This window comes from Nelumbo lutea, chromosome 5 (genome assembly GCF_056320005.1).
Source record: "Nelumbo lutea isolate HS-2025 chromosome 5, American lotus-T2T, whole genome shotgun sequence".
Lineage (NCBI taxonomy): Eukaryota > Viridiplantae > Streptophyta > Magnoliopsida > Proteales > Nelumbonaceae > Nelumbo > Nelumbo lutea.
Window position 1 is genome coordinate 84218615 of NC_142688.1, and position 72089 is coordinate 84290703.

A 72089-nucleotide genomic window follows, 5' to 3' on the forward strand; every position below is an offset into this window, starting at 1 on the left:
TAATAAGAATAAAATGGTGTTTGGTGAGAAAGAAGAGGTAGGAAAGGAAGGTTTTGTTTGTTTTCAGTATAAATGCGAATCAACATAAAACTCCACCACCGATTTGCATTTGTTTGCATTTGGTGTAAATCGATGTAAACCTCTCCATCGGTTAAATTTTTCATCAATAATTGATATAAATAATACATTGATTTTATTGATGTACTTACATCAATTATCACATTTAAAAAATTCCAACAGTTCACTGAAATTTTATATCCATTGGGATTCAACTCCGATGTACTTTTACATGGATGAAATTTATACCAAAAACAAACGCAACCGAAGAAAAAAAAAAGCAAACCAAACACAACCTAAATGAAAAATAAAGAAAAGAAAAACAATTGCATGCAAGAGAAGGGAAATTATACTGGAAGGGCGTGATGATGTATGTGTTTGATTCCGTGGGCGTTTATGGATAGGCCGTTTATTTGTACTTTTTCACTTCAAATGTTTATTTATACTTTTTCACTCTAAACGTTTCTTGCTTTTGTTGTTTAGTTAGGCTTCACTTTAAACATTTTTTACTCTCTACATCATATTAATACTCATTAAAGTGTGTCACATCAGCATTTGGTTTCAAGAAGAGTTAGAATATTGGGGGAAATAAGAATTTCACGTTTCCCCAAATGCCCCATGCACAAAAATCAAAATGTTTCAATTTTCTATCATTTATTTGATAAACTATAAAACCAAACAGTTGTCTTATTTTGTTTCTTCTACAATAAATGCCAGCACCTCTGTGGTGCTGATATGGGGGCGTTTAACACCCACGGAACCAAAACACAGTCGATATATGCAATCAACACTCAACGGTATTACCAAAAAAACTAGGGGTGGCAATGAGCCGAACTCGAGCCTACTATATATATATATAATAAAATTATAGAAAATACTATATATAATAAAATATTATAATTATTAATTATTATAATTCTTAATTTTTTAAATATCAAATAAAAAATATTTATATATATATAATTTTTTATTTTTATAAAATATTTTTCTTAAAATCAAACTCGAACTAAGCCAAACTCGAATTTATAAATTTTTTACTCAAATCGAATTCAAGCTCAAGGTTCTGGTTCAAACTGAACTAGAAATCAAGCTCGAGGCGAACTCGAACCTGATAGTATTGAACTCGGCTCGGTTCGAATCCACCCCTAAAACAACACTCAAGGGAAGGAGAAAGAGGGAGAGAGAAAAAAATAATTGTGTTATTCGACGCCTATTCAAGGCTATTTCAGTCAATGTGCAAAATGGATGCGTGTCGTGAGAGGGTTGCATTCCTTGGGCGTTAACTTGAAACCAGATCCAAATTCGGAAGCATATGCGGTGCGTAGATGTTCCGTGGGCCTAAAAAAGTTATCCAATCAACTAGTCAAATAGCGCCACGTGTTAAGGTGGACACGAGCATCAACGCCAGCCAGGCTTTCGTTGGTTTTGTATAAGTGGCGAGGCGAGACGCTCGTAAAGAAACGGTGAAGAAAACCTCCCAAGGCCTTCTATTTGGCTGTCTCTGCAACTTCAAAGGTAACCTCTTCGATCTTCTCCGTTCTGGGTTCCTTCTTCGCTTTCTTTCTTTTAATTAATGGACCTTAGTTTGGATCATGTTCTTAGCTAGCTTCCTACCCAGGTTTGCAATTCGTTAATTGATTTCAGAATCTGATTTAGTTTTAGTAGGCTTCCTTATTGTCTGGACTTCGACAATCATTGTGATTGGGGATCTCAATGAAATTTCATGTTTTATTTATTTATTTTTCATAAGATTTTGTTTTTAATTTTTCCTCATCTTGATTTTTTTGGTTTTGGATCCAGGGATTTTTTCATTTCAATTTGTTAGGGCTCGCTGAACTTCAATTCCATTGAATCCTAAATTTCTTGTCTACTTAGGTTTTCTTTTATTGGGTTTATATTCAATTCCTTTTCATTTATCCACCTTTGTGTCATAAGATCAGTTGTGCAATTCTTCAAAGTTTTTCTTTCTAACATGCAATTGTTTTCTTCCGCTTTTCTCTTTCTTTCTCTCACACACGCGCTCGCGCGTGCAAAAATGTACTCATGCATACACTAATCGGCTTGTACATATCTCATACCTTGATTTTGGGACCGAGTGCAGTTTTTAGCTCCATATTATTTTCCTTTTCCTTGTTGCTTTTCTTTGCTTGATTTTCATAGTTAATATCATAGAAATATATTAAGTGACTTTCAATTTGGTACTACAGCTAGTCTAAAATATCAAATTCCTTCTCTTTTAACAGTTGAGCATTTAGAATCTATTTGGTTTCCAAGAAAGCTTAAGAAAATGAAAGAAAATATCTTCATTTTTCTTAAACAGTTTCAATTAGCAAGAAAATAGTGTTTTTGGATGAGCTGTTTATAAGACCTACATGTCCTTTTCACACTTTTTTGCTCAAATTTAATGTGTTTTTCAGATAGGTTTGGAAGGAATAAAGATATTCTAAATGAAAAATAAAATTATCCCTGGTTCACATATTTTGCTCCACTGCACAGTTTCTACACCACAGGTTTTGTCAAAAGAAAAATAAAAGTTCTTCCACCCTCTTCTAATTTTTGGGTAACCAACCACACTTAGCCTTAACAAATGGAACAAGATTTATTCCATATGTTTCTTTGGAGATTGTAATGCGAAAAAAAGTATAATCAACTTACCTTTACAATATTACCAAAATCCAATGCTTGCATGCCTTGAATTATCTGAACTTGTAATACACCCCCCCACACACACAATGACAATACATGTGCAAGTTTCTAGTATGATTATATTTTCTTTGTGACCTTCCATTGTTATGTTTAGAAGTTAAATTTCAATTTATTTGACCAAAGAGATGCTGTCTTTGTTGATGATTGTCATAGAGTCAAGGTCTAAAGGGCTTATCATATTTGCGCTTGGTCTGCTATTGCATTTAGAATGAAAATGGCACAGTATTTTACCCTCAAAGATAATCATCACTTTTTTTTTTCTATTTTTTTCATTTCTGGGCACGCTATTTTTAGCTACATGGCATGCCACAGGCTCTTGAGTGTGGTGACATTGGATGGTAGGACTTGACCCTTATGCAGGTGCAACATATCCCTAACACAATAGTTTGGATATGCAGATATCATGATTTAAGTGCTCCTAGAACTGTAGATCCAGATATGATATTGCATGTTGTATATATTTCGATGTTAGATGGGTTAGAAACAAGGATTTAGTCTCTCTCTTAGTAGTCTTCTTTGCATATCTTGATTTCTTCGTATGAATTTATGACATTTAATCTTAAGGGTGCATCTTGCGTTGGGTTGTCAAATTTTCACTGGGCCTGAGCCTGATGCAGTTGAAATTCTTCAAATTGGAAAATCTGACTTGCACCCATACTTAAACTACATGATAAGTATATATTTATTACCTTCCTTTCTTTATGCTTAACTAGAACTAACTTGATATTTCAACCTTACTCTGCATGGCTACAGCTTTGACAACCTGACCTTCATGAATTCAAAAAGTACTGTAGCATCAACCGTTTCCTGTAAATCGGGAAACAAGAACGACTTCTTCTTCTGGGTTTTGGTTTTCTTGCTCCCAAGATTCCTTGGAACCCCAATAGTGTACGTGAATTTCCAGTTGTTTAAGGCCATTGTTAGAAGCCCTTCTTCATCAGTTGGCATCTTGGAGTCTCTTGGGGGGACCCGACTATAGCACTGACTAATCTATTGCCGTATTCTATATGCGCTGTTAAACATTGGCACTATGGTTTCCTCCCAATTATCTGATTTCACTAAGACCCGCATGTGCAAGCCCTTTCATAACCGGTTTCTCCTTCCTGTGGGACCTCCTGAAGCTATTCCCTCTGATTATGTTGAATTTGATTTTTCTGATGTATTTGGCCCTCCTGCTCCAGTTCAAGCATCAACTGAAGTGAATCCCGAAAATCCCTTGCCTTCTTCAGATGCAAATGAGCTAATTTATGATGATCCAGTTGTAATTTTAAGCCGATCACATTCTTTAGTCGGCCCTACAACTTGTGTTAGTCAATCATTGAAGCTGAGCAAACTCATATTACATGACACTGAACACTCTCTAGAGCTTGTAGTGTGTGATAGAGAGTCAACGGGAGAAATGCAGGAACCTTCTCTTGATGATGGTAGTAGTCCAAAGTCTTCGGATCATACTGACAATAATTGTATGAAGAGCCAAAGTGTTGGATTAGAAGATTTTGAAGTTATGAAGGTTGTTGGACAAGGTGCATTTGCAAAAGTGTTTCAAGTAAGGAAGAGGGGTAGTTCAGAAATATATGCAATGAAAGTTATGCGCAAGGATAAGATCATGGAGAAGAATCATGCAGAATACATGAAAGCTGAGAGGGATATTTTAACAAAAATAGATCATCCCTTCATTGTGCAGCTCAAATACTCATTCCAGGTAATACCTTACAGACCTTACCTCATTTCCTAAATTGCTTCTTTCTCTTTTTCTCAAATATATAAAATACTGAAGTACTTACAATATATTTGAGAGTTTCAAGACATGATAATAAATCTAAGTTTTTTGGAGATACATAGCACAATATCTTAATTCTTATCTTTCTTAGAATATGCCACCAATAGGTTGAGTTAGATTCTTTTTCTTTCTATTAAATATATCTTGCCTTTTCTGGGGGAGATCTCAAGGATGTTTTTATGAATAGAATTGTGAATATTGGTGTTGACTTCATTCATGCAGACCAAGTACAGATTGTATCTTGTGCTGGATTTTGTAAATGGGGGACACCTTTTTTTCCAGCTTTACCACCATGGCCTTTTCAGGTACCCTTGGCTTTAGCCCTCTGAATGGCTGAAAATTTTCAAGGTGTAATGCAGTCTAACACTCGGTTTGTTTCAGGGAGGATTTGGCACGCATATATACTGCTGAGATTGTTTCTGCTGTTTCTCACCTCCATGCAAATGGTATAATGCATAGGGATCTCAAACCAGAAAATATTCTTCTTGATGCTGATGGTCATGTAAGACTCCCTCCCTTCCTCTCTCTCTCTCTCTCTCTTGGATCCCATATGAGCATCTTTTACTTATAATGAACAGCTAGATAAAAGAATGCATATATGCAAGGTTCAAAGTATCGATGCACCCCGATATGCTGGAAGGGGTGTCTCAGTACTTTGTGCCTAATGCTCATCCCTTTCTTTTAGTGTTTTTTTTTTTTTAAATAGGTCAGGGAGTAGGTCTTAGGCTTGCTAACCCCCTGAAAAGGATCAAAAGGCCAAACACCATGTATTTTGTGTATCAGTGACCCACCAATATGATACGATACACCCAATATGGGGTGTATCATGTCAAAATTTTGAACCTTGCATATATATGGTCTGACATTTTCCATGTCTTGATTTAGGTCAAGTTGACTGATTTTGGCCTGGCAAAGCAATTTGAGGAGAATACGAGGTCAAACTCCATGTGTGGAACATTAGAATATATGTCACCTGAAATTATTCTTGGGAAGGGTCATGATAAGTCTGCAGATTGGTGGAGTGTGGGAATTCTGTTGTTTGAAATGCTAACTGGAAAGGTTAGTGTATCTATTAATTATTATTGCAACTGCCCTCCTTGTTTGTGGGCTAGCTTGTGTTTTTATGGCTCTTTACATTGTCGTCGTTTGTGAATGAGCTTGCTATAACAAGCATTAAAAAAAAGTAAAAAAATCTCTTTACAAAGCTGTATCATGTGTAGAATTTTCACTGAGAACTCCATTATGTTACTTGCTAATGTTGGGGAAAAAAATTCATTTGCTAAACTTCAGTTAAGCAAGAAATACACAAAGATAATACTTGTTATCACTTATCAGATAATAGTTGCAATGAGGGTTTTCCATTAAAATAAAATTTACATGAGGATCAGAAAAGTTGTTTTGCTGTAAATGTGTGACAGCTAGAGTTGGTATTTTGACTCTGAAGATGGTCCTTAGTTATCTGGATCTACTTGCTTGATTTTCAGTCCTGTTGATGAATTTGGGAATCTTTTTTTAGCTACATAGGTTGTAGTTACTGTTAAATGTACATGGATATTAGCCTTGAAAAAGGGGCATTTCTTATTATCAAATACTTCTTTTTTAACTGTTCATTTGAATATAATTGTAATCTTTAATATTTGGAATCGATCAATAAAACCATGTTCTTTCTTTGTGATATAGACACCTTTTTCCTTTCATTGGAAAGGTTTACTCATGGGAAATTAATTGTTTAATCACCTTGCCCTTATCTGCAAGTAGCATTTATATGGAGTAGCAAACCTTTTACAAATATCCAAATATTTTGCTTCAGGAATCACATCTGAAAGTCATTAGCCACAACTCTAAAATTAGCCAAGATTAAAAGAACTGGCAAAGATTACTGATAGAAAAAAGAAAAACAAAAGTAGTCAAGATTTTTGTGTTGAAACAACCTTGATGATACATTGCTTCAAGAATCATTTCCAAATGACAGACTGCAACACTCAGAAGAGCCACTATTTATGTTTTGATTATTAACTTATGACCTTTCATGCCTAGAATCCCTCCAATATTTGTGTTGGTTATTATTAAAAGAATGTTTCTATTGATTATTAAACTGTGGCTTTTCATGATATGGTCATTGAAATCTGGATCCCTTTGAATGAACTCCCAACAGCATCTCAAATGCTTTACGGATAGATCTTTTGTGGTTATTTGCTGTACATGAGAGGATGTACAGGAATGCGCAAAATGGAGAAACCTAGCTACAATCTCTGATTTGGCCAACCTATTGGCTAATGAATTAATATCATTATGAAACCTTCTGATCTGCATGGACAGTGATGATATCATTAACCGAAACTTTTGTTTTGGATCCACTTAGATTGATACAATATCCAATAAAAGTCTGTCACTAGCCATTCCTATTACCAAAGATGCATCATTATCCATCGTTATTGTCATTACCCGGAACTTTTATATAGGATCCACTTAGATTGATACAATATCTAATAAAAGTCTATCACTAGCCATTCCTTTTACCAGAGATACATCGTTATTGTTATTAACTGTGTCATATACCTCATTTGCAGCCACCCTTTATTGGCGGGAACCGGGAGAAGGTTCAGCATAAGATAATAAAGGACAAGATCAAGCTGCCTGCATTTTTATCAAGTGAAGCCCATTCCCTGTTGAAAGGGGTAAATATTTACTTGTGATTTTTATTTGTTTATTTACGATAAGAAGGTAGGAATAATTTTTCTCCATTGGGGTGGTGAAAACTGATAATAATTTGGGTATGGCATGAACCTTTTGCTTGCCTAGCCTGTCTTGGGATCTATAGATATGTATGATCCTTATTCCAAGAAAGGGAAGAAAGGATTCTAGTTACTAGTTTTATCCATCTGCCAACCTGACACAATCTGGACTTTGATTAGTGAGGGGCCTTGCCAGGTACTTAGCCATGCCAACCAACTTGCATTCTGCCAAAATGGATGGTAATTGGTTAATGGGTAAAGGGAACAAGGTGTTTGATTAGATGCTGAAATTTCATGTACATTTTTTACCGCATGGTGTTATGAACGAGGTTGGACATTGAAGCAAGCTTTCTCCCTTTCTTTTTTTGTTTTGGTATTGTGCAGCTCCTGCAAAAGGATGCAAGCAAGCGCTTGGGCAGTGAGGAGATAAAGCGCCACAGGTGGTTCAAGCCAATCAACTGGAAGAAATTGGAGGCACGGGAAATACAGCCAAGCTTTCGTCCGCAAGTGGCAGGGATACATTGCATTGCCAACTTTGAGGAGCGCTGGACCAGCATGCCTCTGTTGGATTCTCCTGCTGCCAGTCCAAATACGGAGTGCCCCTTCAAGGGGTTTACTTACGTCAGGCCTGCGGCTCCTTTCCTCCAAGGGAATAGCCCCTTCTACTAATGTTCTATCCCATATTCCTGTTTGTGGGAATACGAGTGCCTTAAGAGAAGTTTGTCATGTGTTTGCCATATGAACAAACTGTGGTGGCGTGTGTGTTAGTTACAACTTGACATTTCTTTTGATCTTTTTTCCTGTTCTGAGCCAGTGCATTCTTGTGTTTGAAACAATCATTATTTATTGTCCCTTGGATCGATAATTCAATTTTTAGAGTCGTCTCTAAGTCTTAACTAATATATTCATTTTTTTTAGTGGCAGCGGGATTTTTTGATCCCAGGCTCTACTCCAAGCAAATTTAATATCATGAAGCACAGCCCCGGTAAATGTTAAATTAGGTCCATTTCTGTCAAAAAGCCTGCATATGTTGTATAGCTGGCCGTTACAATGTTCTCACATCAATGGACAGATGTTAGAACGTCGAATAAAATGCGATTTCTCCATGGTCACAGGAAGAACTGGTGGTCCGAGCTCCCTCCTTATAAGCGGCTGGCTATTTTTGGGTCCTCTGAAGTTTTTTTTTTTTTCTTCATCGGTTCATCCTACCCAGTGTCCCAGGGGGATCAAAATCTGGCTGATTACATGGAAGATTCGCAATTTTTCTTTCAACTTTATTGTTTTGATAAGCACAGTAAGTCTTCAACTAAACAAACTACTTACACATAAGGTCCCAGCCAGTCCGGTGGATCCTTCCACCAACATACACCTGCAAAATGTTTAGCCTTTTGGGCTAACATATGAGCGATGATACTTTCCGTAACCAAAAGACAAATCCTTGCACGCGTATTATGATCAGACGTCATGGAGTCATTTGAACTCGAATTCGTTATTATAGAATTTTGGAGAACATTATGAATAGAATTAATAACCCAATTGACTGAGCTACTCACATTAAGAAAAAGAAGCCCTGCCAAATAAAATAGAAAGCAACAGCTGACCTAAGTACCTAACCAAGACCCGAATTCAATAAATACAAAAGATGGTATTACAAGTATTCAGAATCTGCAAAGACCACAGGCTAGCAAACAAGACTAGCCTAACAAAAGAATAAGCACACAAAAGAAAAGGTGATGAACTGTTTCTGATCCCCGCTGACAAAGCAAACAAGTGGCATCCACATTCCACACTCATGCCTCTGTTAAACAAGTCAGATCTAGAAACAATAAAGTGTCTACGCAATCTCCATAAAAGCATTTGAAACGAAACTTTGTTAATTATCATTAAGATAGATCTATCCAAAATATCATGACTGGATCTCCACTCCTTGAAAAACAAATTGTTTTACTGAAAATGTACCATTCGCTGCACCTGCCCAAATAAATTGATCATGATTCCTGTTTCTAAAGCGAGATAATATTGAAGATGATGTGATGACCCTTTCAGATGGAAGCGAGATAATTCTAAGAGACACCGAGAGAACAATTGAATTTTATGTACCCCATCAAATCTTGTACACAATTCTAAGTTTTTTTCATGGGCCAAAACTTAAAAAACGAATTCCATCTGAAACGGATGATCCACATCCAAATACAGAAATATGGATTTGAGTGCGATTTTAGATGCACTCATCCATTTCATTGGTGGGCCCTTTCCCGATCCGTTTATTATTTAGTCGAGTGAGCTGGCCAGCCAGCTATTATGATTTATGCATTAATTGGGATGCCGAGATTCTGACATTCAGGAATCTTCGTGGGAGAGCTCCATTTCTGCCGGAACGAGAAAAAACAAAACATAAGGCAACAACTCAGCAATCTTGCTGATTCCAGACAGGTGTCCACTGTTGTGAGTAAAGCCCAGCTGGTGCGAGGCTCATGGTGGGCCGTGGGCCGTTAAGCTCTCTTAATCTGGGACCAAACGCGTGTCAAGTGGAACTGTGATTCTGGGAAAACGCAAGTGACAGGGATGAGGAAGGTGAAGGTGATGGTGAAATAGAAGGACGAAAGAAGGGCTATTGTTAAAAATGGTGCCGTTTTCAATATAAAATGATACCACGTCGGTGTCACGTTGGAGATTTGGGGGGAGTTCTAATTTCTACAACGTGAATTGTTTTACTTATTGTTAATTTCAAAAATAAATCAAAACCGTTTGAAAATAGATTGTTTCTTGAAATAAAATGCAAAAAATATGTTCAAAAACATGTTTTAGATCTGCAGAGGAATTTTCAAAAACATGTTAATTTCTTTTTTAATTTTTAAAACTGGAATAAAATTCATGTTCTTGAATCTGATTTCAAAAACATGCTTTCATCTTACTATTCAACATCATGTTCTATAGATCATATAATTCCTATAATAAAAAGTTTGTTTTTTGTTTTAAAAACCATTATTTAGTTTTAGAAACATGTATTGTTTCTTGAAAAGATATAACTTGTTTTTCACTTTGAAAATAAAAGCAGAGTTCAATAACATATTTTGTTTTGTTTTTTGGGACAGCTCAGGTTCAGGCCAGAAGTACAAATGGGATAGGTGTCAACTTGGAATTTGATGTCAATTCACGGATGAGCATAGTGAGGGTTTTTGACATTTTGACTATTTTTAGATCTGCAAAGGAATTCAGAAATCTTTATTGGATACGTGCAGCGATTTCAAAAGCAGATGAACACCCCATTAGTATTTGAGAAAACGACTATTATTTCCCCAGGCCTTTGCAACTTGAAAATCTAGAAAAAAACATGACTTAAATTTTTATATTATTATTAACCATGGTTTTAAAAACGATCAGGAAATAGAACCATTCCAGCTATCGGCTCTTAGGTTGACAGTTTGATCATCTGGTCTGAAAGAATGTCCTATTCTGATAATAAAAATTAAAAAATAATTAAAAATAAAACAGCAAAAACTATTAAATAGATCAATAATTCAACACGAGTCAATAAATCATTGACCGGTTCAATGATTTTTGAGATAAAATAAAAGACGGTTACCAAGCTGAACAGTCCAACCATTAGAATCAACGACGGTTCGATAACCATGTTAGAGTGACGTTGAAAAAGGTAGCCGAGACAATGTTACGAGGGCAATTCATATTTGGATATGGGAAAAATAATTATCAATAGAATAATGTAAATACATTATGATGAAGACAATTGGAATACAGACATAAGATATGGATCGATACGTACTTGTATTGGCCCGACAAATTACGATACACACGACCGTCAATTAAGTATCGTAACATATGCCGATTATGGATACCGACACAACATGTTCCATATTTCAGTCTTGGTTTCGGTTTAATAGTTTTAACTTTTAAACTGTTATATCACGTGCATAAGCTCCGGCACGAATTTGAAACACGTGGCGAAATTTGATTGCATGCAATGTACAACCTAATAAGAAATTTTTTAAGCAGTGGATGCCAGCCCCTATTGTCTATTGAGATGTATCAAAACGCGTTTCTCTCTCTCTCTGATTTCTGTCACCCACTTCCACTTGATTTTGAGAATTTGAGTGGAGAGAAATGTAATTTCGTTAACTGACAGGAATAGTTTTATCATTTCAAGAAGTTTGATGGCATCGATGTCCATCAATGGCACAAAAAACAAGGGACTGGTAGGCAATTTTAATTTTTCAGAAAGGTTGTAGAAAACCGTCTGAGCTTTGGGTGAGGCCGCAACGGGACTTGGGTCACCTCAGTTTCTTGCGCGATCACGGAGGTTCAAGGCTCAACCCAAGAAATTCTAATCTGCAGCTATTCGGATGATGTATTCCGAGTTTCAGGTCAGATTTTTGTGAACTCCAAATTTACTGACTGCCCACCTTCTCTCTGCATATTTCGGCGACGGAAAGTTCGAAATCGCGTTAAATCTGCCTTTCTTTGTCGGTATTTTTTAGCAGTCAGTTTAACGAGGGTTTGAGTATAGTTCGCTGTAAGCTTGTTTTAGATTCCTATCTTCTGGGTTTTCGTTGGTTTTGTTTTTATTTAATCCTGTTAGCTGGATTTGCAATATTAATTGTGAACTAGTTTGTGTGATGAAATTAGGAGTTTCTGAGTTTTTTTCTGTCAAATATCGTGCTCTTGTATTCATCTGGAGTTTGTTGACTACTGAGACTAGCTTTTTATTGTGGGTTTACGCTGCTTTGGGCCTTGAAAAGCGTAATGTTCTGTTGATCTGATAAAGAACTAAGCTTGGACATTGTTTCCTCCGTCAAATCTCGTTTTATTGGTTGGTTCGCTCAAATTGTTTCTGGATTTATTAGTTAAATCCCCGGTGTATCTGCCTAATACTTGATCCATTGAAGGTTGGACCTTTTTTTTTTTTTCCTTAAGGAAGGGGTGTTTATTGTTTAATCCTACTCTCCAGTCTAGAACTATCACCCTGCCGATCAAATAATCTCTTTGGGTAAGTTCTTGCCACCGCATCTTTCCGTCCTTCCCATTGGTTTGGAAATGAAGAAAACCAACTGGATTCATCTTATATCCATTTCCTTGTGTCTCTTATTCCTATTCCATCTGATATCTGCGGCTGATCCATACGTTCCAACGGACAAAATCCTCCTGAATTGTGGTTCTACATCGGAAACAACAGATACCGACGGCCAGAAATGGACTGGCGATGTTGGGTCCAAGTTCGCACCTTCAACAGCCAATACGTTAACCTCTACAGCTGCCACTCAAGGCCCATCTGTCCCCGACGTCCCTTATATGACAGCAAGGATATTCCGCTCCGAATTTACATACACTTTCCCTGTTGCATCTGGTCGGAAATTCGTTCGTCTTTACTTCTATCCAGCTTCTTATAATGGCCTCAATGCCTCCAATGCACTCTTCTCGGTCACTTCGGGACCCTATACTCTTCTCAACAACTTCAGTGCTTCACAAACTGCGGAGGCTATAAACTTTGCTGTCATTTTTAAAGAGTTTTCTTTAATTGCGGAGGATGAGAGTTTGAATATCACATTCAAGCCATCGTCCAATATTTCCAATGCCTATGCATTTGTTAATGGGATCCAGGTTTTGTCGATGCCTGATATCTATAATGATGCAAATGGCGCCTTTCTTGTTGGTCTCAATAGTCAATTCCCTATTGATAACAGTACTGCCCTTGAGAATGTTATCCGGCTAAATGTAGGTGGCAATGACATTCCACCATCGGAGGATACTGGTCTCTTACGGTCTTGGTATGATGATATGCCATACATCTTTAGTGCAGCTATTGGCGTGACAGATTTAACAGACCTTACAATTCACTATCCTTCAAATGTCCCTAACTACACTGCGCCAATGAATGTTTATGCTACTGCCAGAACTATGGGACCAAATGCAAGTGTCAATGTGAATTATAATCTGACATGGATTTTCCAAGTTGACGCAGGGTTTTCCTACCTGGTTAGGCTCCATTTCTGTGAGATCCAATCTGTCATAAATAAGATCAATGAGAGGGTGTTTCAGATCTTCATCAATAATCAAACTGCTGACGATGGTGCAGATGTGGTTGGTTGGGCCAATGGAAATGGAATTCCAACATACAAAGATTATGTTGTGCTTGTTCCAAAAGGGAATGTACAGCAGGACCTCTGGCTAGCATTGCATCCTGCTACGGTATCAAAGCCCGTTTACTACGATGCAATCTTAAATGGAGTGGAGATCTTTAAATTAAGTGATCCCACTGGAAACCTTGCTGGACCCAATCCAATTCCTCCTCCAAGACAGGATGTGAATGACCCATCTTCGGCTAGATCTCCTTCTGGTAATTCAAAGAATCGGACTGCAATCATTGCTGGAGGTGTTGTAGGTGGTATTGCTGCTGTTTGTATTCTTTGCTTTCTTGTATTTGTTGTATACCGAAGGCAGAGGCAAAGGAAGTGCTCTGGTACCAGTGATGCGCCATCTGGGTGGCTCCCTATTTCTCTCTATGGAAATTCACACTCTGCAGGGTCTGCCAAGACCAGCAAAACTACTGGAAGCTATGCATCCTCACTTCCTTCAAACCTTTGCCGCCACTTCTCCTTTGCTGAAATCAAGGCTGCCACCAACAACTTTGATGAGGCACTATTGCTTGGTGTTGGTGGTTTTGGCAAGGTCTACAAGGGTGAAATTGATGGCGGGACGACTAAGGTTGCAATCAAGCGTGGCAACCCATTGTCCGAGCAGGGGGTCCATGAATTCCAGACAGAGATTGAGATGCTTTCAAAGCTCCGCCATCGTCACCTTGTCTCACTGATTGGCTACTGTGAGGAGAACTGTGAAATGATCCTTGTCTATGATTACATGGCCCATGGGACTCTCCGTGAACACCTCTACAAGACTCAAAAGCCACCCCTACCTTGGAAGCAGAGGCTTGAGATCTGCATTGGAGCTGCCCGTGGCCTGCACTACCTCCACACTGGTGCCAAGCACACCATCATCCACCGTGATGTTAAGACGACAAACATCCTCCTAGATGAGAAATGGGTTGCAAAGGTTTCAGATTTTGGCTTGTCAAAGACAGGACCAACATTGGATCATACTCATGTCAGCACTGTTGTGAAGGGTAGCTTTGGATATTTGGATCCAGAGTACTTCAGAAGGCAGCAATTGACTGAGAAATCAGATGTTTACTCTTTTGGGGTTGTACTGTTTGAGATCCTCTGTGCCCGTCCTGCATTGAATCCAACATTGCCAAAGGAACATGTCAACTTGGCAGAGTGGGCCTTGCATTGCCAGAAGAAGGGAATCCTTGATCATATCATTGACCCATATCTTAAGGGAAAAATTGCACCAGAATGCTTCAAGAAGTTTGCGGAGACAGCAGAAAAATGCGTGAGTGACCAGGGGATTGACCGTCCAGCAATGGGAGATGTTCTCTGGAACCTTGAGTTTGCACTACAGCTGCAGGAGAGTGCAGAGAGTAGTGGGTTCAGTAGCGACTTGGGCACTGAGGAGACCACATTCACTGGCAAATGCAAGAAAGATCCAGATGCATATTCGGGTTTTGAGGGCAGCACGACAGAGTCTAAGAGCAGTGGAATGACTATGAGCATTGGGGGCCAGAGTCTTGCAAGTGAGGATTCTGATGGGTTGACACCTAGTGCTGTTTTCTCACAGATCATGAACCCAAAGGGACGGTGAAACCCAAGCACCAGCTGCTACCTACATTTAGTAGACACTATGACCAACAACTGCCTTGCCTGTTCAGCAAATTTGGGTTTCTCATTCTTTTTACATCTTGTTTTTGAGCTCTTTATTTTTCAGATATGTTTTCAGCTTGTATGTCGTAATGCATCTCAGCGAAAGCCTGCAAGAATAATGTATCTATACTTGCAATACACTCTGTAAGTTTAATATATGAATTAAGTCATGACAACTGCAAAAATTATCAGAAATAGTTAAGACGACTGCAAAAAGCCATGTTATAATTTCAATTTGTGAATGAAATCGTGAGCTCTGTTAAAGAACGAGTGCCCTTGGGAGTTGGGGCACTCTGCCATTCTTTTGGCCAGGCTAGAGTTTTTTGTGGTAACCAGTAGTCCAGATAAAAGGTATTTCTATCGTCCCAACTCCTAGGCTCAGTTTGGAAGGAGTACAAATACAAATTTGTAGAGTGTAAACCTTACATTTTCTATTATTTTGTATGTATTTGTACCCTACATATTTGCATTTGCACTCCTTTCAAACTGAGCCTAAAGCAAAGACTGTCGAATTCTTGAAACAAAAAAAGAAGGCTCATGTAACCAGGGTTCCTCCAAGATTCTTTCGCCTGTGGAAAGCAGCAGCCGCAAGTTCCTGAAAAAACGTAGTGAATTAATGGCTTAATGGTGTCCTTGAGATTAATGAAGTCCAAATATCTTACTGTACGTTAGGGAGTGCTTTCAAGCGACCTTTGGCTTTGTGTGGTGGGCTTAACCCGGATAATATCCTATAAGCAATGAAAGCTCAAATCAAGGTTCAAACTTCATGGTATCTAGATGAAAAATCCATCGGAAGCCGCAAAGGAAGGTTAAGAGTATCAGTACACGCCATAAAAATTAATATATGCATTTATGCGTCAGAGAAACTCATGGTTTTTTTTCTTTTTTTTTTGTGGGGGGGAGGGGGGGGGTGTTAAATTGCATTCGATAAGGTGTGAATGCATAATAAACGTATATTTTCATAGTTTATAAGTTTATATGAAGCTTAGGAAACATTATAAAATGGTAGAATAAGCAAAATATACATGCAGAGATCTTATTTTTATCTGTTGATTGGATCATTTCCAAATTATTGTATTTGTTAGGGAACCAAATTATTGTATTTCCAAATATACATGCAGAGTCCACCATTTCTGAAGATGGAGTTCGTGATAAGGAACACCAATAAATTGATAAGTCTTGCCCTGTTTAGTGTGGAGTTATCTTCTTTTAATGAAAATAATTGCACAGATATCTATATATAATACAATACGACTCCACTGTTAATCAGTTGAGTGTGGAGTTATCTTCTTTTAATCTCTGTTCATCTCTGTGTCAACTTCAAATTCTCGTCAAGTTTGTTCAAGTTCTTTCATGGTATCAGAGCCTATGACTTCTGGTCGAACCATGTCATCCTCCTCTGTTGGTCTCGGTGTTAATGTTCCATTTAACATCAATCAAATTGTTTCTGTTAAGTTGGATCGGAATAACTATATACCGTGGCATTCTCAGATGATTGCTGCAATGCGTGGTGCCAAGTTATTTGGTTACGTAATGGGAACCTTCCCCTGTCCAGCTAAGTATGCATCGGATTCTAACCATGAAGAGGAAATTTTCAATCCATCATACTTAGAGTGAGAGCAACAGGATCAATTGATCATTGGCTGGCTTTTGGCATCTCTCACCGAAGGGATACTTGCCCAAGTAGCAGGAGCTGTTGGAGATCGAAGTAAAAAAACAAGTAGAAATAGAACAAATTTATTTGCTAAAGTTTGTAGTTAACTGCTACGTTTTATTTCTGAACTGAATGTGCCTATATATAGGCTTACAATTAAAAACTAAATTGCTAAAATTTCTCAACAAACAGATTTTATTGGCACTACATCAGACCTGAATTAAACAATCAGAAAATAAAGGAGAAAATATCTCAACAAAAACCTAGCTGTCAAAGACCAAGTCTAGTTTTCAACTTTTGAATCAATTTCAACACTCCCCCTTGATTCAAACTTGCAAACACCAAGCTGGGATCTGAAGTAAACATGTTTTCTATGAGGAAGAGATTTTGTTAGAATGTCTGCCACTTGCTCATCTGTGCTGCAATACTTTAAAACAATCGGTCCTTCTGCTACAAGGTCTCTGATGAAATGAGCACGAATGCCAATATGCTTGGTTCTATTGTGAAAGGTTGGACTCTTAATCATAGCAATTGCAGATTTGTTGTCACAATAAATCTCAGTTGCTTCTTTCTACTCTTGATCAAGTTCCTCAAGTACCCTTCGTAACCATACAGCTTGACATGCTGATGAAGTTGCAACTACATAGCTTTTGAAGATGACAAAGCGGTTGTTGCTTGCTTTTTTGAACTCCATGAAATGGCACCTGATCCAAGACAGAAAGTATAACCCGAAGTGCACTTTCGATCATCCAAACACCCTGCCCAATCACTATCAGTAAATCCAATCATTTAAAATTTGACACATGACTATACCACAATTCAAATTCATGTGTTCCAGCTATATAACGCAAGACTCTCTTTGCTGCTCCAAGATTATGCTTTGAGGGAGAATGCATAAACCTGGAAAGTACTCCAACTGAAAAGGCTATATCTAGTCAAGTATGGGTCAAATATATCAGACCACCCACCAAGCTTCTAAAATATCTCGCATCTGCTAGTTCAGCACCATCTTCAAACTGCAATTTCTCATTTACATTCATGGGTGTGGTTTTAACTTTGCAATTAAGCATGTTAAACCTCTTAAGAAGATCAGTTGCATATTTCCTTTGTGAAACAAATATCCCATCTTCAACTTGTTTCACTTCCAGACCAAGGAAATAATGCAATAGACCTAAATCAGACATCTCAAATTCTTTCTTCATGCAAACTTTAAACTCTTCAATAAGAGAAGAAGAAGAACCCATATAAATTATGTCATCAACATATAGGCAGACAATGAAAAGATTATTCTTACCATTTTTCTTCAAATAAAGTGGGCTCATTCTTGCTTCTCTCAAATCCATTTTGATGAAAATAAGTCAATCTTGTTGTACCATGCTCGCGGGGCTTGCTTTAGGCCATAGAGAGCTTTCTTTAGCCTGTACACCTTTTATTCTTTACCACGAGCAATGAACCCTTCCAGTTGAGTTACATAAACTTCTTCTTTTAGTTCACCATTTAAGAAGGCAGACTTGACATCAAATTGGTAAACATGCCAACTCAATTGTGCAGCCAAGGCTAGAAGTGTTTTCACCGTTTCAAACTGTGCTACAGGAGAGAAAGTGTCATCGTAGTTGATACCTTGCTGTTGCGAGTATCCTTTGGCCACGAGTCGTGCTTTGTGTTTCTGAATTTCTCCATCAGAATTGTACTTCATCCTAAACACCCATTTGACTTCAATGGTATTTTTCCTTCAGGTAGCTCCACCAATTCTCATGTCTCATTTTCCTAAATTGTTTCAATCTCTTCTTTCATGGCACTTAGCCATTCTTCTTTGTCTGCTGCTTCTTCAAAGCTTGTAAGATCATTTACAAACAAGGCGTGTGTGGCCTCGTAAATATATGTTAATGATCTAAATTTTCTTGGAGGAGTTTCATCTGAGGATGCTTGAGAAGGAGAACTTTTGCTACTTGAGAAGGAGAACTGCTGCTACTTCTACTTCAGCTGGTTGACCTTCACTTCCCATCACAATTTCAATTTCTGCAGCTTCTTTATTTCCTCCCCAATTCCAATTAGCATCTTCGTCAAACACAATATTCCTGCTTATGATCACTTTGCCACTAACAGGTTTATATAGCCTATATGCTTTGGATTGAGAGCAATAACTAATACAAATACACTTAACAGATTTTTCATCAAGTTTACTACGATTATGAGAGTATACCAAAGCTTAGGCAATACAACCAAAAGTTTTAAGTGGCTTACCCATGGTCTTCTACCACTCCAAGCTTCATATGGTGTTTGATTCATAACAGCCTTTGTCGGTGACAAATTCAGCAAATAGACTGTCGTGGCAACTGTATGATTCTTTGGCTTTCAACAAACTCCTTGCCATCTCTACAACTGTATGATTCTTTCGTTCAGCAATGCCATTTTGCTCCTGAGTGTAAGGTGCTGTCAGCTCTCTACGCACGCCATGCTCCTCACAAAATTTGTTAAAATCGTGAGATACAAACTCTCCTCCTCTATCAGTTCGTAATGCCTTTATGCTTCTTCGATTTTGCTTTTCAACAAAAGCTTTGAATTTTTTGAAGATTCCAAATGCTTCTGATTTGTTTTGCAGAAAGTACACCCAACTCATGTGACTGCAATCATCTGTAAACAGCAAGAAATATCAACTTCCACCAAAGGATTCTGCTTTCATAGGCCCACAAAGGTCAGCATGAACAAGCTCAAGACAATTAGATGCTCTTCTAAATTTTCCTACAGCAAATGGCTTTTTATTTTGTTTCCCATAGATACACCCTTCACACAAATCTAAAGATTCAATTTTAGGAAGCCCAAAAACTCTCTTTTTTATTCAACAACTTTAACCCCTTGACATGTAAATGCCCATACCGTAAATGCCACAATCTAGATTCATTATTTTCTTTGACAATAAGAGCATGACTCTCTACACTAAAGATGTCAAGAGGAAACAACTTATTTTTGGTCATACAAACATCAACTATTATCTGACCTGATTTTTTATCTCTAATCACACATTAACCATCATCAAATGAGAGAATAACCACCATCCATCAGCTGTCCAACACTTAACAAATTGTGTGACAAGCTAGGAATAAAATAGACATCAGAGAGAAGTTTAATTTTACCGTGATCGTTGTTAATCGCCACAGTACCTTTGCCTTCAACTTGTATCTGCTTGTCTCCAATTCTCACTTTCAACTTGTATGATTCATCAAGTTCCTTGAATAATGACTTCACGCTGGTCATGTGATTTGAGCAACCGCTATCCAAACACCAAATGTCAGTAGAGACAGTTGTGTCTTCATGATAGGCCATGAACAACTTCACCTCCTCTTCCTCTTCTTTTTCTGCATAGCTTGCTTGTTTTTCCCTTTTCCAGCATTCAGCTTTTATATGCCCATATCTTTTGCAGTAGTGACATTGAACACCACTCTTGTTGCCTTTTTGCTTGTCATCAAACGGCCTATGTTCATCTTGCTCACCATCTGCCTCTACCTGGACCACCTCTACCACGGTGTCCTCCTCTTCCACGTCCTCTGCCCGCTGCATCTTTTGTCTCATCCTTATGGTTAGAGGACTCCCCCTTCACATGAAATGCTTTCTCTTCACATTTTTCAACTAATCTGTTCAGTCTGGCTTCATGAGCTTGCAAAGAACCCATTAATTCATCAAAAGAGAAATTAGACAAGTCTTTTGACTCTTCAATGGCAGCAGCTACATGATTGAATTTTGGAATAAAACTTCTCAATACTTTTGCAACTATAGTTACATCAAAAACTTCTTCTCCATAGAATTTCATTTGATTAACAATGGCAAATACTCTAGAAAGGAAAACTTGTAATGATTCCCCACTTTTCATATTCAAGGTTTCTAAATCACAACGAATGGATTGAAGTTTCACCATGATTACCTTCGAGGAGCCTCGAAACGCCAGCTGCAATGTCGTCCAAGCTTCGTTCGCTGTTGTTGCTGCTGCAATTTTGGAGAAAATTGACTCATGAACTGTTTGTTGGATGAAGAATAATGCTTTAGAGTCCTTCTTCTTCTCTTTTAGCCTGGCCTCTTCATCTGGATCAGGATAGCCATTTTCCACCAAGTCCAATAGATCTTGAGACCTGAACAGAGTCTTCATCTTGATGCTCCAGAATTCATAGCATTCCCCTTTGAAGATAGGAATTGCTAGTTGAGAAATGCTCACCATATTGCCATTGGTTGCCATGATTTTTATGCCCAGTTGTGAAAGAACAAGGCTCTGATACCACAAATTGTTGGAGATCGAAGTAAAAAACAAGTATAAACAGAACAAAGTTTATTTGCTGAAGTTTGTAGTTAACTGCTACGTTTTATTTCTGAACTAAATGTGCCTATATATAGGCTCACAATTAAAAACTAAATTGCTAAAATTTCTCAACAAACAGATTTTATTGGCACTACATCATACCTGAATTAAACAATCAAAAAATAAAGGAGAAAATATCTGAACCGAAACCTAGCTGTCAAAGACCAAGTCTAGTTTTCAACTTTTGAATCAACTTCAACAGGAGCAACCAATTCAAAAGAGTGTTGGGATTCATTAGCTCGTATCCTTGCCTCCAAGTCTAGTGCAACAATGCTACAACTCAGGTATGAATTATTACACATACAAAAGGGATCAATGACTATGCATGAACATCTCTTGAAGGTGAGGAATATAGCTGATGCACTTGCAGTAGCTGATCAACCCATGTCTGAAATGGATCTGGTTCTTATTGTTTTGGGAGGTCTTGGACCTAATAATGAGGCCCTAACCACTACAATCACAGTCCATGCATCTGAATACACATTTGATGAAGTACAAGAGTTGCTTCTCAATCATGAAATAAGTTAGACAACTTTAAATTTCTTGTTGGTTCCTCTGTTATGACTGCTAATATTGTAGCAAAGGATGGCAAAGGACCTCATCCTCCTCCTTCATATCCACAACCTGACAAGAATAAACCTAAAATTCCACTCACTGATACTCAACGACCGAAATAATCTATGAATTCTGATACACCTCCGGTCAAGTGTCAAATCTGTGGGGGACTACAATTCTACTATCAAGTGTTATAACTGATTCGACAACGTTCGGTTTCCTGCAAAACCAAAGAATTATGCTGCCATGACTGCTTCATCTTCATCTTAACTTGGAGATTCTAGATGGTATCCGAACTCTGGTGCTACCAATCATCTTACAACCAACCTACAGAACTTGAGGTTTCATTCTGAATACAAAGGGCCAAATCAGATAGTGGTGGGCAATGGCACAAGTCTGAACATTCTTCACACTGGGTCTTCTACTATTTCATCTACCGATCGTCCACTATTACTTCATAATATTTTGCATGTTCCTGCCATTACCAAAAACTTGTTATCTGTTCATCAATTCACTACCGATAATGATGTCTTCTTTGAATTTCATCCTCATGTGTTATGTAAATGACCGCTCCTCGGGGAAGACACAGCTGGAGGGACCGAGTAGGAGTGGGCTCTATCAACTTGATTTATCATCTCCTACTTCGAAGATTGCTTGCGTAGGTGAACGCACGACCATTGACCATTGGCATGATCGCCTTGGACATCCTTTAATAAAGGTCTTGCGACATGTGTTAGCAGATTATCAATTACCTATTTCTTCTCATCATAAACCTGCCTTCGGTACACCATACCAGCAAGGTAAGGAACATCGTCTTCCATTTGTTCCTAGTGATTCAGTTGTTAATGCTCCATTAGACATTATTTATTTAGATTTGTGGGGTCCCTCCCCAGTTAGCTCTGTTAATGGTTACTCGATGTGTTCTCTGTCTTCATCTACTACTGCTTCAACTGATTGCTCTCACACACTTGGGCCACCCCTAGTGGTACCTATTTACCTAAGCATTGGTTGCATACAACGACCCACTATCATCCCACTTCAACTAACAGTTCTCAGTTTGGGCCTTTGGTTTCTTCATCATCCTCACTTGAACCAAATTCAATCTCACCTTCTGTTGCTCTTGCAATTACGGTTCCCCACATATCTGCTAAACTGATGTCTACAACTTCTCCACATGTATCAAATGAGTCATTGCCTACAACCTCTCCACCAATTGGGCCCTCAACTCCATCTTTTGTACCTCAAAACAACCACCCTATGGTTACACGGTCTAAAAATGGCATATGGAAACCAAAGACCTTCTCTATCACAAAGCATCCTCTGTTCACTGAGTATTATCAACCAAACTCTTTTCATCAGGCCCATAGTGATCCTAAATGGCGGGCCACCATGGATTCTGAGTTTAATGCCTTGGTAAAAAATGGGACATGGACCCTTGTTCCTAAGCCACCCAATGTTGAGCCCATTAGTTGTAAGTGGGTTTTCAAGTTGAAGCGTTATCCTGATGGAACAATTGAACATCACAAGGCACGAATTGCTGCTCAAGGTTTTACTCAATGGACTAGCATTGATTGCACTGAGACTTTTAGCCCTACTATTAAGCCCACTACTATCATGTCATTTTGGGTCTTATTTCTATGGGTTGGTCACTCCAACAATTGGATGTTCAAAATGCATTTCTTCATGGGGACCTTGCTGAAATTGTGTATATGTCCCAACCACCAGGATTCAATGACCCCCACCATCCTCATCATGTATGCTTACTACATAAATCGCTTTACGGGCTCAAACAAGTGTCTCGAGCATGGTATCATAAGTTTACCAACTTCTTGCTTTCTTGTGGGTTTAATGCTTCTCAATCCAATACTTCTCTCTTCTTAAAGCATGATGTTTCGTCATCTCTTTTTGTTCTCATTTATGTAGACGATATTATTGTCACGGGATCTAATTCCAAGGTTGTCTCTAATCTCGTTCACTTGTTGGGTTCTCAGTTTGCTGTTAAGGACCTAGGCCTCTTGCATTACTTTTTGGGTGTGGAAGTTCTACCCACTAAAACAGGCTTGTTCTTATCACAAAAGAAATATATCTCAGATCTATTGTTGCAAACTCACATGGATGGTTCTAAACCAGTTACCACTCCCTTACAGCCTAGTGTTCATCTCTCGAAATCTGAAGCACTCCTCTTTCGGACCCATGTGAATATAGACAGGTTATTGGCACACTATAGTATATCTTACTCACCAGGCTCAATTTATCATTTGTTATTGCTAAACTATGTCAGTTCATGCACTGCCCAACTTCAGCCCATTGGGCCCAAGTTAAGCACTTGTTGCATTATCTCAAGCATACACTCACATTTGGCCTCACCATTAACAGTTCTCGAGATTTTTGTCTTACCGCATTCTCTGACATGGATTGGGCTAGTTGCCCTGATGATAGAATGTCTCATGGTGGTTTTTGTGTTTTCATGGGTCCCAATATTATTTCTTGGTCCTCCAAGAAGTATCCTACTGTTTCAAAGTCTAGTATGGAAGCTGAATACCAGACTATTGCCCTTGCTGCCTCCGAACTCCTTTGGCTTCGTTCCTTGCTCATGGAGCTTCACATTCCACTGTCCGCTCTGCCAGTACTTTGGTGCAATAATATAGGGGCTACGTACCTCTCTTCCAATCCAGTTTTTCACTCATGCTCTAAACATATTGAAGTTGATGTGTATTTTGTTCGGCATCATGTCCAACATAACAACCTTGTCGTTCATTTTATCTCTACCAAGGACCAACTTGCAGATATTTTCACCAAATCACTTCTTAGTCCACGATTTGCATGGCTTCGTGGCAAGTTGAAATTTGGCACCCCAACGTTCAACTTGCGGGGGTGTTAGGGATATCATTGCCCCTAGACATGTGAAGACCTCCCCCATCTTTGAAGATAGAGTTTGTGTTTTTAGACTCGTTTGATTGTATCAGTTTTTCTCGCATATCTATGCAAGTTTTTTACTCATCCATGTGTATTCTTGGTACATCTCTTGACGATACTGAGATCGGCTTCCATCAGGGCGAGCCCGTGCCTACATCATTCCAACCGCCTTTTGCAACCCTACATTAGGAATATCTCTCCATGAAATAGTGAAATAAAACACATAAGCAATGAGATATTCTCAATGTAAGGATGTAAAGGCTGCTCCAAGGTTCAAAGTATCAATACGTATCGAGATACGAACCAAGAAGGATGGAGAAGATAATAGTTTCTCTTGATATATTCAATTCAATAGGCTATAGTTCTATTTTTAATAGAGCTAATTATAATAGGGATACAATAGGGAGACAAGGTCGGTGACCTAAAGAGGATACAATAAGGAAAGAAGAGAAGATAAGCTATGTACAACTATCTCCTAGAAGGAAGGAGATAATGAAACTAATTTTGATAGAATACACTAACATCCCCCCTCAAACTCAAGATGGTAATGCATCAGTCATCTGGAGTTTGCCAACGAGAGCACGAACAATATCCTCAAGCACATGATGACGAATAAAGTGACAACCAGTCTCAATATGCTTAGTGCGCTCATGAAATACATCATTGTGGGCAATCTATATGGCGCTATGATTGTCGTAGTGAAGAGGGGTTGCAGATGAATGAGTAATTCCCATGTTATGGAGTAACCATCGTAACCATAGCAGCTCGGAGGTAGTGTCAACAAGAGCTTGATATCAGCTTCAGTACTGGAACGAGAGACAACCGTTTGCTTCTTACTATGCCAAGATATAAGAGAATCTCTAAGAAAGAAGCAATAACCAGTAGTGGAGTGTCTATCAGTAGGATCATCGGCCCAATCAGCATTAGAATATGCGATCAAATGAAGAGAGGAAGAACTGGAGTAGTGAAGTCCATGAAACAAAGTGCCCTTAACATAATGGATGATTCGAAGCACAGCAGCATAATGAGTAGTGCGAGGGGCAGACATGAACTGACTCACAATATGGACAACATACGCAATATCAGGACGAGTAACAGTAAGGTATACAAGACTGCCAACTAGTTGCCAATATAAGGTGCAATCACTAAGAGGAGTACCATTAGTGGCTGACAAATGGGCATTAGGCTCAATTGGAGTGTTAACAGTCTTAGTATCAGTGAGTCCCGCACGAGAAACAAGATCAGTGGCATACTTGGCCTGAGACAGATAATATCCCGATTGGTCAGAGGAAACCTCAATGCCTAAAAAATAAGTTAGTCGACCAAGATCTTTCATTTCAAACTGTTTGCTAAAAAAGGTCTTAAGAGCGGAAATGCCCTGCAAATCATCGCTAGTAATGATCATGTCATCCACATAAAGGAGGAGAAGTACACAACCCTGAGAGGTCTTTCGGATGGACAAGGCATGATCATAAGTGCTAGATTGAAAACCAAACTGACAAACAGTGGAACTGAATTTGGAGAACCATGCTCGAGGCGCCTACTTAAGTCCATATAGAGCCTTATGGAGACGGCAAACCTGATTAAGGAGATGATCATAACCAGGAGGGGGCTGTATATAAATCTCTTCAGAAAGATCACCATTGACAAAAGAATTCTTAACATCCATCTGAAATAACTACCAATGCTTAGTTGCAGCAATAGCAATAAGACTGCAAATAGAAGTGAGACAGGCTACTGGAGCAAAAGTCTCCTCATAATAAATGCCATACTCCTGTGTGAACCCTTTAGCTACCAATCTAGCTTTATACCTTTCAACTGAACCATCTGCCCGAGTCTTGATTTTGTAGACCCATTTGCAACCAATCACGGATTTATCTGGAGGCAGGTAAACTAAATCCCAAGTATGAGTGCTTGTAAGAGCTTGAATTTCTTCTTCCATAGAGGGCCAGTACTAGCTTTGCGATAGGTACAAGGCTCATATAAAGATACAATGGTAGAATAACAATGAAAATCACGAAGAAGAATGGAAGGTTTAGTGACCCTACCAGAGCGACGGAGTGAAACATTAGAATGAGCAGGGTTGAATTCATCAGGAGGAATCAAGGGCTCAGAAGAAGGAAGAGCTGGAGGATCCATAGCCAAGGTAAATGCATCAGGAGAGGTTGCAGGTTGTGCAGTACTGTTAGAGCTATCAGATGAAGTAGTCAAACCTGCAAGTACATCATCGGGAAAAAATGAGATAGTGGGATTAGTAAAAAAATGTGAAGATGTCGTGGTAACTCGAAATGAAGAGAGATTGGAAAACATTTTGTGTTCCCAAAAGGTAACATGATGAGATTATGCGAAGTCGTTGGAAAAGAGGATCCCAACACCAATATCCTTTATGTTCAATACCGTACCCGAGAAAACAACATAGGCGTGCATTTGGTTCCAATTTGGTATGTTCATGAGGTTGTAATAGAACAAAACAAGCACAACCAAATACATGAAGAGACTGGTAATCAGGGCAATGGCCATACAATCATTCATAAGGAGAAATGTTACCAATAACAGGAGAAGGAATGCGATTGATGGTATAAACAGCAGTGAGGGCTGCTTCCCCCAAAAAATGTTCAGGACAAGAGGAAGAGATTAAAAGAGCTCGAACAGTATCAAGAATATGTCTATGTTTTCATTCTACACGCCCATTTTGTTGAGAGGTACCGGGACAGGATCTATGAATGATAGTCCCATTTTGTGAAAAAAATTAAGGATAGAATCTCTGTATTCCATGGCATTATTAGGGCAAAAAATTTTGATGATAGAGGAAAACTGAGTTTTGATCATGGTGGCAAATTGAATATAAATTGCAGATAATTCAAATTTATTATGCATGAGATAAATCCAAGTATATCGAGAGAAATCATCAATGAAGATCATAAAATAACACGAACCACCCATGGTATTATGAGGCGAAGGGCCCCAAATATCAGAATGGATAAGATCAAAAGGTGCAGAAGAAACAAAATCACCTATAGTAAAAGGCAAAGCATGATGTTTTGAAATAGAACATGAAACACAATCAAAGTCTGTTGTTTTAACAGGACCCAAACATCCATTAGAAATTAAAGATCATAATTTAGAAGTAGAAATGTGACCAAGATGAGAATGCCAGACATTAGAGGTGACAATAGCAGCAAGAGATGGTAATTGAAGAGATGATAGCTCAAACAATCTCTCAACCTTATGGCATGTCCCAATGATCTTCCCTGTCCATGGATCCTACACAGTACAACCACGACTTGAAAAATGTAATTCAAAACCAAATTCACATAATTGTCCAACAGATATAAGATTTAGAGATAATTTAGGTACCAAAAAAGTGTTAGGAATTGACAAACGAGATGCTAAAACAGTGCCTACACTTTTGACAGTTAAGGTGGAACTATCGGCAGTATGAACAATTGGTGCAATAGATGTGACTTGGAAGTAAACAGTGATGAATTGGATGGCATATGATTGCAACAGGCAGAATCAAAATAACATAATGAGGTAGTACCTAGAGTGATGGACAAGACTGAATTAGAAGGCATACCACAATTAGGTTGGAGCTGGTGAAGAAGAGCTTGGAGTTTTCTAAGAGAAAATTTTGGAGATGTATTATCAAAAGAATTCTCTGTGGTAGCAGTTGCAGTAGAACTCAAAGCCTGAGAACCCATGGATGAGGACTTCTGTCCAGATGCCTTTTCGGCTTGCAAGCAGCAGCACTCAAAAATAGTGTGACCAGTCTTCTTGCAGTAATTGCAGAAAGTCCGCTTTGAAGATTTAGTTGAAGAAGTAGCAGGCGTACCCGGAGTAGCAAGAACAATATCAGTAGATAATAAGGATCGCTCATCTCGAAGTGTTTTTAGACGAGTTTCTTCAGAGAGCAAATTTTTTATCACAACTTCAAGAGAAGGCAATGGACTACGATGAAATAGAGTACCACTAATAGGTTCATACTCATCCCTGAGAGTCATCAGAAGATGCCAAACACGTTGGCGATAGCGAAGCTTGGAATAAGTAATAGCTGCAAAGGTACTATCCCATTCAGGTTCACACTGTGCTAACTGATCCCAAAGAACTTGTAATTCAGAGACATAACTATGAATGGTCTATTTAGGTTGCTGCTTCATACAGTGAAGACGCCTATAGAGCTGAAATTGATGCACATCATCAAAAATAGAATAACGAATTTGTAAGAAATCTCATACCTCTTTAGGAGAGTCATATCTACGAAATTCCAACTTGATGCTTGCAATACAAGTATTGCGAAACCAGGTCAATATTTGATGATTTTTTTCGTCCCATTTTTCTACTCGTTCAGCAAATTTATCTTCTGTTTCATCAGCAATTTTAGTAGGTTTTGGAATCTCACCTGTCACATATCGCCATAGAAGGTGTCCCTTGAGAAAACTGCACATATCCTGGGACCATAAATCATAATTTGAGCCATCGAAGGTAACAGTGATGGGATGAGAGATATGTTGAGCAACTTCAGATGAATCCATGAGGAGAAACACAAAACTCTGGAGCAACGCAAATCACAGGAAAAGAAACAAGGTAGACCCAGGGCTCTCGCTCAGGCTCGGGCTCAGACCCGTGTTCCTTTTCTTGCTTTCTTTAGTTAATTCTGTTTCTGTCTTCCCCCAACTAAGCCTTAGCGACCTGCTCAGACAACAGCAATGGCGAGTCAAGCGATTGAGAATTATAGAGAGAAGGCAGAGATGCTCTCTGCAAGAAGAAATCGTTGCAGCTTCTGGAGGAGATATCGCTGTCCAAGAGTCTATTGCCGCTGGATGGCACGGAGAAGGTGGGCTACAACAGGGAAGCCAGGTTCGTTTGGCTTAAGGAGGAAGAACACAGCACACCTTCAAGTGCACAGGAAGCAGGTCTCGTATGCGAATGAGATTATCGCCTTCGTGGAGAACCACCGGATGAAAAAGCTAATCGGCGTCAAGAGTAAGGAGCTCCTTATTCGAGTTGGGTCACCCTCTGGGATATCTACCTCGATGACCCTGCTTCCAGTAAGATCTCGTTCAAAATGCCGGTCGTTGGTCAGGTCGCAGAGGATCCAAGCTTGTTCCGCAGCCAGCCGGACTAGAGCGGAGGAGTCGTTGGTCTAGTCGCAAACTTGGAAGACGGAGGATCCAAGCTTCAGTTCTCTGTTTACCTCTGTACCGGGTTTGAAGAAGAAGAAGCAAATAAGAATTGAACTCAGTTTTCTACGTGCGCTAGAAGTCATGTACAGGACAACGATCACGACGGGCGGTTATGCGAGGGAGCTAGTCTTCAACCCGAGGTGCTACGATAACCGGTGCAACGATAGTGTGTACTCATCAGAGGGCGCCGACGAAGCTCAAGTGGAGGGACGGATTTGATAAAATATCACAGGCTCTGATACCATGATACGAACCAAGAAGGATGGAGAAGATAATAGTTTCTCTTGATATATTCAATTCAATAGGCTACAACTCTATTTATAATAGAGCTAATTATAATAGGGATACAATAGGGAGACAAGGTCGGTGACCTAAACAGGATACAATAAGGAAAGAAGAGAAGATAAGGTATATATAGCTATCTCCTAGAAGGAAGGAGATAATGAAATTAATTTTGATAGAATAAGCTAACAGATTGATACATATCGTTTCAATGGCTTTCCGATATGTCTCCAAAAGGATTGTATCGGATCAAACCATGGTTCAGAGGATAGACGCACTTAAACTGATCCCTCTAAACTGGTTTTAAAAAATTAATAAATAAAACATAAAAAAGCACGATACAGGCCAATACTCCGGTTGGTTATGCCCCGGACATATTCCCAATGCAACGCTGTAAAGGGTTCCAACGATATTCGAACGGGCCTTGCACTGACGAAAGCCGAATTCCTTCATACTCTATAATTTGAACAGTGTCTACTTGTAAGCAGATTATTCGGTTTTAGCATTTTAAGTAACTGAAATTAATCTTAGATAACTGTGGATGGCTGTTAGAAAGAGAGGCAGCATTTTGATATCATCTAAACTCCCAGGTGACTGTCAATTGAAGCAGCAAGAATAACGAAACAGAGCAAGAACCTATACGACGATCACTTCCAGGACTGATGACCTTTGCGTGACGGGAGTACCTCTGAAGGGAAATTCCCGCAATAAATCGTTGTATTCCAGCTCCTAACACGAAAAAAAAAAAAGAAAAGAAAGGAGAGGAGATGAAGAATTGCTCAGACCAGTAAAAAATCTTGTAAGAGGAAGATGAAATCAAAAAGCGGCTTCCCTCCGTTCTGGTGTGAATGGATGTAGTACGTCATGGGTTGAGTTTGGCGAAACGACTTCATAATTCAAAATTTGAAGCACACAGATATCTACTTTATCCTAGATTCTGATTTAAAATTCTTACTTGATAAAAATACCATGAACCCAAGACAAATGGATCAAAAGAAAATTAACAAGAGGAAGACAACATAAAATAACAAGAGGATAGGAATTGAACAGAAGTAATGATTCAATAAGATCGAGTTGATTCTCCTGGTAATCCAATATAAAGATTTAGTGTGCTAAATCCTCTGTGTCGGATTCCATGTCAGAAGTTTTAGCTCTGAAATTAAGGATGCAATTACTACCTTGATCTCCAATTTTTCTTTGAAAACGTGAGTAAAAATTTACGTTCCAGGGTTCAAAAAAATAGGAGAAGATAATGTTGGGATTTTACTGAGCTCCTGCTTTATGCACGACTAGTTTTGTTGGTGAAACAATGGCTACTCTGAAACAATACCTGTCGTATTTTGGTGGCGGAGATGAAAGAAGCTTTCTCCGCCTCCAGTGTGAAAGCTCAAGCTTCTCTGCGTCCAGTTTCCCTACTAGGCTTCGCTCATTCAGTGAAAGCTCAAACGGTGGTTCAAAGAAACCCAACAGAAGAGATATAGACGGAGCTAGCTTACACAGATGAAAGCTGAAGTCATGATTCGGAGAAGAGTTCTGATATCCTGGTTTTGGTGCAGCGCTAAAACCGCGTCGTAACATCAAGCCCAAACAGAGAGTGAGAGGTGAAAGCAGCAACTCAACGAATATGAATTGGTCTTACGGGATTAAGAAAGTGCAATTTGGTTTAAAAAAGATAAATTTTTTATGCCGCTCGAAAACACGACTGATTTTGCCACATGACCGAACTTGGTCATTTAATATTCCAAAAGTCGTTTTTTCAAGTTCAAACCGTGAAACTGTGTTCTGCAGCTATCTGGATAATCTACTCCCAGTCTCAAGGTCAGATTTTTGTACCCTCTCAAGTCCCAATATACCGAATTTCGACCTTCTCTCTGCATCTTTCCAAGCCGGAAAGCTCGAAAACGTTTGAAATCTGCCGTTTGGATGTGTTCGATCAATCAGTTTAACGAAGGTTTGAGTGCATTTCGGTGTAAGCTACTAAGCTTGTTTAGGATTTCTATATTCTGCATTTCCGTTGGCTTTATTTTTATTTGATTCTGCTCGTAAATGGATTTGGAATATGTGAATTAGTTTGTTTTGAAGAAATAAGGAGTTTCTGATTAAGAACTAAGCTTCGACATCGTTTCTTCCATGAATTCTCTCGTTCTTCTTATTGGTTCCGTCAAGTAGTTTTTGGGTTTGTCATCTCTTGGTAGGTCGGTCTGATTTTTTATTCATTAAAGGTTGAAGCCTTTTCTCCTCGGGGAGGCCAGGAGAGTTAATAAAGCCTAGTTTGCAGCCCAGAACTGTCACCTAGCCGCTGATCAAATACTCTCTTGGTAAAGTTAATTGTTACGGCATCTATTCGTCCCTTTGATTTTGCCATGAAGAGATTTAACTGGGTTCATCTTATTTTCATTTCCTTCTGCCTCTTGTTCCTACTCCATCTGATATCTGCGACTGATCTATACGTTCCAACGGACAAAATCCTCCTGAATTGTGGTGCTGCCTCAGAAACAACAGATACAGATGGTCAGAAATGGAGTGGAGATGTTGGGTCCAAGTTTTTACCTTCATCAGACAACACATTAACCTCTAGAGCTGCCACTCAAGGCCCATCCGTCCCCGAAGTCCCTTACATGACAGCAAGGATATTCCACTCTGAATTTACATACACTTTCCCGGTCACATCTGGCCGGAAATTCGTTCGTCTCTACTTCTATCCAACTTCTTATAATGGCCTCAATGAATCTAATGCGCTCTTCTCCGTCACTTCCGGCCCCTATACTCTTCTCCACAACTTCAGTGCTTCGCAAACTGCCGAGGCTCTAAACTATGCTGTCGTTCCTAAAGAGTTCTCCTTAAATGTGGAGAATCAGAGCTTGAATTTAACATTCAAGCCATCGTCCAATGCTTCCAATTCCTATGCATTTGTTAATGGGGTCGAGATTGTTTCGATGCCTGATATTTACAATAATGCAAACGGTGCCTTACTTGTTGGTCTCAATACTCAGTTCCCCTTAGATAACAGTACTGCCCATGAGAATGTTTACCGGCTAAATGTGGGTGGCAACGACATTCCACCATCGGAAGATACCGGTCTCTTGCGATATTGGCGTGATGATTCGATATACATCTTTGGAGCAGCTTCTGGTGTGACACAGTTTTCAGACATTACAATTCACTACCCTTCAAATGTTCCTAACTATACTGCACCAAAGAATGTTTATGCCACAGCCAGAACTATGGGACCAGATGCAAGTGTCAATGTGAATTACAATCTGACATGGATTTTCCAAGTTGACCCAGGATTTTCCTACCTGGTTAGGCTCCATTTCTGTGAGATTCTAGCTGACATAACCAAGATCAACCAAAGGGTGTTTCAGATCTTCATCAATAACCAAACTGCTGACGATGGCGCAGATGTGGTTGGTTGGACCAATGGAAATGGAATTCCAATTTATAGAGATTATGTCGTGCTTGTTCCAAAAGGGAATGTACAGCAGGAGCTCTGGCTAGCACTGCATCCTGCTACAGCATCAAAGCCCAATTACTACAACGCAATCTTGAATGGAGTGGAGATCTTTAAATTAAATGATTCTACTGGAAACCTTGCTGGACCCAATCCAATTCCCCCTGTAAGACAAAATGTGATTGACCCATCTTTGGCTAGACCTCCTTCTAGTAATTCAAAGAACCAGGCTGCAGTCATTGCTGGAGGAGTTGTAGGTGGTATTGCTGCTGTTTGTATTCTCTGTTTATTGGTGTTTGCTGTATTCCGATGGCAGAGGAAAAGGAAGTACTCTGGTGCCACCGGTGGTACGCCATCTGGGTGGGTCCCTGTTTCTCAGTATGGAAATTCACACTCTGGAGAAGGGTCTACCAAGAAAAGCAAAACTAGTGGAAGCTATACGTCCTCGCTTCCTTCAAACCTTTGTCGCCACTTTTCCTTTGCAGAGATCAAGGCTGCCACCAACAACTTTGATGAAGCACTACTGCTTGGTGTTGGTGGTTTTGGCAAGGTCTACAGGGGTGAAATTGATGGTGGGAGGACTAAGGTTGCAATCAAGCGTGGCAACCCGTTGTCTCAGCAAGGGGTCCGCGAATTTCAGACAGAGATTGAGATGCTCTCAAAGCTCCGCCATCGTCACCTCGTCTCACTGATTGGCTACTGTGAGGAGAACTGTGAAATGATCCTTGTCTATGATTACATGGCTCATGGGACTCTCCGTGAGCATCTCTACAAGACTCAAAAGCCACCCCTCCCTTGGAAGGAGAGGCTTGAGATCTGCATCGGAGCTGCCCGTGGCCTTCACTACCTCCACACTGGTATCAAGCACACCGTCATCCACCGAGATGTTAAGACGACAAACATCCTCCTAGATGAGAAATGGGTTGCCAAGGTTTCAGATTTTGGCTTGTCAAAGACAGGACCAACGTTGGATCATACTCATGTCAGCACTGTTGTGAAGGGTAGCTTTGGATATTTGGATCCAGAATACTTCAGGAGGCAGCAATTGACTGAGAAATCGGATGTTTACTCATTTGGGGTTGTGCTGTTTGAGATCCTCTGTGCTCGTCCAGCGTTGAGTTCGACATTGCCAAAGGAACAAGTCAGCTTGGCGGAGTGGGCCGAGCATTGCCAGAAGAAGGGAATCCTTGAGGAGTTCATTGACCCATATCTGAAGGGAAAAATTGCACCAGAGTGCTTCAAGAAGTTTGCAGAGATAGCAGAGAAATGCGTGAGTGACCAGGGGAGTGACCGCCCGGCAATGGGAGATGTTCTCTGGAACCTTGAGTTTGCGCTACAGCTGCAGGAGAGTGCAGAGAGTGGTGGGTTCAGTAGCGACATGGACATTGAGGAGACCCCATTAACTGGAAAATGGAAGAAAGATTCAGATGCTTTTTCGGGTTTTGAGAGCACGACAGAATGTAGGAGCAGTGGAATGTCTATGAGCGTTGGGTGCCAGAGTCTCACAAGTGAAGATTCTGGTGGGTTGAGATCTAGTGCTGTTTTCTCACAGATCATGAACCCAAAAGGTCGGTGAAGTGAAACCCAAGCGCCATTTTCTACCTGGATTCAATAAAACCACCAACTTTGTCTGTTCAGCAAATTCGGGTTTCTGTTTCTTTTTTACATCTTTGTTTTTGATCAACTTTTATCTTTTTAGATATGTTCTCTGAATGTTTGTTGTAATGGTAAATTATCACCCAAAGCGTGCAGGAGTTATGTATTTGTACTTGCATTAATTACACCAAGTAAGGTGAATATATGAATTGAGTATTGACAACTGCTTGTCAAAGAACTATGCGTGCCCTAAGAAATTGAGAGAAGGGATTAGCAGAACGGGATAGTTGTTCATTGGGCTGTGGAACCAATGATAATTCATGGCCCATGAATTTATTATTGACACATAGGGGTGTCAATTGGACTGGATTTGGTCGAGTCTGATCCAGTCCAATGTGAGTCCATTATAAATGGACCAGGTCCAATCCAATCCAATTCAATGTTTGGACCGTTCAATCTCTTCAAATTCATTTTGATTTAAATTGGTTTCAATCCAAACCTGGTTCATTGACACACATATTCTTATCTTATATCAATGGATCAAATATTGACTTAATCCAACCCAATCCAATATAAATTTGTTACGAAGGGACCAGTCCAATCCAATCTAATAAATATTTTAGACCGAATTATTCCAGTTCAATATGTCTTGTTGGTCCATCCAATCCATCCAAATTGATTTTAGACTGGACTGGATCTAATCCAAACCGGTCCATTGACATTGACATGGAATATTATTATTGGTTCCACAGCCAACTGAACAGATAGAGCGTTCAGCTAATCCTATCTATTAGGAATTAGGGTACCTTGCTATCCTTTTGGCCGAGGTAGAGTTCCTGGTTCTAACTCGTAGTTCAGATGACGCCTGTCCAATTTTCCATCTCATGATTCTTCACACTTTTGTTGAAACATAGAAGAGGTGGTTTCTTGAACCCATTTGCATTGGGAAGTCTTTCATCATTGTCCTTCCATCTAGGGGTATCAATTGGATAGGATTTGGTCCAATCCAATCCGGTCTAATGAATCCATTACAAATGGATCATGTCCAATCTAATCCAATGAATACTTTGGGTCATTGTAAACCAATTCAATTCGAAATTTGGACCACTAATTTATTCAAATTGGTTTTGATTTAGATTTATTCCAATCCAAACTTTATCCATTGACCCAATCCAATACAAATCTGTTATAGATAGACCAAGTCTAATCCAATTCAATATATCTTATTGATCTGTAAAATCCAAAAATCGGTTCGTTGAATTGGTGGTGATTGAAAACTATAGTTGGATTGGGTTGGATTATGGATGCGTCACACTTCACGCGGAATCAACTGTTTAGAAAAGTGGTGAATTATATAATAAATTATTAAATTTGGTTAGATGAAGATGTAGTTTATATAGAAATTGTTTATAGAAATAAGAATCAATTGGGTCAGCTAGCGGAACCCATTGGATGACGGTTGTGTGGTTAGTGTAGTCGGATTCTTGACTGAGTCGATGTGAATGTGTTTTGGAAGCTAATTTGAGGTGATAGTTTTTATTTGTTTACTTAGCACTTGAAAGTTAGAAGTAAACTTCCAGGAGAATATTTGTCTAGTGTCTTCTAACACGCATTTTTTAGTTATAAAACTTATAATTGGTTTCATACATCAATCAATCAATAGATTCCTACCTCCTAACCCCGAAAAAAGGTTGAAAAATGAAAAAAAGAGAAAAGGTCAATGAATGGGTTGGCATGGATATATACAAAGATCGATTGAGTTGGATAATATTTTTCAGGGTTTCGTTTTTGGTGTATTTACCATCCAGTAGCAAGGTTCTAAATATCAATATAGGGAGTATCAGCTTGTATAGTGTTTTTTGATGTTTTATTTATTTATTTTTTCAAAACCAATTCTAAGGAGTTGATTTAAGTTCCAGCTACCCTCTGAATCATGGCTGACCCGATACAATACCTATAGGGTTGTATCAAGAAACTCCCGGTATGATACATATCGGTCGATACGAGCCGATACGTATCGATACTTTGAACCTTATCTGGTAGTGATTAGTGGTGGAGTCAGGAATTTTCTTTTGAAGGGATAAAGTTAAATAGTAAAATGAGATAAAAAGTAAAAGAGATAGGATTTGAAGAAAATGAAGCGAGAAGGCTTGAATCTATTACAGATTTTTAAAGACGGACTTGAGTTTTATTCTTTGAAGAGCTAGCGATCAATCAGTGCTGCCTCAACATGTCATGTGGACATGCCTTAGTGACAATACGACGTTGTCATTTAGGCTTTGTTTGGTTACAATGCAAATAAATTTGCATTTATGCAAAACCATGACAGTACAAATGATTTGTGTAGATTTTGACCTATTTTTGTTTCAAATTTTAGCTTGTACTGTTTGATTGGAATACAAATGAAATAAATTAAGACATGAAGCAGAATAAAGTAAAATCTGAAACAAAATTAAACAAGAATTTACATTTTTCTACACTTGCACTCTCATACATTTGTACTAGTACAAATAAAATTGCATTGCATCCAAACACAACCTTAGGCTCTTGGAAGGATTACAAATATGTACAATACATATAAAATATAAGGTTTTGCACTCTACGTATTTGTATTTGTACTCCTTCCAAACTGACCCTTAACAAATAAGTTGTACTACACTCAACAGTGACCATACCAAGGTTCAAAGTATCTATACTTATTGGCTTGTATCATGCCGATGACTTACCGATATACCCCTTCAGGGATTGTATCGGGTCAGCCACCGGTTCAAAAGATGGCCTTAAACTGATCCCTCTGAACCGATTTCAAAAAAATAAATAAAACTTAAAAAAACATACTAACACGTCGGCCCGTGTCGGTATTTAGAACCTTGGACCACACCATAATCTGACACTTGGAACTACCTCTCCCACACAACTAGACATTCATTCGTAAATGTAATAAATAAATTTGATTGGCCGGCCATAACCAGAGATAATAACCTAATGGAAAAGTACGGATAAGCCTAATGCAGATTTTTCATTTCCACTGCATAGCTATAAACATTCAAAGAGTCAACAACCTACATTCTATGCATCAACGCCTATCCGTAAATTGACATCAATTCCAAGTTGACACCTACTCTAACAATACTTTGGGCCTAAAAATTCTGACCCTGGGCTGAACTATCATTCTCCCATAACATAATGCTTTTCTCGATTTTATTACCTAAGCCGTTTGGAAGGGATTCACCTTTCGATTGTGCTGCATTGACTGAATTGAATTGAAGAAGCTAGAAGTAGAAAGTGAATTTAATAGCTCAATTAAAATGCATTCTGTCTTTCCGGTTTTTTCACCAAATATAACTTTTAGGCTTTCCGTGTAGCTTGCAAAGCCAGAAGCTGCTGCACGAAAGCCCTTCCGAACTGGACACTGAGAAGAGAACATAGAATGGAAAATGACACTCTCTCCCTTGCAATGAGGAGTGGAAACCAGTAAATAAAAGTTGTCAGTAAAACAAATCGGGCCACTTGCCTCACAACTTCAACATGCATGATCTCCGCCTCAACAGGTCAAATTCTAGAGCCCTGGTTCCCTGAATAAACTCCCTGTTTCATCAATATTCATTGCCAAGCTCTAAGATAGCCAGCCACACTCAACTATCCTTGACGGCTCAATCACTAAGAGGATGTTTGGTTTCATGGGTGTTTATTCAATAAACGCTGCTATATAAGCATCACTTCAACAGTTCCTCTCTCTTGTTCTTCCATACACATCAAAAATGATAAGTGGACTTCGGTTTTTTACATGCTTACTGTTTAGAGAAATTAAATTTTTGAAACTTCCACAAAAGGTTAAATATTTTTTCATTATTATTACCTTTCTCAGTTTTACAAATAAATAAAATACAAACGTTGGATGAAAAAAATGTAAACGAACCAAACACATACCATTGCCCTCGCAAAACCTGTAGATGGTGCTGAAACAGATAAGACGGTGACCAACTATAATACAAAAATATGCAGCTTGACCGGTACTTATTTACTGATCAATGGATACATTAGCGCGTCGTAGACGTAGAGTATGTATAATAGAAAGAGGCCCTTCTACTACGCGATATCATGGCTAACCAAAGCAACTGTTTGGAGTCTTGGATTCAAAACGTCTTAAATTTCATAATTCCATAACCTCATGATCTTAGCATCGACTTCATAACAAAATCAGTTCATTTATGGTTTTGAATAAGAGGCCTCCCCTGTTACAGTTATACTCTGTTTTTGGGTCCTTTGGCATATGAAAATGAACTCAAATAGCGATTTAGTGATTTAACACAACTTCACCTATTATGTAGTTTACTTACAAAACCACTCAGGAAGAAAATGAAACTTTCTACTCCCAAAAAAGAAGATTTACAAATGAAAAAGTACACCGATCAAAAAAATATAAATCAGTGTAATATTGATATTCACAATGAAATCAATGACCTTTAAGTGCCCGTAATTTAACTACGGACAGATCCCATATAGTTCGGATAAAGCTTGGATGATGATGATGCTGATGAAATCAATGGATATTCCCTTTCTCTTGATTGAGAGCACACAACAGAGACAAAATGGGGCGTGCAACGGGAGTCATTTAGAGCTCTGTGTTGCTGACTCAGCAATTGTAGTTACCTTACTCTGAAGCTCTGGTTTGTTGGCACCCACTAGCTTGTCCACTTGTTGCCCATCTCTAAGGAAGAAGAAGGTTGGAGTGGCTCTGATGTCCCATGAAGCACTGAATTCCTGCACCGCATCCAGGCATATGGAATCATTTTCATCATCAGATTTTTTTTCCAAAATAATTGGAAAAAAAATATCCGGAAGTCCATTTCTTGAAAGTACGCACAACGTGTAAGCATGATTCCTGGACGTTTCTATCATAGAGAAGTGATCATACAGACCATGCATGTAAACCCTGTCCCAAATTTCTTAGACTAATTCTTTGTCCCTAAGACCTGAATGCTAACACAATATGGTTAAGTACAACTTTTCTACTGAAAAGTTTTCCATGATGTTATGAATTTGGCAGTCGGCCATGTACCCGTAACCTATCCCATCAGTCCCCCAACTAATTTCCTGATTTTATAACCGTGTCCACAACCTGGGTCTACAACTCACAGTGAAAAAGAACCAGGTTCTACAGGCAAGGCTGTTGACCCATGACAAACCCATCTTTTTTATCTTTCCTCCTAGGGTCCAACTCTACAGTCAAAATTATACAAGCCACATAAAAAACATAGGGTTCGAATCTTTTATAAATTTATAATCCTCTGTAGAGCTTCAAATCTATATTCTCTTCTATATATTCCCAAGAATGAGGATTCCAAAATATTGGTTATTGCAAAGACCATGTCTGATCATAGAGCTACAATATCTGCATGTCTGATTAAAGAGGTCGAATTCAATCTGCTTATAATTGGATAAAGTTGAATAGAGAGGTATCAATGCAATCTTGCAACCACCATTCATTTACCAAGGCTCAGTTTGGAAGGAGTACAAATACAAATATGTAGAGTGCAAAATCTTGTTTTTTATATTATTTTGTATGTATTTGCACTGTACATTTTTGTATTTGTACTCTTTCCAAACTGAGCCTAATGGAAAATTGTCTGACACAGGAACCACTGAAGGCATCTAAAAGCCAGAGTAAGTATAAGAGAAAGTTAGACAAGTGAAGGGGATTTTCAGATAATAACCCTATAAAATATGTACATATTTAGTTTACATTATAAAAATGTATATACTTTTTTTTCACTTAGGCATCAACATGTCTTGCCAGGCCAAAATATCTAAGAGTCACTTAACTGCCTTAACTACACTGATATCCAACATAAAGATTTAAAAAAATCTCTCGCAAAATTTAGAACAGAATTGTTACGCTAAATAATCAAAGAAAACATAATCCTGCCTGCTCTGCTATCTTCGACATGCATGGAAATAGGAATCTGAATGGAAAGAATTGAAATCACTTACAGCCAGTTCATCAACATCCACAGTTAGGAACATGAGAGAAGGGTATTTCTCAGATAGCTCACAGTAGAGTGGTGCAATCATCCTACAGGGACCACACCATGATGCACTGAAATTTGCCACAACCTGTTAAATATTAAAGATTGGAGCAACAGTGTTAAAATGTTAAAGAAAGACATTAAACAATGTAGATAGACAATCCTGTTAAACAATGTAGCTAGATCATTCTACTTTGACTTAAACAGCAAAGAAACTTTGTTTCCAGAATAATCTTGATTAGACCCCAATCACATGGAGATGCTAACTGAAGAATACACAAATTAGAAAGTTGTGGAAACCAAACTCAATACATAATTAAACCCAAGAAAATAAGGATTTTCAGTGCCCACACTAGGGAATTTCTTGCTAGGGTTGCTGGACTATGCAACTAACAAAATGCATCAATGTAGGCCCACTTAAGATATTGAAGTGCTTTCTAAACTCTGGCGCAACTGTAAAGCTGCTAATAGATCACCACATCAGACTTTCACTCTTATTAGTAAGTAGAAAGAAGTGGTAGATATTCTGAGAGGTTCACTCATTTACTTGTATTTGTTAGTTGGATTTGTATATGTAGTTAAGGCTCTAAGCAAGTTTTGTATAGATAATTTTTTTTTATCAATAATTTTGCATAGATAAACTTGGATCAATGTCTACAAAGTTTTGATAAATAGGAAGCTTAGAAATCTCCATGTTAGTCAGTATACAAGGGGATTGCCATGTAATACATTTGATCTTGGTATTTTATCTTGAGGGGGATGCACTTGGTATGTTTTTTTTGATGAATAATAATAAGTTTATTGATTCAGAGGCAAATTAGAGTGAGTTCATACATCATCCCAACGAGAGGCGCGAGCTGCAGCCCCTCCTTGAAACTTACAAGTAAACTAGGAAAGAAAAACAAGAATCACAACTGAGCCCAAAATAATTCTTCCCTATTTACCCCTTGCTTAACTAACACATCTGACAAGGTATTTGCTGATCTCCCCACCCACTGTACCATGACCAACATATTCCTTGTCAACCAACTAAATTTCTTCATTTCATTCTTGTATCGCCACATAGCCTCTTCGGAATTTTTCAACCAACCCACCACCACTTTGGAATCCCCTTCGATTATTAGGTGTTGTACCCCCAGCTGGTTTACAAATTGGATCCCTTGTACAGCAGCTAAAAATTCTGCCCTGGTGGAATTCCCAATCCCCAAAGGACCTGAGTAGAGCAACAAAATCTCTCCCTTCTCATATCTCAAAGCACCCCCCACTCCGGATAATCCTGGATTACCCATGCTGCTTCATCAAAGTTCAACTTATTTGAGCCTTCGGGTGGAGGAGACCAGCTTGTAATTGATTTGGTCTTTAAAGATGAACTCCTTGCTACTACTGACCAATTTCTCCAAATGTCATTAAAGGAGAATTGATGAAAGATTTCCAAGGTCTTTAGCCAATGTATTGCCCTGTTTAACACACAGTCTTTCAAATCTTGGTTGTTCCTTTCCTTATCTTGAAAAATTCTGAGATTCCTTTCTTCCCAAAGAGTCCAAGTCAAGGCAGCACGAGCACATCTCCACATAATTCTCCCTATTTTTGTAGACCAATAAAAGGTAGAATGGTTGAAGAGCATGTGAACTTCTATAGGTAGACTCCAACTACCCCCAAACAATGAAAGTAGCCAAGCCCAAAGGTCTGCAGAAAAGGGACAAGATACTAATAGATGGTAACAATCCTCACCGTGAGCTCTACAGAGGATACACCAATTAGGAGAAATACAGAGGAAAGGTCTTCTCTTTTGTAGGTTGTCTAAAGTGTTTACTTTCCCATGGAAAACTTCCCAACAAAAAGCCATAATTTTTGGGAGAACTGGCCTACACCAAATTTCTTTTGACGGAAAGGGTTGGTGAGTAGAAAGTTGAGAGATGGACTTGAAAAAAGAAGCACAAGTGAAGGTTCCATTGGGAGAACTGGCCTACACCATATTTCTTTTGACGAAAAGGCTTGATTCTTTCTAGTTACCCTCCCAATTCCCAAACCCCCCTCTTCTTTACTTCTGCACACAATTTCCCAATTAACCAAGTGATCCTTTTTCTCTTGTCCCAGTTCCCATAAGAAGTCTCTCATCAACTTCTCCAGCTTCCTAGCTTCCCTAACTGGTATCCTAAAGATAGACAAATAATAGGTAGGTAAGTTAGCCAAGGTAGCTCTTATTAGGGTAATTCTTCCTCCTAAAGAGATATAGTTCCTCTTCCATGAGACTAATCTCTTCTCAAACTTTTCTAACACTGGGATCCAAAATCTACTCTCCCTAGGATTTGCCCCTAAAGGAAGCCCTAAATATGACATAGGCCAAGCAGAGGTGGAACACTCAAGACACTCCGCAATAGCCTCGACCTCCCCTACCTCCAAATTTATACCTACTACGCAACTCTTTTCCAGATTTATTCTCAAATTAGAGACTTTCAAATCCTTTTATTAGCTCCTTTAGGTTTGCTACCTTTTCACTATGACCTCCTTCACAAAAAATCATTAGGTCGTCTGCAAACTGAAGGTGGGTGACGGGGACTTGGTGTCTCCCTATTCTCCAACCCCTAATGGCATCTTTGCTGTCAACCTTAGTAATGATCCTACTAATCACCTCAGCTACTAAGGTAAGAAGGAAGGGTGAAAGTGGATCCCCTTTCCTGACACCCCTGCAAGCTGAAAAAAAGTCCCTCATCGTACCATTTACCAGAATAGAGTAGTGACAAGTACTGATACACCCAAAGATCCAACTACACCACTTGTCCCCAAATCCACCATTTCGCATAACCTCTAATAGAAACTTCCAGTCCACCAAATCATAGGCCTTTTCAAGATCCAATTTACAAATGAATCCTTTCCTACTAGACCTTTTCATTTCCTCCACACACTCATTCACAATTAAGATCTGATATGTTATTTGTCGCCCTTGAATGAAAGCCCCCTGAGTTTCACTAATGATGGTAGGGAGGACTGTTTTGATCCTCAATGAGAGCACTTTAGCCAGAATTTTATAGATGCTTGTCACTAGACTAATAGGCCTATAATCTTTTGGGTGGTTGGCATCATTCTTCTTAGGTATCAAGGCCAAAAAGGTGGCATTAATTCCAAGGCTTATAGTGTCATTATTTGCAAATTCCTTAAAGACTTCAGCTAGATCCTCTTTCAACACCTCCCAACAGTCTTGATAAAAACCCATTATAAAGCCATCTGGACCCGGAGCCTTGGATCTATCCATTAGAAAGACAGCTTTCTTAATATCTTCTTCCTCGAAATCCCTTTCCAGCCACCTTGCCACTCCATCAATTCTTGGCCAATCCACCCTTTCCATGACTGTTCTCTCACTCAATGGCCTTCTATAAATCGATTTGAAGTGGTCCACAAACCTTCTGGCTATGTCATCCTGGTTGGTAATCACCTCCTCTCCCATCTCTAGCTTGGTCACAAAATTATTTCTTCGTCTCCCATTTGCCAAATCATGGAAGAATCCAGTGTTCCCATCACCTTCCTTAATCCACTTGTGTCTAGATTTTTGTCTCCAACTGATTTCTTCCCTCAATAACACTTCTTCCAACTACTTTTTTAATTGTCTCCTTAACACTCTGTCCTCCTCGGTCAGCCCATTGTGAGATTCCTTTACATCTAAATTCTCTATTCGAGAGATTAGGCCCAATTTTTGCTCCTCAATTCTACCAAACTGATCTCTATTCCACTCTTTTATTTTGGCTCTCAACCTTTTTAATTTCTTATGGAACTTGATCCCCTTCCATCTTACCCCCCTCTCCTCCACACCCCACCACTCCACTTTTTTCACAAAATCTGGATGGATAAGCCACATATTTTCGAATCTAAAAGGTTTGGGTCCTATAGGAAAAGACTCAATTCCTATTTGGATAGGACAGTGATCAAAGGTGACCCTGGGTAATGCCCTAGCAACCAAGTTTTCCAAACTATTCTCCCAAGCAAGGTTAAAAAGGAATCTATCCAACTTCAAGCACAAAGGGGTTTCCTGAAGGTTGGACCAAGTGTAACTGGCTTGCAACAGAGGTATTTCCTTCAGTTCACAATCTTCAATAAGACCATTAAATTTCCTCATGCTTGTTGAGATTACCTATTGGAGATTACTGGTTTCATCAGAGAATCTAATGACGTTAAAATCCCTGCCCAGGCACCAAGGACCATCCCATAGCCCATTGATTGCATATAGTTCCTCCCACATCTCATTCCTCTTTCTATAGGAATTAGGGCCATAAGCATTGGTTAAGACCCATACACACCCATTTTCTACATTCTTGCACTTAATGGAAACTAAGAATCTGCCTATCAATTCTTCCACCACATCCTCCCTCCACAGTGTTACAATCCCCCCCGAGGCTCCCCAAGAAGGAGACGAGCTCCAACCTAAACCTCTAGACCTCCAAAAACTCCTCACCCATCTCCCATCTAATTCCATCAGTTTGGATTCTTGTAACAGCACAATATCAGGCTTTTCCCTTCAGAGTAGGTCTTTGATCGCCCTTCTCTTCCTTGCACTCCCTAACCCTCTTACATTCCAGCTGATAATTTTCGTCGATACAAAATAGCAAAGGTACCCAATAAGAGGCCATATTCTCCTCATTTTAGGCCCTTCCTCCTATCCCCTCTACCACTGAATTCTAAATCCCCCTCAATGTCTGAAATTAGCCTTTCCACTTCAGATCTTTTTTTCTTATTTGTTCCTCTTTTCCCCCTCTTCCCAATTTCTCCATCCTTTCTAGCCAATGTTTGAGAAAGAATTTTACCCTTCTCACACTTATTTTGGCTATAGCATCTTTCTATGAGTCCTTCCTTTTTATTTTGTTCCTCCATCATTGTATAGATCAACTCCCAAATTCTATCCGCCTCCCCCTTACTACTTCCTTCCAACACCCTCTCCTCCTTCCACTATCACCCTCTCTCTTGCATCAGAAACTCCTGGATGGGAAGCTGGGATATATGTTACAGGCATAGCAAACAAGTCAGTACCTAAAACAGAATTGACACCCATACCTGATAGAACGGGGGTAGGACTAGAATCACTAGAAATGACTTGCTGACAGGCGGCGAATGGTTTTAAAGCATTTCCCCTTTTTGGACAAGGTTGTGAAGTAGACATGGTGAAAGAATCACTTCCTGACGACCTACCCACTTGGAAAACCTTTCTCTGTGTTTCCGACACTAGAATACCCGCATCCATCCTCACAGCCGATTCTTGTCCCTCTCCACCAACATCCTGTAATTCATTAGACTCAAGGTCAGCTCCCTCGACGAAGGGAGGAGTTTTCACGGCTTTAGAACCAATTTCTTCACCATTCCTAGTCTTCCCGCCACCTGCCTCTTTAGTCTCTTCTTCTAAAAACAACAACTCTGTATGCAAACTTTCTGTTTCAAGAAGATCATTGTTGCTTTTCGGAGACAAACTTCCCAGACAGCGTTTCATCTCTATCAGAATCGTCATTGTTGTTTTCTTCACTCAACCAATCTTCAAGCCCTGTTCCGTTCTCATCACTAGGCTTCAGGTATCTCGGGTTGCGCCTATCTGGTGAGAGATGGTTCGCCAGGTTGGATGGGACCCATTGTAGAGAGCCTCGAGACTACGAGTCTTGAGACTTTTTTGCACCTGATCTGTTCGGTCGAGAGGAAGGGTTCGGGGTTGAAGAAGATAGACGCTTTATCTCGCCTATCAGCTCATCCCTCCTCCCAGTCACGTGCTTACTTAACGTGTCTCTCGGCCCATCTGTCTTATAATGGGCCTTGGGCTCAAGACTATAGGAGCCCAACTTTAAGTCCTTTACTTGGGAAGCCTTCTCCGGCCCACCATAAAAGGGATCCACTCGATTGGGCCCTTCTTTTCGTCCCACGTGACCACTTAAAGAGTCACGCCCCCCTGTTTTAATGGTCGAACCAGCAACCTTCCCTGTCTGAGGTTGCTGGTTCAGCCTTCTCCCTTTCGACACTAGAAGCTTTTTGTCTTTTTCCCCTAACACCACCTGCGCAAAGGATCTGCCATTTGTCATAACCTCTTCTTGCTTTCTCCAAGTTTGACCTTCCAACTGCCCCAAAGCTTTTTGGCTTCCCAGCTTTTTGGATGCACTTGGTATGTTCCAAACCTCCAGAATTTTTTTTTTTTGGTCCAAAGTGATGACCTTAGACCCAAATCTGCATTGTCATGATTTTCAGCCTGGTAAGTTGTCATCATACCCAGCAATGGTCCCTACTCCCTAAAGAATTTATTATTTCAATAAAGTGATAATTACTGATGTTATTAAATTCTGGTTATCTAAATTCAACTTGGAGATAATTTGTTAGTTACTAATGGTAGAGTTTCAATATTTGATCCATGGATAAGGACACAAGTGTGATGTGTCAACACGTACATAGTGTTGGATACCAAAGACCACCAAATTCTAGACATGGGGACATGGATATAGCATCTAAGTTTCCCCCATGTTAAATATTATTTATCTATGATATCTAATGTTATTGCTATTAACAACATTGGGCATTTTTTTCTCTCTTAAGGATACTTACATAAATAATTAACAGCAGGAACATAAATGCAATTTTAAGGAACAATATAGCAAAAAAGGATATAGAGGGCCCAAATGTAAAAAGTCCTTTGATGCAAATCTTATAAGACTTAGCCAAAAATAGAAAATTGCTAGCTTTTCAAATTCTGTAGTGACTTACGTGTAAGCACGACTGCAAGAGTCCCTTCTCTAGGGTCTAATTCTGATCCCTCCCTTTTCTCAACTACTGCCAGCTGTTGTATTTTCTCCATTCTTTAAAAAGTGCCGCCATTCTGGTCTTCCCTCCCACAGAGGTTACAGTTATCCTTTTTTGTAATTTCTTATACAAGACGCATGAGTGCGCCCAAAGTCATTCAGTACTTGTCCAAATATATGTGTCTATACCAATACACCTGCTTTCTGCATGCTGTCCCCCAAATCATAGGTTTTAGATTTAAAAAATTTCTGGTAGAAAATATAATCACAGGAATAAGTAGAAGAGATGGCCAACCCATTGATAAAAAACGGTTGAGTTTGAAGATGGAAAGAAATTTGGTTTTAAGTGGTTCTTGTGTGAAGTGTGAGCCTTGTGAGGCACAATCTCTCCTTCTTTCTTCTTTTCTTCGCTTCTAATATTCAGTTGTTCTGATAAGTGTCTTCTTCCTCATGCTAAAATCTGTGATCATACAACTTATGTCTGAAGCTCCTCTTTTCTTCCATATCTTTCTCTTACTCTTATAATTGCTGCCCATATTTTCTTCAATTAAATTTATTATAAACAGCTTTTTTTCCATTTTGACTTCTGAAATTCAACTTTGTAGACTTGTTCCCCCTTCTCAGATCCATTCGGAGATCTGAACCATTCTAGCAAGTGTCAATGCAGAACCTAAAGTGAGGTTGCAGCACGGGCACAAACTCTGAGGTGATTTTTTTTTAAAGAAAGATAACCAAACTCAGAGGTGATTTTGCTATGTAATTTGCAGAACTTGCAACAACTCAAGACTTCCTTAATGGTGGCTTGCACAAAATAGGGAAGAAAATAAAGACGAGAAAGGGAGAGATGCAATTTCACCACAATGAATCTCTCTTCTTTAAGCAAACTACTTGTAGATCTCAAATCTCAAGTTTTTATTCAACTGGAAAAAGAGAGGTAAGGCCAGACCGCTAGAAATGGAAAACCTAAATTACAAAATGAACTCCTCACGGAAAAGGCAAAATTACAAACTTCTACAATATTCTTCCTTTGGTTTCTTCATTAATGGACTTGCTAGGGCAGGATTCATCTCTAGGACCTAAATCAAGTACTAGACTGTGGTTAGGGGTGCAACTTGGGTGGGCTCGAGTTGGAATTTTGTTAAAATTTGAATGGGCTCTGATACAGTGTAAATTCTTCAAATCAGGTATCCAACTTGCACCATGGTTATGGGCCCGAGTACTGTGCTCCAGAATGGTTTCTTTCTTGAGTTTGAGTTGACTGACACAAGGTTCTCCTCCTCAACATCTGTGTGGACCTAAGGTCAAATGGATCAGGCCCACCTGTGTGGCTGTGTGCATCCACCTTCTTTCCTACAAAATTAGCATACCGCAGATGTAATTTCAGAAAACCTCTTCCTACGTTTTATTACATGTTTTCCATGCTTATTAATATCCGACAGTCTAGAATTGGACCAACTAAATCTGAAAAGAAAGCCTTATTTATTATCTTATCAGAATATGCTTAATTAAATAAAATATTGCATCTAGTGATTTTACTCATGCAGATTCTGTATGTAATAGTCTTTGGACAACTGTTGGCTAATCAATGTACCTCTTGTTTGCTTCCAGCAGAAAACAACACAGCTTATAGGAAAATCATGACTTTAGAAGCAATAACAAGACCATTTAACATGGTAAGCCATTCAATTTTCTGATGTTATATACAAATCCTACTATCTGACCTCCAAAAGACACACATTGACAAAAAAAAGGGGAAGAAAGGAAAATGAAAACTGAAACTTACTATCTTTCCATTCCTGTTTGCCTCTGCGAGCTTTTCATCCCAACTTTCTTTGTTAGTTATAAGACAGACATTTCCACCTTCAAATTCTACCTTCTCACTCAAAGCATCATCATTGTTTTTCTGCATGTTATAAGGCTCAACTTCTTTATTGAAACAATATAACAAAGAAACGATTTCATATTATAAACTAAACCACAATTTACAATTTACACTTCGAAGAATATGTAGAAGACGATGCACTGCCAAATTAACATCACAAGGCTTCTCTATACTGGAAACATAGGAACTGAACATCTTGGCTCTGACATGACTTATGTAGATTATTAACCAGAAGGAAAGAAGAAGTATAATGCAATGATAGTATCCTAATGTGGAACAGTGCATTGATTCCAGTTCAGAAAGAGGATTCATCCTGTGGTACAGACAAGAGGAAACTATGAGGGCATAGTCCCTCATGAAGAGATTAAGAGAATTTTTCCACTTCTAGTAAGAACAACTACCTCAACATTTGGTAGAATCTGCACCTTCTATGGAACCAATAATGGTCTGCCTTTCTTATTTATGTAGATCCCCATAATACCTGTGCTCCCAAGCTCATTATATTTAAAGTAAAAATATAAAAACATCCCTTATAGTTTTGAAAAAACCTGCAGTTAACTCCCTTTTATCATAGTCCCAGTAATGGAGACTTGGAAGTTACAAAATTGTCCTTACTATTTGTTAGGGCATCTTCCAACATAATTCAAAATGCCAAATTTTCCCTTCTAGACTTCACTCAATCCTTATGAACTTACAAAGTAAAATTACATTACTCTTTTCAATATGACCCAGGGAATTTTTTTAGTTAAAAGTTAACAGTTCTTTTTTTTTATCAATAACTCTGAAAAATTTTCATTAATTAAGATGCTTTAGGATACAACAAGATAAAATGGGTATTTTCAAAATTAATGTATTAGGCCAATGTTTTCCATTTGGTACAACGATGAAAGGGAGGTAACTGTAGGTTTTTTCAAAACAACATGGGAGGTTTTTGTTAAAGTTAAACCTATGACTGCCCAAAACATCAGGGGAGGTTTTTATATTTTACCCTTATATATAAGGGTCAATTCCTTGGTGCAATGGTAAAATCTCATTCTGAAAAGTTTTAGAGAACAAGTTCAGACTGAGGAACAGCCACTTTTTTAATAAAAACTAAAGATTAAGTCCATATCCAGTCCACTTCTACCAAGGACCCAGATAGACAAGACAAACATTGGGTAATGACCCTTTAGAACCTGTACTTTCTTCAAGCAACAAAATGTTCCGACACTTGTACAATAGGAGCCTAAGATGATATAATTAAGTTTGACTTGAAAGTCAAATAATCCATATACAATGGCTCTTCAACTTACCTGCAATGAAAAATAAACTAAATGTCCAGTCTTACATAACTTAAATAAGGCAATTTCTAGTAAGGAATTTAAAACAAGTATCCCATGACAGCACTAAATATAAACAAGGTTCCAACTGGTTGGTTGGTAAGGCCTCATGCTGGTTGTAGCAGAGGCTTGGGATCGAATCCCACCTACACCGGGGTTGGAGGGGTCATAGGTTGGGGGATGTGCTACCTCTGTTGTGTAGCCCCATGGAACAAAAAAAAAAAACACTAAATATAAATGAAAAAAGACAGTTTCTTAATTGAATTTATTTGAATTATAGAAAATCGTAGGGTTCAAACAAAAATTGTAAATTTTTGCAAAAAAACAAACAGCATTCTTATTTTTTCCAGAAAACAAGATTCTTTATAATAAAGAGACAGATTTGGACCCATAACTGTAGCTCAACAAGATGAAGAGTTTTTATTGCACCCTTTACGAAATGTTGAAATTTTGAAGAAACAACGTATGAAAATTTTGAAATGATAGCATAGGAAGAAAAAGAAGAAAGTGAAACACTCCACATCAAGAAGAAAAGTCACAACCTTCTCATTGAGTAAATGAAATTTGTTTGAAGAGACTCACCTTCTGGAAACAATTTCCCATTAAGTACCGGTCCCTTGTGAAACAAAAACAACAGCACCCTGAAAATGCACCATCATGGCCACAAAAAACATCCAATTAATCTCATGCTAAAGTTTTATCCAGCACACTAGCATCCAGGGAAATAAAGGTCTATGTGTGTATGACCTTAGTTATGTAACTTGCAGTAGTTTTCTACTTTTTGCTTGACTATGTGTGCATATTGCACAGGTACCTTATATGAAAATTCCAGTTTCCTTCTTGGTATCAAACTAAGGACAGTAAAAGCAAATAAACAAATATATCAGATTGAAGGTATTTATCTTTACTCTTTAGAAATTTCTGTCTAAATAAGTTTAAGTCAACAATTCACCTGGGTTCAAAACCCAATTTTCACATTTTAACAAACTACTCAACCACTTGTCAAATGCCAAGAAAGGAAAAAGCAAGATATGAGTGATTATGTTTCTGGTGAACAGTAAACTTAATTTCCCCTTTATGAGTTTCTACAAGAAGCAACAGAAGAAACGATGTTATGCGACCTATAACCAACAAACTTCTTTTTTTTTCCTTTAACATTTTCTTATCTGCCATAATAGAAAGTTAAACAAGAATGGGTAAGGTCGTAATTGCAACATGTTTTTTTGGGCAAGGCAGGTTGGCTGTTAACATACTGGTTTCAAAATCCAAGGTCCTGGTATAATATTGAAGTAAAATTGCCCAATTGCACAGCCAGTTTAGGAGGTTCTACTCAACCTCTTAGCATATGCCCAGTTCTTTAGCGCTAAAAAAATTAAAAAAATAATAAAAAAAAAAAAAAGAAAAAGAGGAGCTTCGTTACTATTGAGAACAAAAGAATAAATAAAAATGGATGCTATTGGGAATCAGTGCTTTACAATCCTGACAAATTCGGATCTTGATAACTCATGAAATGTTATTAGGTATTCCTGTTGTGGAAATAACAAGCTAATTACCTTTAAGTTACAGTAACTAGAGGAAAACTCTCCGTAACAGCGCACTCTTCACGGCATAGCGCGCAACAAATGAACATAATTGGGAACGAAAGACGGAACCGAGAGAGAGAGAGAGAGAGAGAGAGAGAGAGAGAGAGAAAGAGAAAGAGAGAGAGCGTAAAACCGTAATTAACAAAACCCTAGAAAATTATCATCATTGATGCTACATGGTCATCAAATGGATAAACGAGCAGCAAGAATCTTCACGAAATTAGGAAGAACTTTGGGGGGGTGGGGGGGAAGCGAAAATTACCTTCTATATCGTAATGACTCGAACCCTTCGTCAGTCCGATATTTCAGAATCGCAATATTAATTGAAAACCCTTAATTGAGAAAGAAAAAAAACCCTGTAACGGAAGCCCAACCTTTTGTGTTGAACAGGAACCCAACCTGTAGTCAAGGTGTTGCTCCCGTGATCAGGTTTTGAAATACCAGAATGCCCTTAGACAAGTACATGGATCATGGATGTTTGATCATTCCAAGCAAATTTCATGTGTTCTTTGCTACTGTTGTGGTTGACAGGTCATCCCACCTTACCGTATCCATGGACCATGGAGCCTATTGACAACGATGTCCACGTGGCAACATTGTTTTTTTTAAAAGGTAAATTGCAGAAAACGACCCTGGTAATCTCATTTTAGGACATGAATTTTTAAGGTATGTCACTTTAATAACTGAATTTCCCAAGTCGAAAGGTAGAAAAACGCAGGTGCCAACCAGCTGATTGGTAGGTCTCGTAACAGAGACTTAGGATTCATGGATTTCAAAACCGGACCGGAGAGTCGAAATGTTCAATGATTTGACCGATTTTTATTTTTATATTTTTGTTAGAATAAGCCATCGATTCAATTCAAACAGTGAGACCATTTGACCCAAGAATCGGACCCCTAACTGATTCATTGTCCGGTTCAATTTTAAAAACCTTATTGGGATCTAATCCTGCCTGCACCTAGGTTTGTTGAGTTATGAGTTACGCTACGGGATCTGCTCCTAACACTTGGGCGCCTCACAGACACATCCACCATGCATTAAGAGCATCTCCCATGAATAATAACTAATAAGTACAGTAGATATTCTCAATACATGATAGCATGTGCGTGTGAGGCGTCAATTAAGAGGAGCAGATCCCGTCACCCATTCTTGTGTATTATTGTATAGCCCTTCAAAAAAATGCTAGAAAAAGATAAATAATGAAAAAAAAATAACGTAAATTGCATATTGTTACCTTGTAATATGGGCCTAGCCTCACCTGAATTCCTAAAACGTCTCAATTCAGTTCCTGCCGTTACCAATCCGTCAATTATCTGTATCATCTTCTTCCTCAAGAATTAAGACTAAACCAGAGCAATGATGAACAATCCCAAACTCACCATCAATCCATCTACTTTCTCCATTCTATTATTCTCTCTCTTTCCGGCTCTTCTTCTTCTTCCCTCCCTCCGGCTCTTCTTCTTCCCTCAACTTTGTGGTGTGAACTTCACAAATCTTCCAAACATGACTGACATCGAACCTCCTTTTTCTTGGTAACTAATCCTCTGTATTGACCTTTCTTTTTCAGAGTTCAAAGAAGGTTCAGGCTACGTTTGGCATTCAGATTCAATAACTAATTGAACTTTTTAAAAAGGTCAAACTTGAAAAGCACATCCCACTTAGGTGAATGAGAGATTTGACCTGAGTGAACAATGGCAAATAGAAATCTGTTATTACCTTCTCAGCGTAAAGTTCCACACAATTCTCTATCAAACAAACAATAATGAACTTCCTTCCCACAATTCTAGTCTAACCATCTTTATTCTTTGAATCTGGAACTAATTAACTAGAGACAAGAAGAAAAGAAAAAGAAACAAAGCCAACGAATCAAAAGTCTCCCTAAATTAACAAAGTATATAATTACATGAGTTCTATGATATCCTTTGTTCATCAAAGAAGAAACGTCAAAAAAAAGTTACAAGAAAACATGAGATCTCATGAAGTAAGATTTGGCCCAACCTCTCTATTATGTGACACGTGGTAGAAACAACAGTTCGGCAAAAGAGGCCAAGCCTAGGCGGGAACAAGGGGACACACTTCGCCGAACTGACCCTTGTAACAGCTCGGGATACACTTCATCGAACTGACCCACCTTGTAACAGCTCGGGATACACTTTGTCGAACTGACCAACCTTTTAACAGCTTGGGATACACTTTGCCGAACTGACCCACTTTGTAACAGCTCGGGATACACTTCGCCGAACTGACCCACCTTGTAACAGCTCGGGATACACTTCGCCGAACTGCCCACCTTGTAACAGTTCGGGATACACCTCGCCGAACTGACCTGCCCTATAGATACCTCCAAGCTCAAATCCGCCTCGCTCAGCACTTCGCATCACCTTCTGTGCACCAAAACCAAACAAGTCGTACCATGCCTGACACTAGGGAAGTTCGTGCCCGAGGGCGCCACGCCTGACTGACTTGGGATCTGACGTTTGGCAGCAGCACTCTAAACGGCCACCTGCCACCGCCACTGACACCGCCATCTCCAGTTAGACGGTTAGGCAGTGACGGTTCTGTCTCAGCAGAAAGGACGACGGTCGAATTGACAAGCACAAGGGTAATCATACCCGATCTGACAAGGGCCTCAGGACGAGTACACGAAGTGACTATAAGAGCCCCCTGCCCCCCGAAAACGGAGGTATGCAAAACTTTGCGCTATCTGGTATTACCTTGCTTTTGAAGGATTCTAACTTGAGCTTCGGAGCCTCTACACCGGGTTCCCCCCGGAGCTTTCCCATCTCCTCCGTTTCAGGTTCCCCGCTACCCCGTTCGGAAGCAAGGCAGCGAACAGCTAAGACCAGCCGGATCGCGCTCCATCAATTGGCACCGTCTGTGAGAAACGCTTCAAAAAGCCTCCCTCCAAACTTTGATAACCCCTTTTTCTTCAAAAAACCCAACACTCATGACCTCCTCCAGCAACACCGGACGTGGCACGGAGACAAACACCACCGGGGAGCAACTTCAGGTCCCCGCAGTGTACGTTGGACAGTTCACCATCCCCCTTTCGGCGGATGGGATCCCCATCTTGAACGCACTACAAGCAGTGGCACCCATAAACCCTCCTACCACAAGCGTCCCCTTTCCTCTCCCCATTGAGACAACCTTCACTGAACCAACTGCCGTCCCCCTGGCAGCTAGCCAAAACCGATTGGAGGACCTGATGCAGTGCATGCGGGCAATGCAAGCCCAAATGCAACAGTTCCAGCAACACCAGGTTCACCAGCACCAAGTGCTGCACAACATCTCCCAGTATCACTATCAACTGCAGTTCCCCCAATTGCCACTGAACCAACCACTACTTCCACCTCGCCACCCCGCCAGGCAAAGGCCTCCCAGCCCCAGAACCACCCCAACAGCCAGGCCTCGTCCCCAGGCTAAAGGGAGAAAAATGTCATCCCCGCCTCGCAACCCGCAGGCGGGTCGGGAACCTCGCCCGCGAGGTCGGCACCCCGGCGCTCCAAGCCCGAGCTCCCGCTCACTGAAAACCGATTTAGCGCCCTGGCGGCAGACTACCAGCATTCCGAGCCCATCAAGCTCGGTAACACGGAGGCCAGCAGCGCCAGCACAAGGCCCGCTCAACGGCAAAGGCACCGGCGAAGTCGCCGAACCGCCACCCACGCCTTGTCGGAATTCAGAGGCAAAGACACGAGCTCGAACGAGGTAGGGGCTGCCCCGGCTCTCTCCCTTCCTTCCCCCCTCGCATCGGAACTCCTGGCAGTCCCCTTACCCAGAGACTTCAAGCTCCCACCTCTGGACAAGTACGACGAGTCCTTCGACCCCAACGACCACGTTGACGCCTTTCAGTCGCAAATGCACCTCGCCAGGACCAGCGAATCGTGCATGTGCGTGGCCTTTACCACCACACTCAGGGGGGTAGCCCGCACTTGGTACAGGAACCTGGCCCCCGGGTCGATAAAGTGTTGGGCCCAGTTCGTGCAAGTCTTCACCACACACTTCATCACCAGCCGACGATGCCCCATAACAGAGAAAGCATCTTCGGAGTGGTCCAAAGAGAAGGAGAATCTATTCGGGGCTACATCAAGCAGTTCAACGAAGCATGCTTGCAGATACCGCGGTTGAACCCCGCAATGCAGCTCGCGGCGGCCAAAAGAGGGGTGACGCACAAAGAATTCAAATGGCACATGGTGGCCAACCAGCCCGCGACCGTGGCCAAATTCCTCAAACTCGCGGATAATTTCATGAGGACAGAGGAAGAAATCAACCAACGAACCGAAGGCGGGAACGAGAAAAGAAAGAGAGAAGGCGAGCTCTCCAACCCGGTGAATAGAAAAAACCCGACCTGGGAGCCAAAGCCGAACCAGTCCTTCCAGGCCCCCTAGCAGTTCGGATGGACTACACGCCGTTAAACACGAGGCGGACAGAGATCTTAATGACGATCAAAGACGCTCCGTACGTTAAGTGGCCACCTCACCTAAAGGGAAATCCGAACGAGAGAAACAAGAATTTGTATTGTAGTTTCCATAGAGACCATGGTCATAGCACCGAACAGTGTAATAACCTCTGGGACGAGATAAAGGGACTCATCCGTCGTGGATACTTGAGAAACTTTGTACAACATAGCAATAACAATAAAGCATTTCGGCAAGGGGAGCACGAAAAGGATGCCCCCAAGTCTAGCAACAGACCTGCCGAACCGTTGCAGAAGCAGCCTACGGAAGAGAGGCCTGTTCGGGGAACCATCCATGTAATAGTGGGAGGTTCGGTGGTAGCGGGGTGTACCTCGGCAGCAGCCCGGACTTCAGTTCGCGAAGCGGCCCTCGAAGAACGGAACCCCCCAAAGAGACCAAAGACCGAAGAACCAATTTTTTTCATGGAGGACGACGTGCGAGGAGTCCACTACCCACATGATGACGCTCTTGTCATTAAGCTAAGGATCAGCGACTTCGAGGTCAAGCGCGTACTCGTAGATTCGGGCAGCTCAGCGGACATCCTCTTCAAATCAGCATTTGACCAGCTGCAGTTACAGAGGAGCGAGCTGAAGCCCGCCAACACTCCCCTGGTAGGTTTCAGCGGAGAGGAAGTCAGGCCCCTCGGAAAAGTAACTGTCCATGTGGAATTCGGCACATGGCCTTGTGTGGTCAGACTCAACCATGATTTCCTGGTAGTTGCGACCCCCTCCCCATACAATGCCATAATAGGGCGGCCGATCACGCATATCCTACGGGTGCGCGGTCTCCACCTACTATTTGGCCATGAAGTTCCCTACGGACTTCAGTATAGGGGTAGCGCGGGGCGACCAGCTCGAGTCCCGCAAGTGCTACATTGCCGCCCTAAAGGGAAAAACCAAGGCAGCCAATGACCTCGAACTGGAGCGGCCTGCGGAGCAATGTGAGGAGCGAGCTTCGCCCACGGAGGAAACAGTCGCAATCCCGACTTCATCTACGAACCCAGCTCGCACACTAAGCATCGGAGCTTCCATCGAAGACCCCCTACAAGCCGAACTGGTGAGTTTTTACTTCAAATTTTAGATATTTTTGCCTGGTCCGCGACCGACATGCCCGGCATTAGCCTCGGACTGATAGCTCACAAACTTAATACTGACCCTGTAGTCAGACCCGTTAGATAGAAGAAACGCAACTTAGCCCCAGAACGCTGGAGAGCGGTCGACGAGGAGGTCGAGAAGCTCCTCGCAGCAAACTTCATAAGGGAAGTCCATTACCCGAGCTGGGTGGCCAACCTGGTGTTCGTAAAAAAGGCAAGCGGCAAGTGGCGCATGTGCGTCGACTATACCGACCTGAACCGAGCTTGCCCGATAGATTGCTTCCCCCTCCCCAGAATTGACCGCCTAGTGGACGCGACCTTGGGAAACAAGTTGCTAAGCTTCCTGGATGCCTACTCGGGCTACAACCAAGTTAGGATGGACCCATCCGATGAGGAAAAAACCAGCTTCATAACCGAGTTCGGTCTGTATTGCTACAAAGTCATGCCCTTCGAACTAAAAAATGCCGGGGCGACTTTCCAAAGACTTGTAAATAAGCTATTTCAGCCCCTGATTGGTACGAAGATAGAGTGCTATGTAGACGACATGATCGTCAAGACTCAGTTTTCACAAGAGTTAATACAAGACTTAGATTCTGTTTTCCAAATCCTGCGTCAGTTTAGTATGAAGTTGAACCCCAACAAGTGTGTCTTCGGCGTCACCTCGGGCAAGTTCCTAGGCTACATTGTCAATCGGCGCGGTATTGAGGCCAACCCGGACAAAATAAAAGCCATTCTAGATATGAAACCACCTCGGAAAGTAAAAGAGGTTCAGAGGCTAAACGGCCGCATAGCCACTCTAAGCCGCTTCTTGTCTAACTCAGCAGACCGCTGCCTACCCTTCTTCAAGGCAGTCAAAGGCAAAGGGTTCGAATGGACCCAGGACTGCCATTTCGCGTTCGACGAACTAAAAGGTTACCTCGCTAGTATACCAACCTTAGCCCGGCCCGAGGTGGGCGAGGTCTTACAACTGTACCTCTCGACAAGCGACGAGGCGGTCAATTCGGTACTAATAAAGGAAACAGACCGGGTCCAACGACCCATATATTATGTTAGTAAGATTTTGCAGGGAGCAGAGGCAAGGTACCCGGAGATAGAAAAACTAGCATACGCCCTAGTAATAGCAGCTCGGAAACTCCGCCCGTACTTCCAGGCTCACACTGTCATCGTCCTAACTGACAAACCTCTTAGACAAGTTTTACTCAAACCCGAAGTCTCCGGTCGATTGACGAAATGGGCCATCGAACTCAGCGAGTACGACCTCCAGTACAAACCGAGAACCACTATCAAGGACCAAGCTTTGGCAGATTTTATTGCCGAGTGCACTTTCAGCCACGAAGCCCCACAGGTCGAGCCCGAGGTCCCCAGTTCCGGCGAACCCGGAGCTCCTGAGCCCATAGAGTCCGAACCCCATGAAGTAGCAGTCAGTGTGGCATCTCTCCTGGTTAGGCGAAGCGCGAACTGGGATGAGGAGCCCTAGATCCTTCATGTGGATGGTTCCTCGAACCGGCAAGGCAGCGGAGCTGGAATAGTCTTGTGCGGCCCGAGCGGCACAAAAGTAGAATACGCACTACGCTCTGAGTTCGTGGCATCCAACAATGAGGCAGAGTATGAAGCATTGATCGCCGGGCTGGACCTAGCGCGAAAGGTGAAGGCAAAACACTTGGTCATCTGCAGCGATTCTCAGCTCGTGGTAAACCAAGTTACCGGCGAATATGAAGCACGCGATCTCTCCATTATCGCATATTTTGCCAAAGTAAAAGAAGCCTTGCTCAACTTCCGGTCACACATCATCAGGCAAATCCCGAGGTCAGAAAACACTGAGGCCAACGCCCTATCCCGGTTAGCCAGTACGAGTCACAACAATATGAGAACTATGTACATAGTGGACTTACCTCGGCCAAGTATTCTCGGGGGGATAGAGGAGGTCGCTCCCATCTTAGAAGCAGAGCCGAGCTGGATCTATCCACTCGCGAGCTTCCTGATAGACGGAACCCTCCCTACAGAACGCAATGCGGCCAAGAGGGTGCAGCGCCAGGCGGCCAAATAAGTCATAATAGACGAACGGTTATACCGACGGTCGTACACGCTCCCCTATTTGCGGTGCCTGCGACCTACTGAATCCGAGTTCGTACTCTGCGACACTCATGAAGGCCTGTGCGGCAGACACTTGGGGGGCAGAGCACTCGCCCAAAAGGCACTTCGACAAAGCTACTACTGGCCAACGATGAAGGCAGAAGCTGTCGAGCTCGTCAGAAAATGCGACAAGTGTCAGAAGCACGCTAACATCCACCATCAACTTGCCTCCGACCTCAAATACCTCGCCAGCCCGTGGCCCTTTGCACAATGGGGCATCGACCTCCTAGGGCCATTCCCACCAGCAATAGGCGGAAGAAAATTCTTAGTTGTTGCGGTAGATTATTTTACGGCTCGAAACATACAAAACTTCTTTTGGAAAAACATAGTATGGTTCGGGTTACCTCGGGTTCTAATCTTCGACAATGGCAAACAGTTCGAGGATATCAAGTTCCAAGAGTGGTGCTAGAACATGGGGATTCGGCAAAATTTCACGTCAGTCGCGCACCCGCAGGCAAACGGTCAGACGGAAGTAATGAACAGAGCCATCCTGCGCGGACTGAAAGCACGTCTGGATCGAGCTAAGGGATTGTGGGCCGAAGAGCTACCAAGTGTCTTATGGGCTCACCGAACGACCGAAAAAACAGCCACGGGAGAAACCCCCTTCAACCTCACCTACGGCATTGAAATAGTGATTCCGGCGGAAATTGAAATACCAACGTTGCGATTAGAAACATACGACGATTGGACGAACGGAGATGAGTTACGCACCAACCTCGACCTACTGGACGAGGTAAGGGACCTCGCGCACATCCGAACAGCGGCATACCAGCAGCAGGTAGCTCGCTACTACAATAGCAGAGTAAAGCAACGAAGCTTCCGAGTCGGCGACCTGGTCCTCCGTAAGATTATGGTGCCCGAACCCAGCATCGGCAAGCTTGGACCTAATTGGGAAGGGCCCTATAAAGTAAAAACAGCGATCGGGGACGCATACGAACTCGAAACCTTGGAAGGCAAACGAGTACCTCGAACGTGGAACATCGTGAACTTGAGGCGATACTACCTATAAACCACCTAGTGAAGTGGACGAAATCAGGCCCTATGTGCCACAAGGCAAGCCGAGGAACTTTGGCGTAGACAGCACATTATCAGCTCGGCAAAAAATCAGTTCACGGCATAAAAGACCACGGAAATTTAAAAACCCGGCAAAGAAACAGCTCGGGGAAGATGAGCAAGGGGAAAAAGACACTCCATTGCAAGAAACAGTACACTGGCAAAAAAAAAATTTACATGCCCGGAGCCACTTCTTCGCCATCGGAAAGCACTTCAACAACACCCGAAGGCCCTACCTCTCCTTCAGAGTCCGGGTCGCCATCGGCAGCATTGGCCATCTCCTGAGTTATACGCGAAGTGGTTATGGCACTTACATCGAGGTCGGGGTACGTATTCCAGATCATCCACCGGCTCAACTTGAACCCCCTCCTGTAAGAGTCCACCATCAGATCGTCAAAACGCGGGGAGGCAATGTAGTCTTCAACTGCATTCTTCTTGGCGTCTTCAAAGCCTTGGGAAAAAATATGTGTTCTCTCCCTGATGTCCTCCTGAAGATATTCGACTTGATGCTGCAAATCCAACTTCAAGTCTGCCATATGCTTGACAACTACCCCCATGGCCTCGGCGTCACACTGAGACCTCGCCTGTCTGGCCATCGCGACGCGAGCAGCCTCTTCAGCAGCATAAGCAGCCGCCTCAGCAGCCCGGGTATTTGCCTCTGCAGCATGGAAGGCTTCTTCAGCAGCATGAGCGGCAGCCTCAGCAGCTCATGCCTGTCGCGAGATCCTCTCCACTTGGGCCGCCAAGGCATGAATCGAAGAATTCACCTACCAAAAGAAACAAGTGAGCAAATGACAGCAGAAGCAACAGAATAAAAAAGGAAGACAGAATCTAACTTACCACCATGGCATGTGTTACGGTGCGGCAAGCGACCTGATTCAAGGGAAGATCGGTCCACGCCGCGACCTCCTCGGGGAAAGTAGCGTCCCTACTCTTCTGAAGAGCGTAGTTCGGCGTCAACACACTCCTAAACTCCCCTTGAGCTCCCGAGCCTGAGGGCCCAACCCGCGTATGAGCAGACCCGGAGTGAGCAGGAGCACTTGAGTATGCAGGAGCGCCCGTATGAGTGGTTTCAGCGTAAGGCGCCCCCAGCTGTCTCGTGCACCGGTGGAGTCACTTCGGGCTCCCTGGGCAGATCCTCTGGCGTATGGTCTGGGGCTTGGGGCTCCTCATCCAGGGGCAGCTCGGTACGAGTTCGCTTGGCAACCCGCTTCCTCCTCTTCATACCTTGGAACAAACGCCCCCCGCGAGTTCTCTTCGCGTCCATTACACTTGCAGAAATGAGTTCGACATCAGAAAAAACGAAAAGAACAGAGCAAGCAAGAAAACCGCATAGCTAGAAACCTACCCGAACTCAGGCCGGCTGCAATAAGCTTGGCCTCCGTTAAGTAGTGGTGGCACTTTAAGCCTTGCCGTGCCCATTGCCAGAGACCCTTCACCGTCTCTTTATCAAGAGTTACGCCCAAATCGGGAGCGGCCTCACCCCACCCGGTCTGAAAGGGCCATCCTTGTGCACTTCACACGCCGAAGTAGTCCCACTTCCAAGCCGGGACCTTATTAGGAAGATCGTGCAGAAGCTTAAAACCCTGGTGAGGAGAAAGGTAATACGCCCATCTCCCCCCAAGAAGAGAACCCGCCTGTCTCTTGAGCATCAAGATAGAGGAGAATATCTCTAAGTCTAAGGGAAAGTTCTGCTCGCAAAAAAGGGAAATTGTCTCCACCAGGTTCCGAATATAGTTCGAATGAAGCTGGCCAATGGTGACACCGAAGTGGTTTAGGACTTCGACGAGAAGGGGATGGAAAGGAAGTCGCAACCCTGTAGCGAGCTGCTCTCGAAAAATCACGATCTCGTCGGGACCGTGTTCCCAAGGAAAGCTACCCAAAGGAATAAAATATGTGTACCCCCCAGGAAGATTGTAAGACAGAAGTATGGATTGAAGCCCCTCAGGCGTTATGGTCGAAGGGCCAAACCGGTCTAGCATCCGACCTCGGCGGGAGGTAGACGACAAACTGCCCAAAGCGACTCGACCTACTGGTTCGTAGTCCTCAAACTCCACCTCAGGATCACTGAGGCAGCCTGGGGACACGGCTCGGTTGGTGGAACCTACATCGGCCCTACTCAAAGAATCGTCTGAGCTATCAAAGCTAGACATTGGGGAAAAGACGAATTCAAGAAAGTACTCACCGGAAAGTTTGAAGAAAAACCAAAGAACCGTGAAGACAGTATAACCAGCCTTGACGCGAGCTGGAAAAGACTTGGACGCAAGCTGAAAGGTTGGACGCGAACTCAGTAGACAAACCGCAAAAGTGACAAAACAACCGGGGTCCCCCACTATTTATAGCTACAGTAACCAAGAATCGACTGTGCAGACCGAAGACGATCTGACGGCCCACGTTCTTACCGACCGCACAACCCTTAAGGTCGAGACGTGATTGGCGCACGTCTTTCCGAAAAAAGCAAAACTTCAGCGCACGTCTTTTTGAAACCGACGTCGCTTCGACACGCGTCTTTTCGAAACTGACGCGCCGCACGTCTCCCTGACAGTCGCCCGCGCACGTACAGCAATGGCGCGCCTTTTTGAAATGACCTGCTGTCACGTCCCAACGGCGCGAATTGGTTTGAAATTTAAAACGCGCAGTCACAACCACCAGCGTTTTTGAGTAAGCACGTTTCCAGCCTTCTCAGAAACCGAAAGAACCCTAGCAAAAGCGTCTCGTGCAGTGAAGGTTCGAAGGACGGGACAAATCCACCAGCTACCTCGCGAAAACTCCCCGCACCATGGCAAGACCCCCGGCGCAAGGAGTGGGGGGCAATTGATGAAGGAAGATTTGGCCCGACCTCTCTATTATGTGACACATGGCAGAAACAACAGCTCGGCAAAAGGGGCCAAGCCTAGGCGGGAACAAGGGGACACACTTCGCCGAACTGACCCTTGTAATAGCTCGGGATACACTTCGTCGAACTGACCCACCTTGTAACTGCTCGGGATACACTTTGCCGAACTGACCCACCTTGTAACAGGTCGGGATACACTTCGCCGAACTGACCCACTTTGTAATAGCTCGGGATACACTTCGCCGAACTGACCCACCTTGTAACAGCTCGGGATACACTTCGCCGAACTGACCCACTTTGTAACAGCTCGGGATACACTTCGCCGAACTGACCCACCTTGTAACAGCTCGGGATACACTTCGCCGAACTGACCCACCTTGTAACAGTTCGGGATACACATCGCCGAACTGACTTGCCCTATAGATACCTCCGAGCTCAAATCCACCTCGCTCAGCACTTCGCATCACCTTCTGGGCACCAAAACCAAACAAGTCGTACCATGCCTGACACTAGGGAAGTCCGTGCCCGAGGGCGCCACGCCTGACTGACTTGGGATCTGACGTTTGGCAGCAACACTCTAAATGGCCACCTGCCACCGCCATTGACACCACCATCTCCAGTTAGACGGTTAGGCAGTGACGGTTCTATCTTAGCAGAAAGGACGACGGCCGAATTGACAAGCACAAAGGTAATCATACCCGATCTGACAAGGGCCTCAGGACGAGTACACGAGTGACTATAAGAGCCCCCTGCCCCTCGACAACGGAGGCATGCAAAACTTTGCGCTATCTGGTATTACCTTGCTTTTGAAGGATTCTAACTTGAGCTTCGGAGCCTCTACACCGGGTTCCCCCTGGAGCTTTCCCATCTCCTCCGTTTCAGGTTCCCCGCTATCCCGTTCGGAAGCAAAGCAGCGGACAGCTAAGACCAGCCGGATTGCGCTCCATCAAGATCCATATTTGGCAATGGAAGCATCCTCTGTTTGTACAAAATTTATGTGCATGGTGGCTGAAGAACATCCAGTTTCATGTTTCACAAGGATAAGAAAAAGAGGGAGAGATTCAATGGACTAACACGATTTAGGTTGCATTTGGCATTTCTTATTTTAATGATTTATCTCCTTTTTGCAGTTAAAACTTCCCCCATAAACACCGAGTTTTTAACTGCAAAACAGGAGATAAGTCCTTAAAACAAGAAATGCCAAATGCAGCCTTACTAGAGGAGGCTCATGGATGTTGGACTCTGGCGAGAGACACAAATGAGAATGATGCTTCTGCTCTTAGAATGTACAGCAGTCTAAACTCAGAAACTCAGCTAACGGGTTGGAGCGTGCTCAACATTACTTGTTCAGGCCCGGCAGTTACAGAAATCAAATTATCGGGTCTTGGGCTTACCGGATCAATGGGGTACCAGCAATGGAGTTTAACTTCATTAACCACCCTAGACATAAGCAACAACTTTCCTGGAAACCAGATTACCATATCAACTTCCTCCAAATGTGCAGCAATTAAACCTTGCCGAAAATTCTTTCAATGGAGGAATCCCATCTTTCTATTTCTCTTATGACTTCTGTCAAATACCTAAGCATCAGTCACAAATCACAATCAACTTCAGGGCTAACTAAATGACATGTTTGGACAGCTTTCTGCCCTCACCACATAGGATCTATCTTTCAATTCATTTACCAGAAATCTTCCTGAAAGCTTTAGCTCTCTTTCAAGTTTGAATACAATGTATTTAGGAAACAACCAGTTTACAGGTCCTATTGATGTCCTTGATAATCTGAACGTTGCAGACAACCATCACAATGGATGGATTCCTAAACAGTTGAAAAATATAAAGAATTTGCACTCAAGTTAAATCTTGGAACTCAGACCCTGCACCACCACCTCCACCCAGTGGTCATACCAACTGAAATCACAAATCTAGCGGCAATAATAACTCATCAGATTGTAGTGGAGAAGGGAAAAAACCAGGCATAGGAGGTGGAAGGATTGCAGGAATTGTGATATCAATTTTGGTTGTTTGTGCTATTGTAGGCATTCTTTTTTATTGAGAGAGAGAGAGAGAGAGCCAGAAAATGAAAAAATCCTTCTCATATGTGGAAAAACTTGACATTGATCAGCTTTTTACCCCTCTTGCGTCGAATGAAATTCGAGAGATGAACCAGGCTCCACCAGCAGTTAGCACCAAGACATCTGAGACTTCCGCACCGATTAACCTTAAACCGCCACCAAATGATCAGCACAAATCATTTGATGATGATGACTTTTCCAACAAAACGGTTATTTATTGTCAAAAAGGGTAATATAACTCATATAATTCCACAGTGAGGGGTCTATTGGGCCCAACATATCACAAAATGTCGATGCCAATGTTTTGATTATCTTGATGAGCATTTGTGTCCTTTTCACATGCCATTTAATGGCAATTAGGGGTTAATCGAACCGTAGGGTGATTTTTTAGACTCAACCGATATGTTCGGTTTTTAAATCTAACCGAACCGAAATCGAACTAATGCAATCAATTAATCGGTCGATCAGGTAACTGCAGTTCGGTTTTTCAGTTTTTTTATGAACTGAAAATTAAAAAAAAAAGGGAAAAAACCTTCCCTCTTGTAGATTGAGAGTGAACAGAACTAAGAATAAGATGAGATGAGTGATTGAGACTGAGAGAGAAGAGGAGGACGTTGGGGAAGAAGAAGAAGAGTTTGAGAGAGAGAACAGAGAGTGAGACAGTTGGTTGTCTGGTCGGACGTCGGTGATGGTGACTCGGTCGTCGGAGGCCGTTAGTGATTTGGTCGGAGGGCGGAGCACTAGAGGCTGTCAGTCCATTGGGGAAGAAGAGAACTAAGACTGAAAATGACAAAGAAAGCATAGAATCTCAGAGAGGAAATAAAGGGGAAACTAGAAACTGGAAAGGCGCGGTGGAGGTAGGAGACTTATTAGGGACGAAGAGAGAGACTGCCAGTGTGGCAATGTTCGCCTGTTTCCCAGTCGCCAGTTTGGCTGCCAGTCTCCCAACCTTTTGAAGAGAAAGCTGAAAGCCTGAGTTCGCCTGTTCGCCAGTCGCCAATCTGCCAGCCTTTTGAAGAGAAAGGCTGAAAGGCTGAAAAAATACATTTAAAAATTCAAATACTAAAAAAATACATTTAAAAATGTTCAGCCCTAAAATGAGACTAGACCCCAAAAACTAATAGAAAAGCAAATAACCCCTAAAATGAGATGATTGTTTTTAGCAAAACAGGATAAAGCAAAGGTGAACTTGAATGGAAGTGGCGTTCAATAACTGCTGACCCCAAAAACTAATAGAAAAGCTAAAAACCCCTAAAATGGGATGATTGTTTTTTCAATAACATTTATTGAAAAAAATGCTATTACATTAGTGCCACATAGGTATTGACGTTTATTGTGCATGAAACCACTATTAACATTTATCAAAAAAAAAACACTAAAAAATATAGGTGCCTTTTGGGACTGATTTTTTTTAGAAAAAAAAACCACACTTGCTAAACCCGTTTTTCACAAAAAAAAAAAACACCTTCATATGTTTGGTAGTTTTTCTACCACGTAGAAAGTAAGCAACACTAATGTTGTTTAGTAAGGTGATTTTCATGTATATGCACACAATTCATCTGACAAGTACGATACACATAAGCGCCACATCATTCAACTATTGGGGGCAACGGTTCACTGATGCATAAAATGTTGGGATGTGATTTGACGTTCCATGCATGAAATGTTATGCAACTTGACGTTTCATGCAACGGTTGGGACAACATGACATTTCATGCAACTTTTCATGCATGAAAAGTAGGATACATGTAAGTGCCACATCTGACAATTTGACGTTTCATGCAATGGTTGGGATGCGATTTATAATGCATACCCACTTTTCAGCATTTTTTTTTCTTTTCTTTTCAAAACACACATGAACCAAACAGTCATGTGGGTAGTTATTTGTGGAATCGCCTACATGGATCCAATGTGGCACCATTTTTCAGAAAAACACCCACGCTTCCAAACATCATCATAAACGCTTAGATTTATGTGCACTAGACATCTAAGGAAATGTCAAATTTCCAATGCTCCAACATTTTTTAAAATAAAATGCTTAAGTGACATATAAAGTGTTAATCTAAATTGGAAAATGAAAAATGTTTAGAGTAATATCGACTAAACCACAAAACAATAAACATTTAAGTAATAAACGACCCATCGATACACGCCCATGAAACCAAGAGGGTGTTTGGTTCCATTTATGTTTATTAAGTAAACGTTTTGTACTTGTGTAGCTACAAAACTAAAAAAAGCAATTAATGAGTGCGTTTATGACACATAGGTGTCATTAGGCACCACATCAGCAAAGTGTCAATAAATGCCTACCTGTTTTAGGAAGCTCCAAAATGAAGCTTTCTAAAATGGGAGAGTCACACATAAATCAATGTTTGCTTTTACAAACATCGATACATATGGATAGGGGTGGCAATTTTTCACCCAACCCATCCAACTCGCCCATTTACTTGGCGGGCTGTGTGATCAACCCGCCCATTTAAATGGGTTGGGTTGTGGATAACTGTTGGGTTAACCATTATAGACATTAGTATTAATTCCTTAGCTTTTTTTTAAATTTTCTTTCTTCATTTGAATTAAATAATTTATAATTAGTGCATTAATTTTCTATTAATTATTGACTAAATTTAGTTTTGTCTTGAATCAACACACTTCCATCAATAGACCAATTCAATGCGGCCTGACCCGATTCAACACGGTCTGACCCGATCCAATGGGATAGCTCGGTACCGCTTGCTTTGCCCCATATCTGGTCCGACTGGACTGAACCAGTTCGTGTGGGTCTTGTCCGACCGAACCGATTTGGATCTAAATGGTTCAACCACTCTTGAACTTGATGTGATTACCTCGAAGACAATCCAATTAGATAGTTCAAGTTGGTCTAACCGGTTTGAACATGTGGTTTGTCAAATCCGAAATCTGAATATAATTAAATGGTTTTGCTGCTTATATAACATGCATGAAATGTGATTTGAACCTTCACCATTTGTGTAAATAGTAGGTACTATTACCATTAAGCTATGACTAACTTATTTATTAAAAATGAGTAAGTTTTTTGTTTTAAGTACATAAATATAAGATTAACGGGTTTGGACGGATTAGATTGGGTTAAAGCGGGCTTGGGTTGAACCCAACCCATTCAATTTTATATAACTGAGTCATTAATGGGTTGACAGATTAAATGGGTTGAATTGAAACTCAACCCAAACCCAACCCAACCCAATCCAATCCAACCCGCCCAATTGCCACCACTAGATATGGATGAATATAATGAGAACTTTGTTGATGGGGCGCGTATGTAACGAGTCCGGATCTCCTGTCCACATTTATCATAGTCAAACATACAAAGTATTATGCAAGGGGAGATATTCCCACAGGGGGTAATGTATTGTGGGTAGAGTGGGCAGGAGATACGAAATCCTCTCTAGCGTTTAGTCTGTAAACTTAAACAGAACCAAGCACATACCAAAAATCTTGGGGTTATAGGACAAGGCTTTAATTATTTGATCTTATTGTTAGAAGATCAATAAAATCCTTTGTTGGATACAAAGTTAAGAGGAATTGTGAGACCATTTAGACAAATCGGATGGATAGGACTGATCCAATCACAGGAAAGCATATTCTGCCACGTGGTGTCCCATAGCGCTGAGGTTGGGCGCTCTCCAGTTAACCTTTCGTCCCTCCTGAGACTCATTTTAACAGCTTTCAGCCAGAATCTCCTTTTTCGACGACCTCCCGCCCTATCGAGACTTTCCGACTCTCCACGACTCCGCCAGGTATACCGGTAAGGATTCTCCTTTGCCTCGTCGCGTGTCCTCGACGTTCGTAAGCTCGTTTCTTCCTTGCATTATGCTTCGCGATGATTTTAACTTCCTGAAGCACAGTTGCAGAATTGCAGTTCATTGAAAAGATTCTAGAAAAAAGACGGTTTATATTGCTGCTCTCTTAGTAAAAGTAGTTCAGGAAAGAGCTTTTATGCCATTTAGAAACGCTTTTTGTTTGATACCTTACCAATTTCCTCCTCCTTAATTCGCCTTCTCTTTTCATTACGTTTGACAGAAAATAAATACCTAAATGCTATATAAACTATTCCTTAATTCCTTATTACAGTTGAATCAGATATCTGATTGTTGGACTCTCTTCTTTTTCTTCTTTTGTTTTCTCCGTTGTGGTTTTGTGTTTTTCAAGTACTTTAATCATCCTTTTCGATGGGCACAGTTTCACAGAAATGCATATTTCTAGTTAGTCTGAACTCTGGAGGAAGACGTTGAATGCTTATTTTCCATTTATTATTCCATGCATACAACAATAGTGGTCAAGATATTAGCCCATGCATTTTATTATTTAAAGCCCTGAAAGTTGACACCATAAATTAGATGTTGGCTCTTTGAAACCTTTAAAAAAAATTGGAGTTCAGACGTTTGGACATGGATCCAAGTATACAGTAAAACTTCTCAGATTCTTTAGGTTAAGATTTGGGATGAATCATCAATTTGGAAGACCTGGTAAACTTAGTAGTCAATTATAGATTGTTTTAATAAATTTCTCATATTCTTTTTTTTATTCTTTAGTAAGTCATTGGACTCTTTACTCAATGTAGAAGTGTGTTAAAAAAATCATGTAACCTACTTAGTCCCAAATCGTATTTATTAGACTAAACCAAACTCAATACTTTGTATCCAAGTCAGATATCAATGCATTTGCCCACATCCATGTATCATTGGTTGCCATAGAATATTAAATTATATATCTGTTGGGAACTCCAAACACTGTAGGAAAAAAAATATATGGTATATATTCATTAATTTAGATATTTGTCCTGACATTTGTGGTTGGATCTTTTTATTAATTAAACTAGGATATAAATTGAGTGGTTAGTTTTAGTAAAGGATAATATACTAATATACCCTAATGTGTTGCAATTGCTTCTGTAAGCTAGTGTAGAGTATAAACATTTTCTTTTGTCCTTTTTGCTTTTGAGAAAAAGGTAAAGCATTGCTAGGGAGAATTAATTTGGAAGCTATATTTCTTTTGAGACGATTGATAAAAAAAAAGTAAAAGAGAGGAAGAAAGATCTTAATATGGTGTTCGTTGATCTAGAAAAGGCTTACTATAGAGTTCCTAGAAAGATAATTGAGGATATGTATGAGGGGGAAACCTTTTTTATTTTTTGAATACACCAGTTGGAGAGACTTCAGATTCTATATTTACAATGAGTCATCATCAAGGTTCAACACTCAGACTTATCTATTTGCATTGGTCATAGATGAAATGACTAAACTTATTCAAGAAGAAGTTCCATTGGAAACAAGAGGTTTTAAAATAAGTAGGATTTACTAGAGTATATGACATGTAAGTTTAATAATAATAATAGGAGTGTAAAACAGGATATATACTTAGGAAGACCAAGAGACAACTCAATGTGACCATTTCTAGTACCTTGGTTCAATAATTCATAACTAGGATATTGAGGACATCAACCAAAGAATTGGAGTAGAGTTGGGCAAAATGGAGGGGTGCATTTGGATTGGAATTTTGTGTGATAGATGAATAACACTTAGATTAAACGGAAAATTCTATAAAACAACTGTAAGGCCAACTATGTTGTATGGAGTAGAGTGTTAGGTAGTCAAGAAAATGTCTAGAAAATGAGTGACAGAAATGTGAATGCTAAGATGCAATGTTTTCAACTTGTTGTTGACCCCACCGGTCGAACCATTTGAACCATCACCCGGCCAGGATTCCAGGTCCAGTCCAGTCAAGACCTGTCAAACAATAAAAAATCGTTGACTTGGTCAAGAACCATTCGACCCAGTGATCAAGTCGTGGGTTGCACACTGAA

At 40.8% G+C, this 72089-nt stretch overlaps 2 protein-coding genes, 1 long non-coding RNA gene and 3 pseudogenes across 8 annotated transcripts in view; 5 read left to right on the forward strand and 1 right to left on the reverse strand.

Moving 5' to 3' along the window:
- Positions 1-1442: 1442 nt before the first annotated feature.
- LOC148853196 (serine/threonine-protein kinase AtPK2/AtPK19-like) lies at positions 1443-8148 on the forward strand. Of its 2 annotated transcripts, none has more exons than XM_088944026.1 (7): positions 1443-1572; positions 3517-4465; positions 4766-4848; positions 4925-5045; positions 5429-5602; positions 7114-7221; positions 7663-8148. In XM_088944026.1, the coding sequence occupies exons 2-7, from the start codon at positions 3794-3796 to the stop codon at positions 7945-7947; spliced, it is 1443 nt and encodes a 480-aa protein (XP_088800152.1). In that variant the 5' UTR covers positions 1443-1572; positions 3517-3793; the 3' UTR covers positions 7948-8148. The 2 variants fall into 2 exon arrangements, with proteins under 2 accessions (XP_088800152.1, XP_088800153.1); XM_088944027.1 differs by having other exon boundaries at positions 1523-1675.
- A 3168-nt stretch (positions 8149-11316) lies between these two features.
- LOC148853197 (receptor-like protein kinase FERONIA pseudogene) lies at positions 11317-15245 on the forward strand (annotated as a pseudogene). The gene has a single exon (XR_016099381.1). The product of XR_016099381.1 is annotated as a receptor-like protein kinase FERONIA pseudogene (transcript).
- Positions 15246-31770: 16525 nt separating this feature from the next.
- Positions 31771-35258, forward strand: LOC148853198 (receptor-like protein kinase FERONIA pseudogene; annotated as a pseudogene). Its single transcript, XR_016098822.1, has 2 exons — positions 31771-31957; positions 32211-35258. The product of XR_016098822.1 is annotated as a receptor-like protein kinase FERONIA pseudogene (transcript).
- Positions 35259-39309: 4051 nt separating this feature from the next.
- Positions 39310-53118, reverse strand: LOC148853199 (thioredoxin H4-1-like). 3 transcript variants are annotated; one of them, XM_088946026.1, is made up of 6 exons: positions 52869-53078; positions 51771-51874; positions 51606-51664; positions 49606-49725; positions 41030-41152; positions 39310-39799 (listed from the first exon to the last, which is right to left on the reverse strand). In XM_088946026.1, exons 3-6 carry the CDS (start codon positions 51624-51626, stop codon positions 39647-39649), a joined length of 417 nt encoding a protein of 138 aa, XP_088802152.1. In that variant the 5' UTR covers positions 51627-51664; positions 51771-51874; positions 52869-53078; the 3' UTR covers positions 39310-39646. The 3 variants fall into 3 exon arrangements, with proteins under 3 accessions (XP_088802152.1, XP_088802150.1, XP_088802151.1); XM_088946024.1 differs by lacking the exon at positions 51771-51874 and having other exon boundaries at positions 52869-53118; XM_088946025.1 differs by lacking the exon at positions 51771-51874 and having other exon boundaries at positions 52577-52883.
- A 12254-nt stretch (positions 53119-65372) lies between these two features.
- Positions 65373-66558, forward strand: LOC148853200 (protein STRUBBELIG-RECEPTOR FAMILY 6-like; annotated as a pseudogene).
- Positions 66559-69812: 3254 nt separating this feature from the next.
- LOC148853201 (uncharacterized) overlaps positions 69813-72089 on the forward strand; it is a 14632-nt gene continuing 12355 nt past the window's right edge. Inside the window, exon 1 of the long non-coding RNA XR_016099964.1 lies at positions 69813-70031. This is a non-coding gene — a long non-coding RNA (uncharacterized LOC148853201). The remainder of the gene's footprint in view (positions 70032-72089) is intronic.

Coding starts and splice junctions, on each gene's coding strand:
- LOC148853196 (XM_088944026.1), top strand. CDS start 3,794: ATGGTTTCCTCCCAATTATCTGATTTCACTAAGACCCGCATGTGCAAG. Junction 4,849..4,924: donor TACCACCATGGCCTTTTCAG/GTACCCTTGGCT, acceptor GGTTTGTTTCAG/GGAGGATTTGGCACGCATAT. Junction 5,046..5,428: donor TTCTTGATGCTGATGGTCAT/GTAAGACTCCCT, acceptor GTCTTGATTTAG/GTCAAGTTGACTGATTTTGG.
- LOC148853199 (XM_088946024.1), bottom strand. CDS start 51,626: ATGGGAAATTGTTTCCAGAAG. Junction 41,153..49,605: donor CAAACAGGAATGGAAAGATA/GTAAGTTTCAGT, acceptor AATATTTAACAG/GTTGTGGCAAATTTCAGTGC. Junction 39,800..41,029: donor TGGATGTTGATGAACTGGCT/GTAAGTGATTTC, acceptor GATGCGGTGCAG/GAATTCAGTGCTTCATGGGA.